The sequence below is a fragment of the Ziziphus jujuba genome, chromosome 5 (assembly GCF_031755915.1).
Source record: "Ziziphus jujuba cultivar Dongzao chromosome 5, ASM3175591v1".
Classification (NCBI taxonomy): Eukaryota; Viridiplantae; Streptophyta; class Magnoliopsida; order Rosales; family Rhamnaceae; genus Ziziphus; species Ziziphus jujuba.
The window spans coordinates 21467154-21539242 of record NC_083383.1 but is presented as its reverse complement, the minus strand read 5'-3'; the positions used below and the strand labels follow the sequence as shown (position 1 = coordinate 21539242).

Below are 72089 nucleotides of genomic sequence, written 5' to 3'. Positions count from 1 at the left end.
TTTTCACCCCCGAACTTAAAATGAACAATGTCCTCATTGTGAAAAACGTAAAATAAAGCAAAAGTAAATAAAAGGTAAAGAATACTCCCCTTTGAAGACATGGAATGTTCCTCGTAATGTGAAAAAAATTTTATGTACTCCAATGCATATTAAAGGTGGTTATACTCCAAAAACCTAACTTTAGACTTGAAATTCTCAACATTCGTCTTTTGCTCTTTTACACCTAAACATCTTAAAACCTTGCAAAAACTCAAACAAAACACATCAAAACAACCTAAAAACAAGAAAACAACTAAAAACAACTAAAATAAATAGATAAATATAAGGTAAAGAAAGAAACTTGGGTTGCCTCCCAAGAGCGCTTGTTTAAAGTCATTAGCTTGACTTCATCCTTTGATGTTCAACCTGGATTAAATATATAAATGATGTCATCCTCATAATATTGTCCAAGCTTATGATATGGAAATTGTGCATGATGATAATCTTGTGGCCTTAGCAAACTTTTAACTCCTTGTCCTATATAAGTCTCAATTTGAATTAAAAGCATGAATTGAACTTTCTTTTCGGTAGATTGGATTCTTTTAGGTCCAAAAATGCTTTGCTTGTCTCCTTTTGGGATGCATTCAACCTCAATTGCATTTTTGGAGCGTGGATATACATCTTGGGCTCTTGAAAATTCAATATTTGGCTTGAAAAGTTGAGATTTAGCCTCTGTTGGTAAGCAATCTTCTTGAAGTGCGGCCATAGCTTTATCCTCATCGGATTTGGCCAAATTTTGGCTTGATTGATTCCTTGACTCATCCTCTTCATGATCCTTAAGCCCGTTTTGCAATGAATTTGAGGGAAAATTAGAAAATTCCCATGAACTAGTGATAGTGAGTTGGGAAACTTCTTGTGGTGGGCAATCTTGGTCACATGTGTGTATCTCATTAAAATTATCCAAAATTGAAGATTCTTGTTGCATTTCACTCCTTATAGACACCTCTTCATGTTCCTCAAATTTTTCATCATTATGTGGCTCTTGAAAGGATTCAAATTCATCAACTTGCTTGTTACAAGTAATCTCCATATTAGTTTTCAAGTCTTTTTGAGATCCTTGTGAAAAAGTTGCCGTTGATTGCTCCAATTGAACTTGAAAGTTTGGACTTGGAGAATATTGATTTTGCAACTTGCCAATCGCATCATAACATTTAGAAAATGTTTCCCTATGCCTTTCCATACACTCAATCAAAGATGTGCTCACTTGATAACTTGAAATATCTGAATTGTCATACCTTGAATAACTTTGTCGATCACTCCATCCAGAATTATATGTGTTGGGAAAGTCTTCGAATGGCTCCTCCGGAGCAAAAGGATTTCCCACTTGACAATGTTCACTTAAATGATTGCCTCCACACCATTGACATGTTATAGCTTGAATCCCAAAATTTGCAACTTGATTATATTGTCTTGATAAGTCTTCAATTGAGTCTTCTAGAGCAAAAGGATTCCCCACTTGACAATTTTCACTTGAGTGATTTACTCCACACCATTCACAAGGTACAGCTTGAACTTTAAAATTTGCAACGAGTTTAGACATCATAGCAAGATTCTTTTGTAACTCGATAAAATTTTCACTTGGAGAACTAGTTGGCACCCCATAATCCCAATAAGGTTGATGATCATAAGCTAGATATTCCATGATTTTCCTAAAAAGAAAACACTAACAAAACAAAGGTTCAAATTAATTGCAAGTTTGTCAAGCAAACAATTGAAATTAAACCCCAGTATACAAACTAAAATTGAAAATAATAAAGATAAACAAAAGTTGAAAATAATAAAAAATCCTAAGTATGCATAACTTTTAACCTAGACACCAATAAATTTAAAAAAGTATTAAAAATTCAAAGCAAGTTGGCCAAACAAGCAAAGAATTAAAACCCTAGCATGCAACACTAAAACCAAAATTAAGAAATAAATATAAAAATTTAAAATAAGAAAACAATGTTCAAAGTACTACTAAACCCAATCCTAATTAATATTAATGCCTTAATCCCCGGCAACGGCGCCAAAAACTTGATATGTAAAATCAACTCGCAAGTGCACGAATCGTTTTCAAGTAATAAAGTGGAAAAATAGGGTTGTCGTACCCAAGGGATTAAGAATTAAATACCAAAGATAATTAGGTTTTGATAATATTTGAACTAAAATTTAAGATGGCAATTGAAAACTAAATAAACTAAATTAAACAAAAGCAATCAATTAAAATTAGATCAATTTCAAGTAAGAGAGAGAATTGAATAATTATGAATACTAGGGCATTTGATTTCACCACTAACTATTCCAATTTAATTACTTAAATATGTGAATTTAATTAACTAGTAATTTTGTTAACCATACTTAATCACAAAATTAATCAAAAGTAGTTTCCACTCACAATTGATAATATTCACATAACCTAATTTATTCCTTCCGGCCTATAAATTAAATCATGCAAATTCATCAAGCATAGATTAAGCAAATAATATGGCATGAGACATAACTATTTTCCAATCAATTATGCATTCATGTAATCATTGGAGATCCATAATATTATCCTTTTCCAAGCTCAAATATTATTAAAATCATTCATTCCTTCCGGCCTATGAAAGCATTAATCATACCAATGATCTATTAACAAAACATATTACTAATTAGATAAAACTCAACATATATTAAAATAATTAAACCTTCATAGTTAGGGCTACATCATAGCCCTAGCTATGAAAATTAGTTCATGGTAAAAATAATTTCAACATCCATAATTATTAAAAATAATAAGATTCACAATTAAAGAGAAAGGAAAAGAGAATAAAAACTATTGAAGAAATTCTCCTCCAAGAGCTCTCCAAGTCGTAGCCTTCTTCTCCAAGCAAGCCCACATCTCTCTCCCTCTTCCAAGCTCTCCAATTGATCTTCTAAAACCCTAAAACTTTAAAACCCTAGAACCCTTAAGAGAACCTTAGAAACTCCCAAAATTTGGTTTGTTTCTATTTAAGCCTCCTAAAAGCTCTTAAATAACTCTCTAAACTTGTATATCTTCCTTCAATGTGGTGGGGGCTATATATATAGGACCTTGGGAATCTTTTTCTCTCTTTATTTTCAATGTGGGAGTCTTGGAAGATACCTTTTTTAGGCCATGAAAAGGGTTGGACGAATTTCATGTGTAAAAAGGAAACTGTATATTACTTGGTCTCTACTACTTTCCTTTTATCTAATTCCTCCTAAAAAATAGTTAATTAGTCTAATTTACCCTTAATGAAGCATGTGACATGACATGTGCCTCATTAATGATAAATTAACCAATTATTGCCACTTGTTTTTATCTTGGCCCTCAAATTGCCTTGATTCCCTCTTTTGATCAATGGTGGAGATTTAACTAGAATATTATTTTTTATAAATTCTAAACTTTAAATGATGATAACTCTTTGCTCGCACCTCGAAATCCAAAAATAACGAGACATTTGAAATCCTCAGATCGTGATGATTCATATGACATCCACTTCCATCATGAAATTCCCGATAGAATCTTTATGGAATCTTCAAGGTATCTTTTTGGAATCTTTTTAATGCTTAGTCTGTTCGAGCTCAAATCTTGCTTCCCACCATAATTCGACCCAAGGAATCCATCTTTATGATTGTTTTCTTAAAATTCTTCCTATTTTTCCTAGATTAAGAAAAATACACAATTAAGTATCTTTCCATAACAAATTAACACAAACTAACAAATATTAAGCTATAAATATGGCATAAAATCATCAATATTTTAGATCTAACAGATTACAATTTTGATTCAAAGCGAGAGTGATTCTCTTGGTTCTCTAAGAACTATATCGAACTTTTCAAGCTTTGCTTATGGAGTTTAAATTTGACTTATCAATAGGTTATTCCGTACCATATTGTGACGTCCTAACTATACCAAGGTTCTTACCTCAAATACAGGTAAAGGGTCGAGATCTTCCATTGATAATTTGTAATTAGATGGTCCAAATCAATCTTTGTTACAAGTTAAGAGGCAAGTCGCTCTAAGTTCATATCATCACTACTGAAGGTGGTCAAATCATGGGCAACTCACTTCAAGCATGTGGTATACACGTGGGAGATACCATGGAGAGCATGATGAGGACCTGCCTAGGAGCACAACAAGCTGAAGCCAAGATGCTATACAATTGAAGACAAAACCAATAACATAAGCTTAAGGCTAAAGATTCAAAGATGCACTAAATGGTTTAATCTAGGAGGTGTTTAGATCTTAAAGGAAATTTACTACTGAAGGTGAACCTAGGATGGTGCAATTTATAGGATTACATGGCCAAATTCATGAAGAAAAACCTTTGCTAACTTGGCGTGATGATGTGGCATATTGATGAAGTGGAAAAATGACATGGCAAACATATGATGATGTGGTAGTGTCACATGGCATCTTATGTCACATTTGTGCGGATTTCATAAGCTTTTATGCTGAATTAACTTTTCTTGGTGTCCAAGTTATTCATTAGTTTCCAAATTGTAATGAGGAATCTTAATTATTTTTGTGTTTGTTTTATATTAACGAAAATGTCAAATTAGTTTCCTAATTTACCTTAATCATGTAATCAAATCACCTTTCTTAATTTCAATTAAAGGAAAGTTGATTAGTCAAATTAAAATTAGGAAACTAAGTTTAATGTCAACTTTTGTCTTAGGAAACTAGAATTTGTACTTTGCCTATAAATAGGCATCCCTTTTAGTAGAATAAAACAGTTTTAAGAATTTTTAGCATATGAGTGTCATCCTCTTTGTTCTTTAATAATTGTTGAACTTATCAAGTTTTGCTTGTGGCGTTCAAGCCTTATAATAGAAAATCCCTATTGTAGCATCATCATTATGCCAAAGTTCTTAGTCATAGGTTGATTAAATATTGAGGTTTTCATTAAAACTTAACTTAGAATGATCCATAATTTATTTGCTATAAATAAGTTTAGGAGCGAGTCACCCTAACTTCATATCTACTTGGTATCAAAGCACGATTTTCTAAGTATAGGTTTGATCTATCTTATGTTTATTTTATTTTTTTGTTTCTTTGATCTTTAGTCCTGCTGATGCAAATCCGCCCCTGCCCGCACAATGGACAACCCGCTAGGTTGCTGACTCGATACGGATGAAGACTGGACCGATTACTAGGGTTCAAACTAAGAGATTTAAGGATAACCTTGCTGCTTTTATCTAGGGAGGAACTCATTCTCAAGAGGGCTTGTCCATACCCGAAGATACAAGGCCTGTTTTGAGCATAAAAGTGGTGGAAGTCAATACGGACCCGGATAGCGGTTTTGGTGCATTTATGGATTCTAGGCAGCGGGAAATGAGTTCAAATTTTCTTGAATTCACTTGATATCACTAAGAAGTCATGGTAACTGGTCAAGCCCAAAGCTACACTGGTCATTTGAGTGGTGTGCGCATGAGAGAGACAATTGGCCATGTTTTGCTGTATTTTTCGCTGGCTCTATTGTATTTTGCTGAGTTGGCTTTTTCTCTTTCCTCCAAGCAAGGGCAACATCTGAGATGATACGAACCTAGAGCGACCTATCTCTAAACCCGTAACAAAGATTGAATTAGACCATCTAATTACAAGTTATCAATGGAAGACCTCGACCCGTTACCTATATTTAAGGTAAGAACCTTGGTATGGTGAAGACGCCACAATAGGGTGCGGAATAACCTATTGATAAGTCAAATTTGAACTCCACAAACAAAACTTGAAAAAGTTCGATATAGTTCTTAGAGAACCAAGAGAATCACTCTCACTAAAATTGTAATCTCCCCTTTATTCATGACTTATGTGCCTTTAAATAGGCAACATAAATTACAAAACTTTCCTAAATTTGCTAAAAAGTGAAGGTGGAATAATAATGGACGAAAATTAGGTTTCCTAAACCTAATTTTGATAGGTTTAGGAAATCTAATTTTGATAGGTTTAGGAAACCTAATGTGATTAGATTTAGGAAACCGAATGTGGTTAGGTTTAGGAAACCTAATGTGGTTAGGTATAGGAAAGTAATTTGAAAACCTAATAAAAACTAAATTAGGAAAGTAAATAGGCAACATGCCAAAATCCAATCAAAACATAAATAAAAATTAATATTTTCCTTATTATAAAATTTGGCCAAGCTTAGTTGGATGCCATGTCACCATATGATGCCACATCACCATGTTGTAGGAGTCCATGCGTTAAACTCTCTTTCACGTTGGCATCCACCATCCCAATCATATGGACCAATTTTAGTTCATCTTCACTAATGAACTTGCTTCCTTAGGTTGAAAACACCTCTTGGATTAAACCATTTAGTGCCTCTTTCAATCTCATTGCTCGTGCTCGGGTTATGGGTCCTATAGACATTTGAAGTGGATTTGGGCTCCATCTTGAAGGGCTCTTGGTCATATCCTCATCATTCCCCTCCTTTTGAAAAAGATTTGTCCTCAAATCATCATCTGGACAAAAAGGAGATAAATCAGCGACATTAAAAGTAACACTTACATTATAGTCACCTGGAAGATCTAATTTGTAAGCATTGTCATTAAGTCTCTCCAATACTTGGAAGGGATCATCCCCACGTGGTATGAGTTTAGACTTTCGTTGTGCTGGAAATCTTTCATTTCTCAAATGCAACCAAACCCAATCTCCAGGCTCAAAAACAACTTGTTGGCGCCCTTTGTTTGCTTGCTTCATGTATTGTTCGGTTCTCATCTCAATGTTAGCTTTGGCCTTTCCATGTAACTGCCTAACAAAATCAGCTTTCTTTTTCCCATCTAAATTAGCAGGCTTACTCAAAGGTAAAGGTGTTAAATCCAATGGAGTTAAAGGATTAAAACCATATACAATTTCAAAAGGTGAAAATTTAGTGGCTGAATGTACAGATCTATTGCAAGCAAATTCAATATGAGGTAAACATTCTTCCTAAGTTTTGATATTCTTACTTATCAATGCACGCAACAAAGTAGACAAAGTTCTATTTACTACCTCTGTTTGTCCGTCAGTTTGTGGATGACAAGTAGTAGAAAACAACAATTTAGTACCCAACTTAGCCTATAATGTTTTCCAAAAGTAACTTAAGAATTTTGCATCTCTAGCAGACACTATTGTTCTAGGCATTCCATGCAATCTAACAATTTCTTTAAAAAACAAATCACCAATATGAGATGCATAATCGGTTTTATGACATGCAATAAAATGTGCCATTTTAGAAAACCTATCCACAACCAAAAAAATCGAATCCTTACCTTTTCTTGTTCTAGGCAACCCTAAAACAAAGTCCACAGAAATATCTACCCAAGGGTGGTTAGATATAGGAAGTGGCATGTACAATCCATGTGGTTGCAGCCGTGATTTAGATTGCTTACATTTAATGCATCTATCACAAATTCTTTCTACATCTCTTTTCATGTGGCCAATAAAAATGCTCTTGTAGAACAGCTAAGGTTTTAGTTATTCCAAAGTGTCCCATTAATCCCCCACCACAAGATTCTCTTACAAGTAAATCACGCAAAGAACAACTTGGCATACAAAGTTTATTTTCCCTAAACAAGAATCCTTCAACTTTATAAAACTTTCCCTCAGCACGCCTTTCACAAAGTTTGTAAATTTCACTAAAGTCATGATCTAAAGCATATATTTTCCAAAGCATATACATACCTGCGAGATAATGCATCAGCTACAATATTTTCCTTACCTTGCTTGTAGTGAATAACATAGGGAAATGTTTCAATAAATTCCATCCACTTGCCATGGCACCTATTAAGCTTTCCTTGTCCCTTTATGTGCTTCAACGACTCATGATCTGTGTGAATCACAAACTCTTTAGGCCATAAGTAGTGCTGCCATGTCTCTAATGCTCTAACCAATGCATATAACTCTTTGTCATAAGTTGGATAGTTTAAGGCAGCCCCACTTACCTTTTCACTGAAGTGAGCAATTGGTTTTCCCTCCTGCATCAAAACAGCACCTATACCTATTCCTGATGCATTACATCTGTTAGTTTTTCTTTTAACAAATTAAAAGACCTTTCTTAAGCTTCTCCCCATTGAAAACCTGCACTCTTCTTAATACCCTTTGTCAAAGGTGCTAAAATCTATAAGAAACCTTAGATAGAAACTAGCCAAACCATGGAAGCTTCTAACTTGGGTGATACTAGTTGGCGTGGGCTACTCTTGAATGGCTTTCACCTTCTCTTGATCAACTTTGATACCTGCAGCACTAATCACAAAGCCTAGAAACACAAGCTCAGATTTAGAAAAGTCACACTTGTTAAGATTGGCATAAAGTCTTTCTTTCCTAAGAATATCTAAAACTAACCTAAGATGCCCTACATGCTCTTCTAAACTCCTACTATATATAAGGATATCATCAAAGTACACAACCATAAATTTTCCAATGTAAGCACGCAAAACATGATTCATAAGTCTCATGAAAATACTAGGGGCATTAATTAACCTAAATGGCATAACCAACCACTCATACAAACCATGCTTTGTTTTAAATGCTGTTTTCCATTCATTACCTTCCTTCATGCGAATTTGATGATAACCACTCTTAAGATCAATTTTTGAAAACATGCATGCACCATACAATTCATCAAGCATATCATCTAACCTAGGAATAGGGTGATGATATTTGACAGTTATATTGTTAATAGCCCTACAATCTATGCACATTCTCCATGTTCCATCTTTCTTAGAGACTAATAACAAGTGTACAGCACATGGATTCATGCTCTCTCTAACATACCCCTTTTCAAGCAATTCACTTACCTGCTTTTGAAGTTCCTTTGTCTCCTCTGGATTACTCCTATAAGCCGGTCGGTTTGGAATTGTTGATCTCGGAACAAAATCAATTTGATGTTCGATTCCTCTAATCGCTGGTAACCCACTTGGAATCTCCTCGGGAAAGACATCATCGAACTGCTGCAAAAGAGAAACAATAGAACTAGGGAAAATATAGTTAAATGATTCATATATGTATCGTTGTACATCATTACAATCATAGGCTTTCTACAACAAAAAAGCTTCTTCATCTCACTCTGTTTTGCATAAAAACTCTTTTTTTTTCTTTCCACTGTTTTTCTTTTCCTTTTCACTCACACTCTCATCCTCACCACTCTTTTTATTCTCATGGTGTTGAATATAGTTTGATTGTGTTGTTGTTCAGCTTCTCTCCGCCTTTGTAAAGCCAATTGATTATCAAAAACTTGTTTAGGAGTCATCGGCATAAGCATCACTCGTTTACCCTTGAAATTGAAGACAACCTTATTAGTTCGTCCATGATGATTAGTATCTCTATCAAATTGCCATGGACGTCCTAAAAGCAAATGACCAGCTTGCATTGGTACCACATCACAAATAACCTCATCTTCATATAGAAAATGCAATCTTCACTTGCCTATTCACCTTCAACTCTCCACAATCATTAAGCCATTGCAGCTTATATGGTTCTGGATGCTTCATAGTGGGTAAACCTAGCTTTTCAATGACAGTAAGATTAGCAACATTAGTATAACTTCCTCCATCAATAATCATACTACATACTAAGTCCTTGACTTTGCACCTGGTATGAAAGATGTTCTCCTGTTGCACTTCCTTCTCATCTTTATACGCAGTTAAAGCTCTTCTAGTAACCAATGACAAGTCCCTTCCAACAGGATACTTATGATTCATCTTCATCACCAACATCCTCCAATGGTGGTATGGATTCATTGTCCGACTCTTCTTCTTCAGTTTCAATGTCTCCACTCCCAAATCATCATGACCCTCTTATTAGGACATTGACTTGCAATATGACCCCTGCCTTGACATTTAAAGCACATGATATCCCGATTTCTAGTTGAAGATGAATCGGATTTACTCACTTGCTTAGATGAGGATGGTTTGGCCTTAACTTCGAATTTAAGCCGTGTGGTGGCTTTATCTTCAAACTTGGGCTGATTGGGTTTCCATGTGGTTGGGCTTACTTTCCTTGGTTCAAAAATCACTTGCTTCCTTCCCTTATTAGCCTTCTTTTCATAGATTTTAGTTTTCTTCTCAATGTGCTCGTTCATCTTGGTGTGTAAATCCTGCACAAACCTTGCTTTTGCTTTGCCATCCATGAATACAATTTCATTAGTAGGTAAAGGCAGTAAATCCAATGGTGTAAGAGGATTAAAATCATAAACAATTTTCAAATGGTGAACAATTGGTGGATGAATGCAATGTCCTGTTGTAGGCAAATTCTATGTGTGGCAAACAATCCACCCAATTTTTCAAATTCCTTTGAATCAAAGCTCTCAACAAAGTTCCTAAAGTTTTATTAACCACTTCAGTTTGTCCATCTGTTTGTGGATGACAAATGGATGAAAACAACAGCTTTGCTCCTAACTTTCCTCAAAGTGTTTTCCAAAAATGACTTAAAAACTTAACATCCCTATCGGAAATAATGGTTTTACGAATGCCATGTAGTCTAACTATCTCCCTAAAAAACAAATCAGCAACATGTGTAGCATCATTTGTTTTGCTACATGGAATGAAATGAGCCATTTTTAAAAATCTATCTACTACCACAAAGATAGAATCCTTTCCTTTGCTAGACCGTGGAAAACCTAAAACAAAATCCATTGAAATGTCTATCCAAGGGGCATTTGGAATAGGTAATGGAGTGTACAAACCATGTGGTTGTACTTTGGATTTGGCCTTTCTTATGTGTGGCCAAAAGAAGTGCTCACCTTAGATGTCTAATGTTTTAACAACACCAAAATGCCCGATAAGGCCACCCTCATGTGACTCTCTAACTAGTAATTCTCTAAGTGAACATTGTGGCACACAAAGTTTGTTTTCCCTAAACAAATATCCATCATTTCTATAAAACTTATCAAAAGCAATCTTTTCACATGCAGCAAACACATTTCCAAAATCAGGGTCTTTTGCATACAATTCTTTAATTTGTTCAAATCCTAACATCTTAGCATTCAAGGTTGAGATTAGAGTATACTTCCTTGACAATGCATCTACCACTTTGTTCTCATTTCCTTGCTTGTACTTGATGATGTACGGGAACGATTCTATGAACTCCACCCACTTCGCATGTCTTCTTTGCAACTTGCTTTGCCCTTTGATATGCCTTAAGGAATCATCATCTGTATGGATGATGAACTCCTTGGGCCAAAGATAATGCTGCCAATTTGTTCTTCTTCCCATTTGAAAGTTACATTTCTCTTAACAAGCTCATTCAAAGGTGTAGCAATGGTGCTAAAGTCCTTAACAAACCTCCTATAAAAGCTAGCTAACCCATGAAAGCTCCTAACCTCACTTGCACTTTTAGGTGTTGGCCACTTTTTAATGGATTGGACCTTTGACTCATCAACTTTCACATCATTAAAACTAACAACAAAACCTAGGAAAACAACTTCATTCATGCAAAAACAACATTTCTTTAAATTGGCATACAATCTTTCACTCCTAAGAACATCTAGCACAATCCCAATATGCTCTATATGCTCTTCCAAACTCTTACTATATATGAGAATGTCATCAAAATACACAACAACAAACTTTCCTATAAATGCACACAGGACATGATTCATTAACCTCATGAATGTACTAGGTGCATTTGTCAAGCCAAATGGCATGACCAACCACTCATATAAACCTTGCTTGGTTTTGAAAGCTGTTTTCCACTCATCCCCCTCCCTCATCCTAATTTGGTGGTAACCACTCCTAAGATCCACGCACATTCTCCAAGTTCTATCTTTCTTGGACACTAAAAGCATCGGTACAGCACATGGACTCCTACTATCTCAAATATACCCTTTTACCAAAAGTTCTTCAACTTGTTTTTGCAGCTCCTTTGCTTCTTACGGATTGGTTCTATAAGCTGGACGATTTGGTATTGTAACTCTTGGAATGAAATCTATTTGGTGCTCAATCCCTCTTAGTTGTAGTAATCCACTTGGAACCTCCTCGGGAAATATATCTTCATATTCCTGCAAAAGAGATACCATTGCACTAGGCAAGGTATTATTAGTATCAAGTTTCTCATCCTTGTACAACATAAGAAAAATGGGTTTTTGAGTTATAAATGCACTCTTCAAGTCACTCATTTTTGCATAAAAACACTTTTGTTTTCTCTCTTTTTCACACTCTCTTTTTCTTGGTAGTCATTCCCTTTTCTCTCTATTTCTTTCCCTCTTTCTTCTCTCACTTTCTTTTCTTTTGCATCTTCACTCGTTTCACTCTTTTTCTCTCCCTTTTCTCTTTCTTCATTTTTCTCACTTTTCTCTCTTTTATCTTTCATTTGTACTGCCAAGATTTGATGTGGAGTCATGAGAGTAAGAGTTGTTTTTCTTCCATCCTTAATGAAGGTGTATTTTTGGTGAATCCATCATGGATAACCTTCCTATCGTACTGCCAAGGCCTTCCTAAAAGAATGTGACAAGCTTGCATTGGAACCACATCGCACTCCACTTCATCTTGATATCTTCCAATGGTGAACTCTAACTTGCTTAGTAACTTTGATTTCCCCACAATCATTCAACCATTACAGCTTGTATGGGCGAGGATGCTTGGTTGTCCTTAGCTTTAACTTCTTCACCAATTCTTCACTTGCCACATTTCTACAGCTCCCTCCATCGATTTTCAGATTGCAAACTCTTCCTTGCGCTTGACATCTTGTATAGAAAATGTTCTCCCTTTGGTCCTTTTCTTCTTTCTCGGCTTGTGCATTTAGAGCTCTCCTCACCACCAAAGATTTTCCTTCTTCAACATATTCACATTCACTTTCTTCCAACTCTAATTCTTCATCTTCACCTTCTTCATTTTCGCTTTTGGACTTGATTCCTCCATTCCTCATCACCATGTCATCCGATGAGCTTAGGACATTGGTTCTTCTTCTTTAGCTTTCCCTTTGTCCCTTTCCTTAGAAACTTCTGCTTTTTAGTTGTTGAATTTACTGCTGTATAGTTTGTCATTCTTCTTCCAATTTGAATTCCCACCTTTCCATGTATTTCCTCCCTTTCCAAAGGTGCTAATGAATCTTTTCCTCATAACAGCTTTGAGTTCTCCCCATGTTCTTATGGGCCTCTCACCATTCCTTCTTTGGTTCATGACAAGTTGATCCCACCATATGATTGCATAGTCACTAAACTCAATCACAGTAAGCTTTACCTTCTTCTCCTCGGAGTAGTTGTGGCAATCAAAGAGTAGATCTACCTTCTTTTCCCAATTGAGGTACTCATTCGGATCATTCCTTCCTTGGAATGATGGTATGCTCATTCTGAGACCGTTCAAATTACCATCTTCTTCATCTCGACCTCTATGATTCCTCCTTGGTAAATTCCCTCTCCTTACTCCTCTCCTTGTACCCATTCTAGGATCCTCAAACTCGAACTCTTCCTCATATTCATCCTCACTAATTTCTTCAATATCTCCTTCTCTAGGCGTTGGAGCTCTTCTATTGTTTCTCCTTCCTTCATTAGTAACCTATGGTGTTCCCTCTCGTGGTCTAGGGGAATTCGTTTGAGTATTCATTTGTTCTTCCATCAAAGTCATTCGCCTCATTAATTCTTCAAACTTCCTTTCCATATTGCTGACATTGATTTCTTCATATGTTGCTCTAAGCTCATCGGATGACATGGTGAAAGAAATGTCCTTACTACACTCCCTCACGTGTTTTCTCTCACTCTCGTGTTTCACACACAATAAAGAAAGAAAATATGCACTTGGTGATTCACCAAATTCTATTGGACTCAACAAGTACCACTATCAAGCACAATATACTTATTTGAACAAGGGTGAAATAAGAAATGTAGCACTTTTATGAGATGATGAATAAAATAACAAAGAATGAAAGGAACAAAATTCCAAGAAAGACTGGAAGAGAAAATGACAATGGAAATAGTGAGCAACAAAAGGTAAAATAACAATCAATGACTTAAGATCAAATGAATAGAGGATAGTGGGAAGATTTATAGCAACTAATATAGATAATCCTTTTGTACCAATGGCCTTTTAAACAAATCAAACAACCAGATCAATCAAAAGGAAAGATTTTGAAAGGTTGGATCTACTTTCAAGTGCCAAAAAGGATATGCTTTTTTTTTTTTTAATCCGAATTTTTTTTTTTTAACATATGTATCAAATTTTTCACAACTTTTTTTTTCCGTTTTTTTTTTTTTTCATTTTTTCTTAAACAACCTTTGCTAAGACAATATGGCTGTATATATATATATATATCAAACCCTCCAAACAACAGCAAGTGGTAGAAATAATTTAAAGATTCTAACAAAACTCAATGAAAAAGATTGTGGATTTTCTAGGGTATGCTAAGCAAAAGAAACACAACAAAAATGGACATCAAAAAGGAAAATGGATGGAAACACAAAATGGGAATAGAAAAAAAAAATGAACAGCAAATGACAAGGAAAGAAGAAACAAGGAACAAAAGAAAAACACCAGAAAACAAAGCAACGCAAGCTAGGGTTTCAATATGTTATAATCAGGAAATAAATAAAACAAAGAGAATTCTCACATACCTTGTAACTGATGCTCTGATACCAAAATGATATGCTCACGGATGCGTGTATGGTAGTGAGATGACGATTTTGAGTCAATGAAATGAAAGTGAATAACTAGATGGTGATTGGATATGGAGATGGGATGAAAAAGAATTGCAAGGAACTTAAAAATAGAAGGAAAAAAAGGAAAAAAAAAGTAAAATAAAATAAAACATATCCAACCAAGACCCACTACCTATTTAGAGGTAGGAACCTATGATATTGACTTATGACCCATTATCTATGTAAGGTAAGAACCATAATTATAAAGACACTCTCAAGTGAATAACCTGGAGGTCCAAGAATAATGGTGAAAACCCAATTCTCAATGAGAGAAAATTTCATTCGAACAAACCAATCCCAATACAAATGGAAAAATAAAATCCTTAAATAGAGTCTAAGACTCTTTTGAAACCCTAGACAAAGCATAAAGATTATTTTGACTTATTTTGAACCAGCTAGAATTACCTTTATACACATCCAAAATTACCAATATAAAACTAAATGCTTAATTTAACCTAGTTAGGCCTAGCTAGTATCAAACTACATGGCACGGATGTTCTAAAATACTTGGTCTCTTAAAATAGCACTAAAACAGCCCATTTTACAATTACCTCAGGCCCATTTTATAATTCTCTAGGCCCAAAATGTCCCCCTTTAATTTTGGCTTACTTTCCAAACGAAAAACACTTGATCTTAGGCTGTCAAATAGTTGTTCTTAAACATGGAATTCTCAAAAGTGGGTTTGATAATGTCCTCCCCTTTAAACACATCAAGATCCTTCATGAATGCAAATAAGGCTTCCTTGAATCTTTTGCCTCTACTTCGAGTAATTGGATTGGGCCTTGAGGCAGCTGAAAGGGATCGTTGGAGATGTAATGTGGATCAACTAACAAAACAGAGGTTCAAATTAATTGCAAGTTATCGCAAACAATTAAAATTAAACCATAATATACAAACTAAAATTGAAAATAATAAAGATAAACAAAAGTTGAAAATAAGAAAAACCCCTAAGTATGCATAACTTTTAACCTTGACACCAATAAATTAAAAATACAATTTTGGTTTCAAGTACCACAAAATAAGTATTAAAAATTCAAAGGAAGTTGGCCAAACAAGCAAAGAATTAAAACCCTAGCATGCAACACTAAAACCAAAATTAAGAAATAAATATAAAAATTTTAAATAAGAAAATAATAATCAAAGTACTACTAAACCCAATCCGAATTAATATTAACGCCTTAATCCCCGAAAATGGCGCCAAAAACTTGATGTGTAAAATCAACTCGCAAGTGCACAAATCGTTTTCAAATAATAAGGTGTAAAAATAAGGTTGTTGTACCCAAGGGATTAAGAATTAAGTACTAAAGATAATTAGGTTTTGATAATATTTGAACTAAAATTTAAGATGGCAATTGAAAATAAATAAACTAAATTAAAAAAAAGAAATCAATTAAAATTAGATCAATTTAAAGTAAAGAGAGAGTTAAATTGGTAATTATGAATACTAGGGCATTTGATTTCACCACTAACTATTCCAGTTTAATTACTTAAATATGTGAATTTAGTTAACTAGTAATTTTTTTAACCACACTTAATCATAAAATTAATCAAAAGTAGTTTCTACTCATAATTGATAATATTCACATATACTAATTTATTCCTTCCGGCCTATAAATTAGATCATACAAATTCATTTAACATAAATTAAGCAAATAATATGGCATGAGACATAACTATTTTCCAAGCAATTATCCATTTATGTAAATCATTGGAGATCCTTAATATTATCCTTTTCCAAGCTAAAATATTATTAAAATCATTCATTTCTTCCGGCCTATAAAAGCATTAAGCATACCAATAATTTATTAACAAAATATATCACTAATTAAATAAAACTCAACATATAGTAAAGTAATTAAACCTTCATAATTAGGGCTACATCACAGCCCTAGCTATGAAAATTAGATCATGGAAAAAATAAATTCAACATACATAATTATTAAAAATAATAAGGTTCACAATTAAAGAGAAAAAAAGAAGAGAATAAAAACTATTGAAGAAATTCTTCTCCAAGAGCTCTTAAGGTCATAGCCTTCTTCTGAAAGCAAGCCCACATCTCTATGCCTCCTGTTAGGTCTAAAATATTGATGATTTTATGCCATATTTATAGCTTAATATTTGTTAGTTTGTGTTAATTTGTTATGGAAAGATACTTAATTATGTATTTTTCTTAATCTAGGTAAAAGAGGAAGAATTTTAAGAAAACAACCATAAAAATGGATTCCTTGGGTCGAATTATGGTGGGAAGCAAGATTTGAGCTCGAACGGACTAAGCATTAAAAAGATTCCAAAAAGATACCTTGAAGATTCCATAAAGATTCTATCGAGAATTTCATGGTGGAAGTGGATGTCATATGAATCATCACGATCTGAGGATTTCAAATGTCTCGTTATTTTTGAATTTCGAGGTGCGAGCAAAGAGTTATCATCATTTAAAGTTTGGAATTTATAAAAAGGAATATTCTAGTTAAATCTCCACCATTGATCAAAAGAGGGAATCAAGGCAATTTGAGGGCCAAGATAAAAACAAGTGGCAATAATTGGTTAATTTATCATTAATGAGGCACATGTCATGTCACATGCTTCATTAAGGGTAAATTAAACTAATTAACTATTTTTTTAGGAGGAATTAGATAAATAGAAAGTAGTAGAGAGCAAGTAATATCAAGTTTCCTTTATACACATGAAATTCGTCCAACCCTTTTTATAGCCTAAAAAAGGTATCTTCCAAGACTCCCGCATTGAAAATAAGGAGAGAAAAAGATTCCCAAGGTCGTATATATATAGCCCCCACCAAATTGAAGGAAGATATATAAGTTTAGAGAGTTATTTAAGAGCTTTTAGGAGGCTTAAACAGAAACAAACCAAATTTTGGGAGTTTCTAAGATTCTCTTAAGGGTTCTAGGGTTTTAAAGTTTTAGAGTTTTAGAAGATCAATTGGAGAGCTTGGAGGAGGCAGAGAGACGTGGGCTTGCTTGGAGAAGAAGGCTACGACTTTGAGAGCTCTTGGAGGAGAATTTCTTCAATAGTTTTTATTCTCTTTTCCTTTCTCTTTAATTGTGAATCTTATTATTTTTAATAATTACGGATGTTGAAATTATTTTTACCATGAACTAATTTTCATAGTTAGGGCTATGATGTAGCCCTAACTATGAAGGTTTAATTATTTTAATATATGTTGAGTTTTATTTAATTAGTAATATGTTTTGTTAATAAATCATTAGTATACTTAATGCTTTCATAGGCGGGAAGGAATGAATGATTTTAATAGTATTTGAGCTTGGAAAAGGATAATATTATGGATCTCCAATGATTTACATGAATGCATAATTGATCGGAAAATAGTTATGTCTCATGCCATATTATTTGCTTAATCTATGCTTGATGAATTTGCATGATTTAATTTATAGGCCGGAAGGAATAAATTAGGTCATGTGAATATTATCAATTGTGAGTGGAAACTACCCTTGATTAATTTTGTGATTAAGTGTGGTTAACAAAATTACTAGTTAATTAAATTCACATATTTAAGTAATTAAATTGGAATAGTTAGTGGTGAAATCAAATGCCCTATTATTCATAATTATTCAATTCTCTCTCTTACTTGAAATTGATCTAATTTTAATTGATTGCTTTTGTTTAATTTAGTTTATTTAGTTTTCAATTGCCATCTTAAATTTTAGTTCAAATATTATCAAAACCTAATTATCTTTGGTACTTAATACTTAATCCCTTGGGTACGACAACCCTATTTTTCCACTTTATTACTTGAAAACGATTCGTGCACTTGCGAGTTGATTTTACACATCACCTCCTCCAAGCTCTCCAATTGATCTCCCAAAATTTTAAAACTCTAAAACTCTAAAACCCTTAAGAGAACTTGAGAAACTCCTAAAATTTGGGTTGCTTCTATTTAAGCCTCCTAAAAGCTCTTAAATAACTCTCTAAACTTGTATATCTTCCTTCAATGTGGTGGGGGCTATATATATAGAACCTTGGTGATACGCTCATGGATGCGTGTATGGTAGTGAGATGATAATTTTGAGTCAATGAAATGAAAGTGAATAACCAGATGGTGATTGGATATGGAGATGGGATGAAAAACAATTGCCGCAAGGAACTTAAAAACGGAAGGAAAAAAAAGAAAAAAAAATTAAAATAAAATAAAATATATCCAACCAAGACCCACTACCTAGTTAGAGATAGAAACCTATGGTATTGACTTATGACCCTTTATCTATGGAAGATAAGAACCATAAGTATAAAGACACTCTCAAGTGAATAATCTGGAGGTCCAAGAATAATGGTGGAAAACCCCAATTCTCAATGACAGAAAATTTCATTCAAAAAACCAATCTCTTTACAAATGGAAAAAGAAAATCCTTAAATAGAGTCTAAGACTTTTTAGAAACCCTAGACAAAGCATTAAAGATTATTTTGACTTATTTTAAACCAGCTAGAATTACCTTATATAGTTATTACACATCCAAAATTACCAAGATAAAATTAAATGCTTAATTTAACCTAGTTGGGCCTAGCTAGCATCAAATTACATGGCCCGGATGCTCTAAAATACTCGGTCTCCTAAATTAGCACCAAAAGAGCCCATTTTACAATTTCCTCAAGCCCATTTTATAATTCTCCAAGCCCAAAATGTCCCCCTTTAATTTTGGCTTACTCTCCAAATCAAAAACACTTGATCTTGGGCTGTCAAATAGTTGTTCTTCAAGTTGGAATTCTCAAAAGTGGGTTTGGTAATGTCCTCCTCTTTAAACACATCAAGCTCCTTCATGAATGCAAATAAGGCCTTCTTGAATCTTTTGGCTCTACCTCAAGTAATTGGGCCTTGAGGTAGCTTAAAGGGATCATTGGAAGTGTGATGTGCATTAAAGAGAGATAAATCACTATTATTGAATGTGGAACTCACATTGTACTCACCGAGCAAGTCAATTTTATAAGCATTGTCATTAATTTTCTCTAAGACTTGAAATGGACCAACCCCTCTTAGATGCAACTTAGTCTTCCTCCTTTCGGGAAATCTCTCACTTCTCAGGTGCACCCAAACCCAATCTTCTGGTTCAAAAATTACTTGCTTCCTTCCCTTATTAGCCTTCTTTTCATAGATTTTAGTTTTCTTCTTAATGTACTCTTTCACCTTGGTGTGTAAGTCCTGCACAAACTTTGCTTTTGCTTTGCCATCCACGGAAACATTTTCATTAGTAGGTAAGGGCAGCAAATCCAATGGTGTAAGGGGATTAAAACCATAAACAATTTCAAATGGTCAACAGTTGGTGGATGAATGAAATGTCCTATTGCAGGTAAATTCTATGTGTGGCAAACAATCCTCCCAAATTTTCAAATTCCTTTGAATCAAAGCTCTCAAAAAAGTTCCTAAAGTTCTATTAACCACTTCAGTTTGTCCATCCGTTTGTGGATGAAAAGTGGTTAAAAACAAGAGCTTTGCTCCTAACTTTCCCCAAAGTGTTTTCCAAAAATGACTTAAAAACTTAACATCCCTATCCGAAACAATGGTTTTGGGAATGCCATGTAGTCTAACTATCTCCCTAACGAACAAATCAGCAACACGTCTAGCATTATTTTTTTGCTACATGGAATGAAATGAGCCATTTTTGAAAATCTATCTACTACCACAAAGATAGAATCCTTTCCTTTGCTAGACCGTGGCAAACCTAAAACAAAATCCATTGAAATGTCTATCCAAGGGGCATTTGGAATAGGTAATGGAGTGTACAAACCATGTGGTTGTACTTTGGATTTGGCCTTTTTGCAAGTAATGCATCGTTGGCAAACCCTCTCCACATCCTTTCTTATGTGTGCCAAAAGAAGTGCTCACCTAAGATGTCTAATGTTTTAACAACACCAAAATGCCCCATAAGGCCACCCCTCTTGTGACTGTCTAACTAGTAATTCTCTAAGTGAACATTGTGGCACACAAAATTTGTTTTTCCTAAACAAATATCCATCATTTCTATAAAACTTATCAAAAGCAATCTTTTCACATGCAGCAAACACATTTCCAAAATCAGGGTCTTTTGCATACAATTCTTTAATTTGTTCAAATCCTAACATCTTAGCATTCAAGGTTGAGATTAGAGTGTACCTCCTTGACAATGCATCTGCCACTATGTTCTCGTTTCCTTGCTTATACTTGATGATGTACGGGAACGATTCTATGAACTCCACCCACTTGGCATGTCTTCTTTGCAACTTGCTTTGCCCTTTGATATGCCTTAAGGAATCACGATCCGTATGGATGACCAACTCCTTGGGCCAAAGATAATGCTGCCAAGTCTCCAAAGTTCGGTACAAAGCATATAATTCCTCGTCATACACGGGGTAATTCAAAGCAGCTCCTCTAATTTTGTCACTAAAGTAAGCTATGGGTCTCCTGTCTTGCATCAAAACACCTCCTCTTTCAAGACTAGAAGCATCACATTCGATTTCAAAAGTTTTAGCAAAGTTAGGTAAAGCAAGAACAGGTGCATTTATTAGCTTGTTTTTAAGAGTATTAAAAGCTCTCTCTTGTTCTTCTCCCCATTTGAAAATTACATTTTTCTTAACAAGCTCATTCAAAGGTGTAGCAATGGTGCTAAAGTCCTTAGCAAACCTCATATAAAAGCTAGCTCACCTACGAAAGCTCCTAACCTCACGTGCACTTTTAGGTGTTGGCTACTCGTTAATGGATTGGACCTTTGACTCATCAACTTTCACACCATTAGAACTAACAACAAAACCTAGGAAAACAACTTCATTCATGCAACAACAACATTCCTTTAAATTGGCATACAATCTTCCACTTCTGAGAACATCTAGCACATTCCCAATGTGCTCTATATGCTTTTCCAAACTCTTACTATATATGAGAATGTCATCAAAATACACACCTGCAAACTTTCCTATAAATGCACGCAGGACATGATTCATTAACCTCATGAATGTACTAGGTGCATTTGTCAAGCCAAATGGCATGACCAACCACTCATATAAACCTTGCTTGGTTTTGAAAGCTGTTTTCCACTAATCATCCCCCTCCCTCATCCTAATTTGGTGGTAACCACTCCTAACGTCTATTTTGGAGGAAATTTGGGAACTATGCAGCTCATCAAGCAGGTCATCTAATCTAGGGATAGGATAATGATATTTTACCATAATTTTGTTGATGACCTTGCAATCCACGCACATTCTCCAAGTTCCATCTTTCGTGGGCACTAAAAGCACCGATACAGCACATGGGCTCATACTCTCTCGAATATACCCTTTTGCCAAAAGTTCTTCAACTTGTTTTTGCAGCTCCTATGCTTCTTCCAGATTGGTTCTATAAGCTGGATGATTTGGTATTGTAACTCCTGGAATGAAATCTATTTGGTGCTCAATCCCTCTTAGTGGTGGTAATCCACTTGGAACCTCCTCGGGAAATATATCTTCATATTCCTGCAAAAGAGATACCATTGCACTAGGCAAGTTATTATTAGTATCAAGGTTCTTATCCTTGTACAACATAAGAAAAATGGGTTTTTGAGTTATAAATGCACTCTTCAAGTCACTCATTTTTGCATAAAAACTCTTTTGTTTTCTTTTTTTTTCACCACTTTTTTTTTCTTGGTAGCATTCCCTTTTCTCTCTATTTCTTTCCCTTTTTCTTCTCTCACTTTCTTTTCTTTTGCATCTTCACTCTTTTCACTCTTTTTCTCACCCTTTTCTTTTTCTTCAATTTTCTCACTTTTCTCTCTTTTATCTTTCATTTGTACTTCCAAGATTTGATGTGGAGTTATAGGAGCAAGAGTTGTTTTTCTTCCATCCTTGTTGAAGGTGTATTTGTTAGTGAATCCATCATGGATAACCTTCCTATCATACTGCTAAGGCTTTCTTAAAAGAATGTGACCAGCTTGCATTGCAACCATATCGCACTCCACTTCATCTTGATATCTTCCAATGGCGATGTTAGGTTTAAAATATTGATGATTTTATTTCATATTTATAGCTTAATATTTGTTAGTTTGTGTTAATTTGTTATGGAAAGATACTTAATTATGTATTTTTCTTAATTTAGGTGAAAGAGGAAGAATTTTAAGAAAATGACCGTAAAGATGGATTCCTTGGGTCGAATTATGGTGGGAAGCAAGATTTGAGCTCGAACGGACTAAGCATTAAAAAGATTCCAAAAACATACCTTGAAGATTCCATAAAGATTCTATCGAGCATTTCATGGTGGAAGTGGATGTCATATGAATCATCACGATCTGAGGATTTCAAATGTTTCGTTATTTTTGGATTTCGAGGTGCGAGCAAAGAGTTATCATCATTTAAAGTTTGGAATTTATAAGAAGGAATATTCTAGTTAAATCTCCACCATTGATCAAAAGAGGGAATCAAGGCAATTTGAGGGCCAAGATAAAAACAAGTGGCAATAATTGGTTAATTTATCATTAATGAGGCACATGTCATGTCACATGCTTCATTAAGGGTAAATTAGACTAATTAACTATTTTTTTAGGAGGAATTAGATAAATAGAAAGTAGTAGAGAGCAAGTAATATCCAGTTTCCTTTTTACACATGAAATTCGTCCAACCCTTTTCATGGCCTAAAAAAGGTATCTTCCAAGACTCCCGCATTGAAAATAAGGAGAGAAAAAGATTCCCAAGGTCGTATATATATAGCCCCCACCAAATTGAAGGAAGATATATAAGTTTAGAGAGTTATTTAAGAGCTTTTAGGAGGCTTAAACAGAAACAAACCAAATTTTGGGAGTTTCTAAGATTCTCTTAAGGGTTCTAGGGTTTTAAAGTTTTAGAGTTTTAGAAGATCAATTGGAGAGCTTGGAGGAGGCAGAGAGACGTGGGCTTGCTTGGAGAAGAAGGCTACGACTTTGAGAGCTTTTGGAGGAGAATTTCTTCAATAGTTTTTATTCTCTTTTCCTTTCTCTTTAAATTGTGAATCTTATTATTTTTAATAATTATGGATGTTGAAATTATTTTTACCATGAACTAATTTTCATAGCTAGGGCTATGATGTAGTCCTAACTATGAAGGTTTAATTATTTTAATATATGTTGAGTTTTATTTAATTAGTAATATGTTTTGTTAATAAATCATTGGTATACTTAATGCTTTCATAGGCGGGAAGGAATGAATGATTTGAATAATATTTGAGCTTGGAAAAGGATAATATTATGGATCTCCAATGATTTACATGAATGCATAATTGATTGAAAAATAGTTATGTCTCATGCCATATTATTTGCTTAATCTATGCTTGATGAATTTGCATGATTTAATTTATAGGTCGGAAGGAATAAATTAGGTTATGTGAATATTATCAATTGTGAATGGAAACTACTTTTGATTAATTTTGTGATTAAGTGTAGTTAACAAAATTACTAGTTAATTAAATTCACATATTTAAGTAATTAAATTGGAATAATTAGTGGTGAAATCAAATAAGCTAGTATTCATAATTATTCAATTCTCTCTCTTACTTGAAATTGATCTAATTTTAATTGATTGCTTTTGTTTAATTTAGTTTATTTAGTTTTCAATTGCCATCTTAAATTTTAGTTCAAATATTATCAAAACCTAATTATCTTTGGTACTTAATTCTAAATCCCTTGGGTACGACAACCCTATTTTTCCACTTTATTACTTGAAAACGATTCGTGCACTTGTGAGTTGATTTTACACATCAAGTTTTTGCCGCCGTTGCCGGGGATTAAGGCATTAATATTAATTCGGATTGGTTTAGTAGTACTTTGATCATTGTTTTCTTATTTTAACTTTTTTATATTTGTTTCTTAATTTTGGTTTTAGTGTTGCATGCTAGGGTTTTAATTCTTTGCTTGTTTGTCCAACTTGCTTTGAATTTTTAATACTTATTTTGTGGTACTTGAAACCAAAATTGTGTTTTTAATTTATTGGTGCTTAGGTTACAAGTCTAGCATACTTAGGGATTTTATTATTATTTTTTATTTGTTTGGTTGAATAAGATTAGGTTTAGCTTACTTTTAGTTGAAATTTTAGTTTGGCATAATTGTTTACTTTAAAAGCATACCTGCACAAAAGGGTTTAATTTTTTGCATTCAATTTGTTTGGTTCATTATTTCCTAGAGTTATTTTCATTTATCTTTTAGTTAAGTGTTAGTTTGTTTTTCTTTATTGCTAATTGATTTTAATTGTTAGATTAGTTAGCAACATTAGAATTCTAATAATTTTTTTTTCTTGTTCAATTTTCTAATTTATTTTACTTGCTCTCTTTTTAGGAATTAGGTGTTGTGTATGAGTCATAGTGGTGATCAAGAGTTCAAGGAGGAAGTTGACTTAGAAAATAAACCAGCACCTAGAAAACAGCCATAAGGGGTACTTGGGTATGTATAGACCAAGGAACTCAAGAAGTTGCAATGGCCAACCAAAGAGAAGATGATTTGCCCATATGCGAGTATGCTGCTCACAAGAAAGTTGGTGATTTGTCTTGCATAAGGAGACCACCTATTGAAGCAAACAATTTTAAAATTGAAGCATCTACTATTTCTTTGCTTAATAATGTTCAATTTTGTGGTTTGCCTCATGAAGATCCAAACATGCATATTTCTAGTTTTCTTCAATTGTGTGATTTGTCTAAACAAAATGGTGTTTCTGATGATGCTTTTTGATTAAGACTTTTTCCTTGGTCTCTTAGAGACAAGGCAAAAGTGTGGTTAAATTCTTTACCTGCAGGTACTATCACTACATGGGATGCTATGGAGGCAAAATTCCTATACAAATTTTTTCCTCCATCAAAGACCGCAAAATTGAAAAGTGATATAAACAATTTTTGTCAATGGGACCAAGAGACTTTGTATGATGCATGGGAGCGCTTCAAGGAACTATTAAGAAGATGCCCACACCATGGTTTTCCAACATGGATATAGGTACAGATTTTCTATAATGGTCTAGATTATGGTAACAAACAATTGGTAGATGCAGCTGCAGGAGGTTCTTTAATGAAGAAGAGGCAATCAGAAGCATTTGAATTAATTGAAGAGATGGCCCATAATAACTACCAATATCCAAGTGAGAGGAGACTAAATGGAAGAAGTCAAGTAAAGGCCGTGGAAGATGTTGATATTAACAACTTAGGAGCTCAACTTGCAACCCAATTCATGAAGACCTTGAACACTCAATTTGGTCAAATAGGGGTGAATTCTATCCAATCTACTAATAATTTTTTATTTTGTGATTTATGTGGTGCTCATGATCATAAGAGTGTGGATTGCCAAGTTGGAAATCCCTTTGCTTCTGATGATGTTAATTTTGTAGGGAACTTCCAAAAGCAACAAAACAATCCATATTCTAACACATATAATCCAAGATGGAGGAACCACCCAAATTTTTCATGGTCTAACAACAACCAGCAAGGGTCTAATCAAGGACAAAGTGGAGGGTTTCAAAGACAACAATTCCAATCTCCATTCTACCAAAAGCTACAACTTGCACATCAAAATCAAATTCTTCTCAAGTTCAAACTCAATTTTCTTCACTTGAACAATCCTTGCAAGAGTTATCTAATAATACTAATTCTTTCATGCAGAGAACTGAGCAACAATTGACAAACCATAGTCAAATGTTCAACAACCAAATGGCTGCAATCAAAAGCTTGGAGAACCAAATAGGTCAATTACATTAAGAAGTCAAGGAACTTTGCCAAGCCAAACGGAGAAGAACCCAAAGGAGCAGGTTCAAGCCATTACATTAAGAAGTGGAAAGCAAGTAGCCGGGCCTAAAGAAAGTGACAAAGGGATGGTAATTCTTGATGATGAAGATGAGGAGAGCCCTATAGACTCAACATCACATTTGGTCACACATGACAACTCCAAATCAAATGTGGAGCATAATGAGGCTTATAGGAGAAAAGATGAAGGTTTAAGTGATGCCATGAAGTCTCCACCAACAAAGTACATACCACCACATGTTAGAGAGGCCGAGAGCTCACCAACTGGATCAAAGAAAGTTGAACCAGCACCTTACCTAACCAAACCTATTGACAAGCACAACGAAAATGAGGAGAAGAATCAAGCCTACAAGAGAACCCCACCTCCACCTTTCCCATCTAGGTTTAGGAATGCAAAGTTAGATAATCAATTTAAAAAGTTTCTTAATGTATTTAAGCAATTGCATGTAAATATCCCTTTCATAGATGCCTTAGAACAAATGCCTTCCTATGTTAAGTTTTTGATGGAGATATTATCAAACAAGAGGAGGTGGGAGAATTATGAGTTAGTAGCTCTGAGTGAGGAGAGTAGTGCTAGGTTACACCATAGGATTCCACCCAAGTTAAAAGATCCGGGAAGCTTTGATATCCCGTGTAACATTGGACATTATAATTTTATGGCTCTTTGTGATTTAGGTGCTAGCATTAATTTGATGCCATATAGCATTTACAGGAAGCTTGGAGTGGGAGATGTGAAGCCTACCATAGTGACTCTTCAAATGGCAGATCGAAGCATCAAAAGGCCAAGGGGAATATTGGAGGATGTACTTGTAAAAGTAAACAAGTTCATATTCCCTGCAGACTTTGTGATACTTGATATGGAGGAAGATGACAACATTCCAATCATTCTTGGAAGACCATTTCTTGCAACCGGACGTGCCTTAATTGATGTACAACAAAGGCAAGTAACCCTTAGACTACTCAATGAGGAGGTAAGTTTTCAAATCCCTAATGTTGTTAAATTTCCTAATCTTGATGAAATTTCTTGCTGCTTTCTTGTCGATGCATGTGATGAATTGGTAAATGATATGGCAAAGGAATGTAATTTAGATCCCTTAGGATTGAGTGAGTTATTTGGACCATGTACAGAAGAAGAAAAACAAGAGTGTAACATCATAGATATAGCCACCCACTGTGAGGTAGATTATGTTGGGAAGTTTAAGGATTTAGGTGAGAGTGGACCTAGAAAGATACCGAGTGTGGAGCACCCACCTATAATTGATTTGAAGTCACTACCTAGTCATTTAAAATATGCTTTTCTAGGATTCAATAATACCCTTCCGGTAATAATTTCATCCGCCCTTAGTGAGGACCAAGAAGCCAAACTTTTAGAAGTTTTAAGAGAACATAAAACTGCACTAGGTTGGACTATAGCTGATATTAAGGGTATTAGCCCCTCTATTTGTATGCACAAAATACTTATGGAGGAAGACCATAAACCGACTGTAGAACATCAAAGGAGGCTTAATCCTAATCTTAAGAAAGTGGTTCATGGTGAGATTTTAAAGCTTTTCGATGCCGGGATTATCTATCCTATTTCGGATAGTAATTGGGTAAATCCTATTCAAGTAGTTCCTAAGAAAGGTGGGATGACTGTGCAAGAGAATGATAAGAGTGAACTTATTCCAACTAGGTTAGTTACTGGGTGGAGAGTGTGTATTGATTATAGGAAGCTTAATAAGGCCACTAGAAAAGACCATTTTCCTTTGCGATTCATTGATCAAATGTTAGAAAGGTTAGCCGGTAAGGAATATTATTGTTTTCTAGATGGTTATAGCGGTTACAATCAAATAGCTATGGCCCCTGATGATCAAGAAAAGACTACTTTTACTTGTCCTTATGGAACTTTTGCCTATAGAAGGATGCCTTTTGGTTTATGCAATGCACTTGCTACCTTTCAAAGGTGTATGATGTCCATCTTTACGAATATGGTAGAAAATATCATTGAATTTTTTATGGATGATTTTAGTGTATTTGGTGATTCTTTTACCTATTGCTTGCAAAATTTATCTAGGGTTCTTCTAAGGTGTAAAGAAACGAATCTTGTGCTTAATTGGGAAAAATGTCACTTTATGGTTCAAGAGGGCATAGTTTTAGGTCATAAGGTTTCTAAAAGGGGAATTGAGGTAGATAAAGCTAAAATAGAAGTTATAGAGAAATTGCCTCCACCTACTTCAATAAAAGGTATTAGGAGTTTTCTTGGGCATGCGGGCTTTTATAGGAGATTTATTAAGGATTTTTCCAAGATAACTAAAGCTCTTTGTAACTTGTTGAATAAAGATGTTCCCTTTGTTTTTGATGATGAATGCATGCATGCTTTTAATCTTTTGAAAGAAAAATTAATATGTGCTCCCATTATGTGTACTCCTAATTGGAATCTACCTTTTGAAATTATGTGTGATGCTAGTGATTATGCTATAGGAGCTGTTTTGGGACAAAGGAAAGATAAAAAACTGTATGTTATTTATTATGCTTCTAGAACTTTGAATGATGCTCAAGTTAATTATGCTACTACTGAGAAAGAGATGCTTGCCATTGTCTTTGCTTTTGATAAGTTTAGAGCATATTTGTTAGGTTCTAAGACCATTGTCTATACCGATTATAGTGCAATTAAGTACCTCATGAGTAAGAAAGAGTCTAAACCTAGGTTAATTAGATGGGTTTTGTTACTTCAAGAGTTTGACTTAGAAATTTTGGATAAAAAAGGAGTAGAAAACCTAGTAGCTGATCACTTGTCTAGGTTGGAATTGAGTAAGGAAAAAGAAGAAAGAGATATAGAAGAGTGTTTTCTAGATGAGAAAGTGTTTAAGGTTGATGGTATGTTTGATGTACCTTGGTATGCTGACATTGTTAATTATTTGGTTACTAATGTTATGCCGCCTAGTTTGGAAAAACCATATGAAAAGCATAAGTTTCTTAAGGAAAGTAGGTATTACTTTTGGGATGACCCCTATCTTTTTAAGAAGTGTGCCGATGGTATAGATAGGAGGTGTGTTGCTAGAGAAGAGACAATGTCCATTATTAAAAGTTGTCATTCTAGTGAGTATGGGGGGCATTTTGGGACTAGAAAAACCATAGCAAAAATTTTAAATTCTGGATTTTATTGTCCATCTATGTTTAAAGATACTAATATTTATGTGCAAGGGTGTGATAGGTGCCAGAGAACCGGGAACGTATCAAGGAAGAATGAGATGCCTTTGAAGAATATCCTTGAGGTAGAATTGTTTGATGTATGGGGTATTGATTTCATGGGTCCTTTTCCTTCTTCTTGTGGTAATAAATATATTTTGGTTGCTGTGGATTATGTTTCTAAATGGGTTGAAGCTAGTGCACTACCTACTAATGATGCACGAGTTGTAGTGAAATTTTAAAAAAAATACATTTTTACTAGATTTGGTACACCCCGAGCAATCATTAGTGATGGTGGCACTCATTTTTGCAACAAACAATTTGAATCCCTTCTTGCTAAATATGGTGGTAGACATAAAATTGCTACCCCTTACCACCCACAAACTAGTGGGCAAGTAGAAATTTCAAACAGGGAAATAAAGAGGATTTTGGAGAAGACGGTCAATGCTTCAAGAAAGGATTGGAGCTTAAAGCTAGATGATGCACTTTGGGCATACCGGACCACCTACAAGACCCCCATTGGTAATTCTCCGTATAAACTGGTTTTTGGTAAGGAATGTCATCTTCCCGTGGAATTGGAGCATAAAGCATATTGGACAACCAAGTTTCTCAATTTTGATCAAGAGGCTATGGGCAAGAATAGGCTATTGCAATTGGATGAACTTGAAGAATTTAGGATGGATGCTTTCGAGAATGCAAAGATTTACAAAGAAAAGACAAAAAGATGGCACAACAAGATGATTAAAAAGAGGAACTTTCATGTTGGACAAAAGGTACTTCTTTATAACTCTAGACTTAAATTGTTTCCAGGTAAATTAAGATCAAGATGGAGTGGACCATATGATATTGTACAAATTTTTCCAAGTGGAGCAATTGAAATCACCAAACCGGGACATGAAAGTTTTAAGGTGAATGGGCAGCGGTTGAAGCCATATTATGAAGGTGGAGTGCTTGAGACTAGCCTCTACTTGGATGATCTTAATTAAGTTAAAGGGAGGAGTCAAGCTAATGACTTTAAACAAGCGCTCTTGGGAGGCAACCCAAGTTTCTTTCTTTATCTTATATTTATCTATTTATTTTAGTTGTTTCTAGTTGTTTTCTTGTTTTTAGGTTGTTTTGATGTGTTTTGTTTGAGTTTTTGCAAGGTTTTAAGATGTTTAGGTGTAAAAGAGCAAAAGACGAATGTTGAGAATTTCAAGTCTAAAGTTAGGTTTTTGGAGTATAACCACCTTGAATATGCATTGGAGTACATCAAATTGTATGGATACATGCCCTTCTTTTTGGCTGCGTGGTGTGTAGGGAAAATGCAACATGTAGGTTTTTCTCAAGTTTTCACATTACGAGGAACATTCCATGTCTTCAAAGGGGAGTATTCTTTACCTTTTATTTACTTTTGCTTTATTTTATGTTTTTCACAATGAGGACATTGTTCATTTTAAGTTTGGGGGTGAAAAGCATGCTTTGCATCTTTTAAATATTGTCCATTTAAGTGTTTTTATAAGTTTTCAAAAATGTTAGTTTTAGTTTTTATTTTCCTTCATTATTAAAAAAAAAAATTGTTTTTGTGGTGTTTTCTTAAGTACTTTAATGAGCCAATGATAAGACTATGATTGAAAATAAATTGGTTTTTAGATGGTGGATTTGTTTTTGTGTATGCCCAAATGCTTGAATTTATATTCACATATTGTTACTTTCAATAAATTTTGAGCACATAATCAATAATTCATAATTTAGATTGTGTTTTGAAGAAGGTTTGCATGAATTAGAGTACTTTATTATTAATTGAACTCTAGAACTTGCTTGATTATTGATTGAGGCGAAATCCTAGGTGAATACATTACAAAGAACATGATTTAGGCCATCTTTGTTTAAGTTTGAGCCTTTCAAGCCAACCTAATACATTATCTTCCACTAGTACCTTATTTGAGCCTTTAGGATGTATAAAGATGTATTAGAGCCTTTTGTTCATTAAATCACATTTACTTACCCTTTTTGAGCCTTAAATTTCTTTTTTCCTACCTTGAACATACTACAAAGAGAGCTTTAATTGAATTGATATGAATATATGCTTGTGAGCTTGTTTGAGTGTTGAAAAAGAAAAAAATGAAAAAAAGGAAAAAAATAAAATAAAATAAAGTTTGGAGGTTAAGTATTTGGTGAATTTGGCTCTAGTATGCATTTTTGTGTAAATTGGAGGTTTGAATGTGCAATAAGAAGAAAAATAAGTTTGGGGGTTTAGTGGAAAAGAAAGAAAAAAAGAAATAAAAAAAAGAAATAAAGAAAGAATATGTGTGATTTGAAGAATGTATGCACAATAAAAAGGAGAAAAAGGATATTGAAATTGAAGTTAAAATAAGAAAAGAAGTTCTAATAAAGAAACAAATTTTACAAGTAATTTATTCATTGATATTTAATTTTAGCTTTCTTTCTTTGATTTATTATATCCTATCCTTTTCTTTCTTTAGCCTTATCCATTAGCCTTAACAATAGAAACCATGAAGTCCTAATGATTTAAGGTGGTGCATTAACCTGCATTAGTGGAGAGTGATAATTAAGTCAAGCATATGGTAGTTCATACGTTATTATCAATCTTTACTTCTTGTAAATTTATTCAAGCATATGATAATTAACTGTATAAATTGATTTCGACACACACACATTGGAAATATCATATATGTTGGATAGAATATAAGGTATTGAGTTACATAATTACTTTGAAACCATTTGAAAAATCATATGTTATACAATCTTTGAGGCACCTCATTAAAGTATCTTATGTTCTTTAAATAAAATTTCATTTTCTTTTTCTTTTTCTTTGCTAGGGACTAGCAAATCTTAAGTTTGGGAGTATTTGTTAGGTTTAAAATATTGATGATTTTATGCGATATTTATAGCTTAATATTTGTTAGTTTGTGTTAATTTGTTATGGAAAGATAGTTAATTATGTATTTTTCTTAATCTAGGTGAAAGAGGAAGAATTTTAAGAAAACAACCATAAAGACGGATTCCTTGGGTCGAATTATGGTGGGAAGCAAGATTTGAGCTCGAACGGATTAAGCATTAAAAAGATTCCAAAAACATACCTTGAAGATTCCATAAAGATTCTATCGAGAATTTCATGGTGGAAGTGAATGTCATATGAATCATCACGATCTAAGGATTTTAAATGTCTCGTTATTTTTGGATTTCGAGGTGTGGGCAAAGAGTTATCATCATTTAAAGTTTGGAATTTATAAGAAGGAATATTCTAGTTAAATCTCCACCATTGATCAAAAGAGGGAATCAAGGCAATTTGAGGGTAAAGATAAAAACAAGTGGCAATAATTGGTTAATTTATCATTAATGAGGCACATGTCATGTCACATGCTTCATTAAGGGTAAATTAGACTAATTAACTATTTTTTTAGGAGGAATTAGATAAAAGGAAAGTAGTAGAGAGCAAGTAATATCAAGTTTCCTTTTTACACATGAAATTCGTCCAACCCTTTTCATGGCCTAAAAAAGGTATCTTCCAAGACTCCCACGTTGAAAATAAAGAGAAAAAAGATTCTCAAGGTCCTATATATATAGCCCCCACCACATTAAAGGAATATATACAAGTTTAGAGAGTTATTTAAGAGCTTTTAGGAGGCTTAAATAGAAACAAACCAAATTTTGGGAGTTTCTAATATTCTCTTAAGGGTTCTAGGATTTTAAAGTTTTAGAGTTTTAGAAGATCAATTGGAGAGCTTGGAGGAGGCAGAGAGACGTGGGCTTGCTTGGAGAAGAAGGCTACGACTTTGAGAGCTCTTGGAGGAGAATTTCTTCAATAGTTTTTATTCTTTTTTCCTTTCTCTTTAAATTGTGAATCTTATTATTTTTAATAATTATGGATGTTGAAATTATTTTTACCATGAACTAATTTTCATAGCTAGGGCTATGATGTAGCCCTAACTATGAAGGTTTAATTATTTTAATATATGTTGAGTTTTATTTAATTAGTAATATGTTTTGTTAATAAATCATTGGTATACTTAATGCTTTCATAGGCCGGAAGGAATGAATGATTTTAATAATATTTGAGCTTGGAAAAGGATAATATTATGGATCTCCAATGATTTACATGAATGCATAATTGATTGGAAAATAGTTATGTCTCATGCCATATTATTTGATTAATCTATGCTTGATGAATTTGCATGATTTAATTTATAGGTCGGAAGGAATAAATTAGGTTATGTGAATATTATCAATTGTGAGTGGAAACTACTTTTGATTAATTTTGTGATTAAGTGTGGTTAACAAAATTACTAGTTAACTAAATTCACATATTTAAGTAATTAAATTGGAATAGTTAGTGGTGAAATCAAATACCCTAGTATTCATAATTATTCAATTCTCTCTCTTACTTGAAATTGATCTAATTTTAATTGATTGCTTTTGTTTAATTTAGTTTATTTAGTTTTCAATTGCCATCCTAAATTTTAGTTCAAATATTATCAAAACCTAATTAACTTTGGTACTTAATTCTTAATCCCTTGGGTACGACAACCCTATTTTTCCACTTTATTACTTGAAAACGATTCGTGCACTTGCGAGTTGATTTTACACATCATGTGAACAAGACTTTAACTTGCTTAGTAACTTTGATTTCCCCACAATCAGTCAACCATTACAGCTTGTATGGGTGAGGATGCTTGGTTGTCCTTAGCTTTAACTTCTTCACCAATTCTTCACTTGCCACATTTGTACAGCTCCCTCCATCGATTATTAGATTGCAAACCCTTCCTTGGACTTCACATCTTGTATGGAAAATGTTTTCCCTTTGGTCCTTTTCTTCTTCCTTGGCTTGTGCATTTAGAGCTCTCCTTACCACCAAAGATTTTCCTTTTTTTGCATATTCACATTCACTTTCTTCCAACTCTGATTCTTCATCTTCACCTTCTTCATTTTAGCTTTCGAACTCGATTCCTCCATTCCTCATCACCATGGTTCTGCGATTAGGACATTGAGAGGCAATATGTCCTTTTCCTAAGCATTTGAAACAATGGATGTCCCTATGCCTTTTTGGTTCTTCTTCTTTAGCTTTCCCTTTGGCCCTTTCCTTAGAAACTTCAGCTTTTAAGTTGTTGAATTTACTGCTGTACGGTTTGTCATTCTTCTTCCAATTTGAATTTCCACCTTTCCAAGTATTTTCTCCCTTTCCAAAGGTGCTAATGGAGTTGTTTTTGAAGGAAGAATCCTTTTCTTGAGTTGTTTCTCCACCTTGGTTGCCAAGTGAATCACATACTCCAATTCCACATATGGTTGCAACTCCACCACATTTGCTATATCCTTATTAAGCCCTTCAATAAACCTAGAAATTGTAGCTTCGTGGTCCTCCACAACATTAGCTCTAATCATGGCAACCTCCATTTCCTTTGAGTATTCTTCCACACTCATATTATCTTGAGTTAAACCTTGAAGTTTTAGGTATAACTCTCGATAATAATAGTTTGGAATGAATCTTTTCCTCATAACAGTTTTGAGTTTTCCCCATGTTCTTATGGTCCTCTCACCACTCCTTCTTCGGTTCATGACAAGTTGATCCCACCATATGATTGCATAGTCACTAAACTCAATCACAGCAAGCTTTACCTTCTTCTCCTCGGAGTGGTAGTGGCAATCAAAGATTAGATCTACCTTCTTTTCCCAGTTGAGGTACTCATTTGAATCATTCCTTCCTTGGAATGATGGTATGCTCATTTTGATACTGTTCAAATTACCATCCTCTCCATCTCGGCCTCTATGATTCCTCCTTGGTAAATTCCCTCTCCTTACTACTCTCCTTGTACCCATTCTAGGATCCTCAAACTCAAAATCTTCCTCATATTCATGCTCACTAATTTCTTCAATATCTTCTTCTCTAGGCATTGGAGCTCTTCTATTGTTTCTCCTTCCTTTATTAGTAACCTGTGGTGTTTCCTGTCGTGGTCTAGGGAAATTCCTTTGAGTATTCATTTGTTCTTCCATCAAAGTCATATGCCTCATTAATTCTTCAAACTTCCCTTCCATATTGTTGTTGGCGTTGATTTCTTCATATTTTGCTCTAAGCTTATCGGATGACATGGTGAAAGAAATGTCCTCACTACACTCCCTCATGTGTTTTCTCTCACTCGTGTTTCACACACACACAATAAAGATAGAAAATATGCACTAGGTGATTCACCAAGTTCTATTGGACTCAACAAGTACCATTATCAAGCATGATATACTTATTTGAACAAGCGTGAAACAAGAAATGCAGCACTTTTTCGAGATGATGAACAAAATAACAAAGAATGAAAGGAGCAAGATTCTAAGAAAGACAAGAAGAGAAAATGACAATGGAAATAGTGAGCAACAAAAGGTAAAATAACAATCAATGAATTAAGATCAAAAGAATAGAGGATATTAGGAAGATTTGTAGCAACTAATATAGATAATCCTTTTGTACCAATGGCCTTTTAAATAAATCAAACAACCAAATCAATCAAAAGGAAAGATTTTGAAAGGTTGCATCTAATATAGATAATCCTTTTGTACCAATGGCCTTTTAAATAGATCAAACAACCAAATCAATCAAAAGGAAAGATTTTGAAAGGTTGCATCTACTTTCAATTGCCAAAAAGGATATGCTTTTTTTTTTTTAAATCTGAAATTTTTTTAATATATGTATCAGGCTTTTCACAACTTTTTTTTTCTTTTTTTTTTTTGGAGTATGCTTCTTTTTTTTTTAAAAAAAAAAAAAAAAAAACAACCTTTGCTAAGGCAATATGGCTGTATATATATATATATATATATATCAAACCTTCCAAACAGCAGCAAACTCAATGAAAAAGATTGTGGATTTTCTAGGATATGTTAAGAAAAAGAAACACAACAAAAATGGACAACAAAAAGGAAAATGGATGGAAACACAAAATGGGAATAGAAGAAAAAAATGAACAGCAAATGATGAGGAAAGAAGAAACAATGAACAAAAGAAAAACACCAGAAACCAAAACAACACAAGCTAGGGTTTCAACATGTTATAATCAGGAAATAAATAAAACAAAGAGAATTCTCAAAAACCTTGTAACCGATGCTCTAATACCAAAATGATACGCTCACGGATACGGGTATGGTAGTGAGATGATGATTTTGAGTCAATGAAATGAAAGTGAATATCCAGATGGTGATTGGATATGGAGATGGGACGAAAAACAATTGCAAGGAACTTAAAAACAGAAGGGAAAAAAAAGAAAAAAAATTAAAATAAAATAAAATATATCCAACGAAGGCCCACTACCTATTTAGAGGTAGGAACCTATGGTATTGACTCATGACCCTTTATCTATGGAAGACACTCTCAAGTGAATAACCTAGAGGTCCAAGAATAATGGTAAAAATCCAATTCTCAATAAGAGAAAATTTCATTCAAAAAACCAATCTCTTTACAAATGGAAAAATAAAATCCTTAAATAGAGTCTAAGACTCTTTAGAAACCCTAGACAAAGCATTAAAGATTATTTTGACTTATTTTGAACCAACTAGAATTACCTTATATAGTTATTACACGTCCAAAATTACCAAGATAAAATTAAATGCTTAATTTAACCTAGTTGGGCCTAGCTAGCTGATAATTACATGGCCCGGATGTTCTAAAATACTTGGTCTCCTAAAATAGCACCAAACCAGCCTATTTTGCAATTTCCTCAAGCCCATTTTATAATTCTCCAAGCCCAAAACATCCACCTTTAATTTTGGCTTACTCTCCGAACTAAAAACACTTGATATTGGGCTGTCAAATAGTTGTTCTTCAAGTTGGAATTCTCAAAGGTGGGTTTGGTAATGTCCTCCTCTTTAAACACATCAAGATCCTTCTTAATGCAAATAAGGCCTCCTTGAATTTTTTGGCTCTACTTCGAGTAATGGAGCCTTGAGGTAGCTGAAAGGGATTGTTGGAAGTGTGATGTGCATCACTTGGAACCTTTTTCTCTTTTTATTTTCAATGTGGGAGTCTTGGAAGGTACCTTTTTTAAGATATTAATGGACGAATTTCATGTGTAAAAAGAAAACTTGATATAACTTGCTCTCCACTACTTTCCTTTTCTCTAATTCCTTCCACAAAATAGTTAATTAGTCTAATTTACCCTTAATGAAGCATGTGACATGACATGTACCTCATTAATGATAAATTAACCAATTATTGCCACTTGTTTTTATCTTGGCCCTCAAATTGTCTTGATTCCCTCTTTTGATCAATAGCGGAGATTTAACTAGAATATTCCTTTTTATAAATTCCAAGCTTTAAATGATGATAACTCTTTGCTCGCACCTTGAAATCCAAAAATTATGGGACATTTGAGATCGTTAGATTGTGAGAATTCTTATGACATCCACTTCTAGCATGAAATTCCCGACAGAGTCTTTATGGAATTGTCAAGGTATCTTTTTGAAATCTTTTTAATGATTGGTCCATTTGAGCTCTATCCTTGCTTTCCTCCATAATTCGGCCCAAAGAATCCATTTTTATGGTTGTTTTCTTGAAATTCTTCCTCCTTCACCTAGATTAAGAAAAATATATAATTGAGTATTTTTCCATAACAAATTAACACAAACTAACAAATATTAAGCTCTAAATATGGCATAAAATCATCAATATTTTAAGCCAAACAAATACCCCCAAACTTAAGATTTACTAGTCCCTAATAAAGAAAAAGAATAAGAAAATGAAACTTTTTAAAAGAACATAAGATACTTTAATGGGTTGCCTCAAAGATTGTATAACATATGAATTTTCAAATGGTTTCAAAGTAATTATGTAACTCAATGCGTTATCTTCCATCTAACATATATGATACTTCCAATGTGTGTGTGTGGAAATCAATTTATACAATCAGTGTATCATCCATTTAAATAAATTTACAAGAATTAGAGATTGATAATAAAGTATGAACTACCATATGCTTGACTTAATTATCACTCTCCACTAATGTAGGCTAATGCATCACCTTGAATCATTAGGACTTCATGGCTTTTATTGTTAAGGCTAAAAGGGTATGGCTTAAAAGAAAGGAAAGGATAATATAAAATAAATTAATTAAAGAAAGCTAAAATTAAATATCAATGAATAAATTACTTATAAAATTTGTTTCTTTCTTAGATTTTTTTTTTTCTTCTTTCCTTCTTTTTTTCTTTTAACTTTCAATATAAACTTACAAATCTTCCATTTCTCCTTTTCTTCTTTTTCACTAAACCCCCAAACTCATTTTTTTTCTTATTACACATTCAAACCTCCAACTTACACAAAAATACATACTAAAGCCAAATTCACCAAATACTTAACCTCCAAACTTCATTTTTTTCCTTTTTCTTCAACACTCCCACTAACTCATAAGCATATATTCATATCAATTCAATTAAATCTCTCTTTATAGTATGCTCAGGGTAGGAAAAAGAAATTTAAGGCTCAAAAAGGGTACGTAAATGTGCTTTTAATGAACAAGAGGCTCTAGTACATCTTTATGCATCTTAAAGGCTCAAATAAGGTACAAGTGGAAGATAATGTTTTACGTAGGCTTGAAAGGCTCAAACTTAAACAAAGATAGCCTAAATCATGTTCTTAGTAATGCATTTACCTAGGATTTCGCCTCAAGCAATAATCAACCAAGTTCTAGAGTTCAATTAGTAATAAAGTACTCTAATTCATGCAAACCTTCTTCAAAACACAATCTAAATCATGCATTATTAATTATGTGCTCAAAATTTATTGAAAGTAACAATATGTGAATATAACTTCAAGCATTTAAGCATACACAAAAACAAATACACTATCTAAAAACCAATTTATTTTCAATCATAGTCTTATCATTGGCTCATTTAACTACTTAAGAAAACAACACAAAAAAAAAATTTCAATAATAAAAATCAACCAAATAACACAAACACACACTAAAAGTAAAATATTTTTTTTAAAAAACTTTTATGAAGGAAAGTAATAACCAAAGCTAACATGCATAAAAACTAATAAAAACACTTAAAAGGACAAAATTTAAAAGATGCAAAGCATGCTTTTCACCCCAAACTTAAAATGAACAATGTCCTCATTGTGAAAAACATAAAATAAAGCAAAAGTAAATAAAAGGTAAAGAATACTCCCCTTTGAAAATTTGGAATGCTCCTCACAATGTGAACACTTGGGAAAAACCTACATGGTGCATTTTTCCTACACACTATGCGGCCAAAGAGAAGGGCATGTGCCCATGCAAGTTGATGCAATCCAATGCATATTCAAGGTGGTTATACTCCAAAAACCTAGCTTTAGACTTGGAATTTTCAATATTCATCTTTTGCTCTTTTGCACCTAAACATCTTAAAACCTTGCAATAATTCAAATAAAACACATCAAAACATCCTAAAATAAGAAAACAACTAAAAACAACTAAAATAAATAGATAAATATAAGGTAAAGAAGGAAACTTGGGTTGCCTCCCAAGAGCGCTTATTTAAATATGTAAATGATGTCATCCTCGTAATATTGTCCAAGCTTACGGTATGGAAATTGTGCATCGTGATAATCTTGTGGCCTTAGCAAACTTTTAACTCCTTGTACTATATAAGTCTCAATTTGAACTAGAAGCATGAATTGAACTTTCTTTTTGGTAGATTGGATTCTTTTAGGTCCAAAAATGCTTTGTTTGTCTCCTTTTGGGATGCATTCAACCTCAATTGCATTTTTGGAGCATGGATATATACATCTTGGGCTCTTGGAAATTCAATATTTGGCTTGAAAAGTTGAGATTTAGCCTCTGTTAGTAAGCAATCTTCATGAAGTGCGGCCATAGCTTTATCCTCATCAGATTTGGCCAAATTTTGGCTTGATTGAATCCTTGACTTATCCTCTTCATGATCCTTAAGCCCTTTTTGCAATGAATTTGAAGGAAAATTAGAAAATTCCCATGAACTAGTGATAGTGTATTGGGAAACTTCTTCTGATGGGCAATCTTTGTCATGTGTATGTATGTTAGGTCTAAAATATTGATGATTTTAGGCCATATTTATAGCTTAATATTTGTTAGTTTGTGTTAATTTGTTATGGAAAGATACTTAATTATGTATTTTTCTTAATCTAGGTGAAAGAGGAAGAATTTTAAGAAAACAACCATAAAGATGGATTCCTTGGGTCGAATTATGGTGGGAAGCAAGATTTGAGCTCGAACGGACTAAGCATTAAGAAGATTCCAAAAAGATACCTTGAAGATTCCATAAAGATTCTATCGAGAATTTCATGGTGGAAATGGATGTCATATGAATCATCAAGATCTGAGGATTTCAAATGTCTCGTTATTTGTGGATTTCGAGGTGCGAGCAAAGAGTTATCATCATTTAAAGTTTGAAATTTATAAAAAGGAATATTCTAGTTAAATCTCCACCATTGATCAAAAGAGAGAATTAAGGCAATTTGAGGGCCAAGATAAAAACAAGTGGCAATAATTGGTTAATTTATCATTAATGAGGCACATGTCATGTCACATGCTTCATTAAGGGTAAATTAGACTAATTAACTATTTTTTAGGAGGAATTAGATAAAAGGAAAGTAGTAGAGACCAAGTAATATACAGTTTCCTTTTTACACATGAAATTCGTCCAACCCTCTTCATGGCTTAAAAAAGGTATCTTCCAAGACTCCCACATTGGAAATAAAGAGAGAAAAAGATTCCCAAGGCCCTATATATATAGCCCCCACCACATTGAAGGAAGATATACAAGTTTAGAGAGTTATTTAAGAGCTTTTAGGAGGCTTAAATAGAAACAAACCAAATTTTGGGAGTTTCTAAGGTTCTCTTAAGGGTTCTAGGGTTTTAAAGTTTTAGGGTTTTAGAAGATCAATTGGAGAGCTTGGAGGAGGCAGAGAGACGTGGGCTTGCTTGGAGAAGAAGGCTACGACTTTGAGAGCTCTTGGAGGAGAATTTCTTCAATAGTTTTTATTCTCTTTTCCTTTCTCTTTAATTGTGAATCTTATTATTTTTAATAATTATGGATGTTGAAATTATTTTTACCATGAACTAATTTTCATAGCTAGGGCTATGATGTAGCCCTAACTATGAAGGTTTAATTATTTTAATATATGTTGAGTTTTATTTAATTAGTAATATGTTTTGTTAATAAATCATTGGTATACTTAATGCTTTCATAGGCCGGAAGGAATGAATGATTTTAATAATATTTGAGCTTGGAAAAGGATAATATTATGGATCTCCAATGATTTACATGAATGCATAATTGATTGGAAAATAGTTATGTCTCATGCCATATTATTTGCTTAATCTATGCTTGACGAATTTGCATGATTTAATTTATAGGCCGGAAGGAATAAATTAGGTTATGTGAATATTATCAATTGTGAGTGGAAACTACTTTTGATTAATTTTGTGATTAAGTATGGTTAACAAAATTACTAGTTAATTAAATTCATATATTTAAGTAATTAAATTGGAATAGTTAGTGGTGAAATCAAATGCCCTAGTATTCATAATTATTCAATTCTCTCTCTTACTTGAAATTGATCTAATTTTAATTGATTGCTTTTGTTTAATTTAGTTTATTTAGTTTTCAATTGCCATCTTAAATTTTAGTTCAAATATTATCAAAACCTAATTATCTTTGGTACTTAATACTTAATCCCTTGGGTACGACAACCCTATTTTTCCACTTTATTACTTGAAAACGATTCGTGCACTTGCGAGTTGATTTTACACATCAAGTTTTTGGCGCCGTTGCCGGGGATTAAGGCATTAATATTAATTCGGATTGGGTTTAGTAGTGCTTTGAACATTGTTTTCTTATTTTAAATTTTTATATTTGTTTCTTAATTTTGGTTTTAGTGTTGCATGCTAGGGTTTTAATTTTTTTTTATTTTTTTTTATTTGTTTGGTTGAATAAGATTAGGTTTAGCTTACTTTTAGTTGAAATTTTAGTTTGGCATAATTGTTTACTTTAAAAGCATACCTCACAAAAGGGTTTAATTTTTTTGCATTCTTTTCGTTTGGTTCGTTATTTCCTAGAGTTATTTTCATTTATCTTTTAGTTAAGTGTTAGTTTGTTTTTCTTTATCGCTAATTGATTTTAATTGTTAGATAGTTAGCAACATTAGAATTCTAATAAATTTTTTTTTTCTTTCTTGTTTAATTTTCTAATTTTCTTTCTAATTTATTTTCCGTGCTCTCTTTTTTAGGAATTAGGTGTTGTGTATGAGTCATAGTGGTGATCAAGAGTTCAAGGAGGAAGTTGACTTAGAAAATAAACCAGCACCTAGAAAACAAGCCATAAGGGGTACTTGGGTACGTATAGACCAAGGAACTCAAGAAGGTGCAATGGCCAACCAAAGAGAAGATGATTTGCCCATATGCGACTATGCTGCTCACAAGAAAGTTGGTGATTTGTCTTGCATAAGGAGACCACCCATTTGAAGCAAACAATTTTAAAATTGAAGCATCTACTACTTCTTTGCTTAATAATGTTCAATTTTGTGGTTTGCCTCATGAAGATCCAAACATGCATATTTCTAGTTTTCTTCAATTGTGTGATATGTCTAAACAAAATGGTGTTTCTGATGATGCTTTTCGATTAAGACTTTTTCCTTGGTCTCTTAGAGACAAGGCAAAAGTGTGGTTAAATTCTTTACCTGCAGGTACTATCACTACATGGGATGCTATGGAGGCAAAATTCCTAGACAAATTTTTTCCTCCATCAAAGACCGCAAAATTGAAAAGTGATATAAACAATTTTTGTCAATGGGACCAAGAGACTTTGTATGATGCATGGGAGCGCTTCAAGGAACTATTAAGAAGATGCCCACACCATGGTTTTCCAACATGGATACAGGTACAGATTTTCTATAATGGTCTAGATTATGGTAACAAACAATTGGTAGATGCAGCTGCAGGAGGTTCTTTAATGAAGAAGAGGCAATCAGAAGCATTTGAATTAATTGAAGAGATGGCCCATAATAACTACCAATATCCAAGTGAGAGGAGACTAAATGGAAGAAGTCAAGTAAAGGCCGTGGAAGACGTTGATATTAACAACTTAGGAGCTCAACTTGCAACCCAATTCATGAAGACCTTGAACACTCAATTTGGTCAAATAGGGGTGAATTCTATCCAATCTACTAATAATTTTTTATTTTGTGATTTATGTGGTGCTCATGATCATAAGAGTGTGGATTGCCAAGTTGGAAATCCCTTTGCTTCTGATGATGTTAATTTTGTAGGGAACTTCCAAAAGCAACAAAACAATCCATATTCTAACACATATAATCCAGGATGGAGGAACCACCCAAATTTTTCATGGTCTAACAACAACCAGCAAGGGTCTAATCAAGGACAAAGTGGAGGGTTTCAAAAACAACAATTCCAATCTCCATTCTACCAAAAGCCGCAACTTGCACATCAAAATCAAAATTCTTCTCAAGCTCAAACTCAATTTTCTTCACTTCAACAATCTTTGCAAGAGTTATCTAATAGTACTAATTCTTTCATGCAGAGAACTGAGCAACAATTGACAAACCATAGTCAAATGTTCAACAACCAAATGGCTGCAATCAAAAGCTTGGAGAACCAAATAGGTCAATTAGCAACTCAATTCCAAAGAAGTCAAGGAACTTTGCCAAGCCAAACGGAGAAGAACCCAAAGGAGCAGGTTCAAGCCATTACATTAAGAAGTGGAAAGCAAGTAGCCGGGCCTAAAGAAAGTGACAAAGGGATGGTAATTCTTGATGATGAAGATGAAGAGAGCCCTATAGACTCAACATCACACTTGGTCACACATGACAACTCAAAATCAAATGTGGAGCATAATGAGGCTTATAGGAGAAAAGATGAAGGTTTAAGTGATGCCATGAAGTCTCCACCAACAAAGTACATACCGCCACATGTAAGAGAGGCCGAGAGCTCACCAACTGGATCAAAGAAAGTTGAACCAGCACCTTACCTAACCAAACCTATTGACAAGCACAACGAAAATGAGGAGAAGAATCAAGCCTACAAGAAAACCCCACCTCCACCTTTCCCATCTAGGTTTAGGAATGCAAAGTTAGATAATCAATTTAAAAAGTTTCTTGATGTATTTAAGCAATTGCATGTAAATATCCCTTTCATAGATGCCTTAGAACAAATGCCTTCCTATGTTAAGTTTTTGAAGGAGATATTGTCAAACAAGAGGAGGTGGGAGAATTATGAGTTAGTAGCTTTGAGTGAGGAGAGTAGTGCTAGGTTACACCATAGGATTCCACCCAAGTTAAAAGATCCAGGAAGCTTTGATATCCCGTGTAACATTGGACATTATAATTTTATGGCTCTTTGTGATTTAGGTGCTAGCATTAATTTGATGCCATATAGCATTTACAGGAAGCTTGGAGTGGGAGATGTGAAGCCTACCACAGTGACTCTTCAAATGGCAGATCGAAGCATAAAAAGGCCAAGGGGAATATTGGAGGATGTACTTGTAAAAGTAAACAAGTTCATATTCCCTGCAGACTTTGTGATACTTGATATGGAGGAAGATGACAACATTCCAATCATTCTTGGAAGACCATTTCTTGCAACCGGACGTGCCCTAATTGATGTACAACAAAGGCAAGTAACCCTTAGAGTACTCAATGAGGAGGTAAGTTTTCAAATCCCTAATGTTGTTAAATTTCCTAATCTTGATGAAATTTCTTGCTGCTTTCTTGTTGATGCATGTGATGAATTGGTAAATGATATGGCAAAGGAAAGTAATTTAGATCCCTTAGGATTGAGTGAGTTATTTGGACCATGTACAGAAGAAGAAAAACAAGAGTGTAACATCATAGATATAACCACCCACTGTGAGGTAGATTATGTTGGAAAGTTTGAGGATTTAGGTGAGAGTGGACCTAGAAAGATACCGAGTGTGGAGCACCCACCTATAATTGATTTGAAGCCACTACCTAGTCATTTAAAATATGCTTTTCTAGGATTTAATAATACCCTGCCGGTAATAATTTCATCCGCCCTTAGTGAGGACCAAGAAGCCAAACTTTTAGAAGTTTTAAGAGAACATAAAACTGCACTAGGTTGGACTATAGCTGATATTAAGGGTATTAGCCCCTCTATTTGTATGCACAAAATACTTATGGAGGAAGACCATAAACCGACTGTAGAACATCAAAGGAGGCTTAATCCTAATCTTAAGAAAGTGGTTCATGGTGAGATTTTAAAGCTTTTAGATGCCGGGATTATCTATCCTATTTCGGATAGTAATTGGGTAAGTCCTATTCAAGTAGTTCCTAAGAAAGGTGGGATGACTGTGCAAGAGAATGATAAGAGTGAGCTTATTCCTACTAGGTTAGTTACTGGGTGGAGAGTGTGTATTGATTATAGGAAGCTTAATAAGGCCACTAGAAAAGACCATTTTCCTTTGCCATTCATTGATCAAATGTTAGAAAGGTTAGCCGGTAAGGAATATTATTGTTTTCTAGATGGTTATAGCGGTTACAATCAAATAGCTATTGCCCCTGATGATCAAGAAAAGACTACTTTTACTTGTCCTTATGGAACTTTTGCCTATAGAAGGATGCCTTTTGGTTTATGCAATGCACCTGCAACCTTTCAAAGGTGTATGATGTCCATCTTTTCGGATATGGTAGAAGATATCATTGAAATCTTTATGGATGATTTTAGTGTATTTGGTGATTCTTTTACCTCTTGCTTGCAAAATTTATCTAGGGTTCTTCTAAGGTGTAAAGAAACGAATCTTGTGCTTAATTGGGAAAAATGTCACTTTATGGTTCAAGAGGGCATAGTTTTAGGTCATAAGATTTCTAAAAGGGGAATTGAGGTAGATAAAGCTAAAATAGAAGTTATAGAGAAATTGCCTCCACCGACTTCAATAAAAGGTATTAGGAGTTTTCTTGGGCATGCGGGCTTTTATAGGAGATTTATTAAGGATTTTTCCAAGATAACTAAACCTCTTTGTAACTTGTTGAATAAAGATGTTCCCTTTGTTTTTGATGATGAATGCATGCATGCTTTTAATCTTTTGAAAGAAAAATTAATATGTGCTCCCATTATGTGTACTCCTAATTGGAATCTACCTTTTGAAATTATGTGTGATGCTAGTGATTATGCTATAGGAGCTGTTTTGGGACAAAGGAAAGATAAAAAACTGCATGTTATTTATTATGCTTCTAGAACTTTGAATGATGCTCAACTTAATTATGCTACTACTGAGAAAGAGATGCTTGCCATTGTCTTTGCTTTTGATAAGTTTAGAGCATATTTGTTAGGTTCTAAGACCATTGTCTATACCGATCATAGTGCAATTAAGTACCTCATGAGTAAGAAAGAGTCTAAACCTAGGTTAATTAGATGGGTTTTGTTACTTCAAGAGTTTGACTTAGAAATTTTGGATAAAAAAGGAGTAGAAAACCTAGTAGCTGATCACTTGTCTAGGTTGAAATTGAGTGAGGAAAAAGAAGAAAGAGATATAGAAGAGTGTTTTCCAGATGAGAAAGTGTTTAAGGTTGATGGTATGTTTGATGTACCTTGGTATGCTGACATTGTTAATTATTTGGTTACTAATGTTATGCCGCCTAGTTTGGAAAAACCATATGAAAAGCATAAGTTTCTTAAGGAAAGTAGGTATTACTTTTGGGATGACCCCTATCTTTTTAAGAAGTGTGCCGATGGTATAATTAGGAGGTGTGTTGCTAGAGAAGAGACAATGTCCATTATTAAAAGTTGTCATTCTAGTGAGTATGGGGGGCATTTTGGGACTAGAAAAACCATAGCAAAAATTTTAAATTCTGGATTTTATTGGCCATCTATGTTTAAAGATACTAATATTTATGTGCAAGGGTGTGATAGGTGCCAGAGAACCGGGAACATATCAAGGAAGAATGAGATGCCTTTGAAGAATATCCTTGAGGTAGAATTGTTTGATGTTTGGGGTATTGATTTCATGGGTCCTTTTCCTTCTTCTTGTGGTAATAAATATATTTTAGTTGCTGTGGATTATGTTTCTAAATGGGTTGAAGCTAGTGCACTACCTACTAATGATGCACGAGTTGTATTGAAATTTTTAAAAAAATACATTTTTACTAGATTTGGTACACCCCGAGCAATCATTAGTGATGGTGGCACTCATTTTTGCAACAAACAATTTGAATCCCTTCTTGCTAAATATGGTGTTAGACATAAAATTGCTACTCCTTACCACCCACAAACTAGTGGGCAAGTAGAAATTTCAAACAGGGAAATAAAGAGGATTTTGGAGAAGACGGTCAATGCTTCAAGAAAGGATTGGAGCTTAAAGCTAGATGATGCACTTTGGGCATACCGGACCGCCTACAAGACCCCCATTGGTACTTCTCCGTATAAACTGGTTTTTGGTAAGGAATGTCATCTTCCCGTGGAATTGGAGCATAAAGCATATTGGGCAACCAAGTTTCTCAATTTTGATCAAGAGGCTGTGGGCAAGAATAGGCTATTGCAATTGGATGAACTTGAAGAATTTAGGATGGATGCTTTCGAGAATGCAAAGATTTACAAAGAAAAGACAAAGAGATGGCACGACAAGATGATTAAAAAGAGGAACTTTCATGTTGGACAAAAGGTACTTCTTTATAACTCTAGACTTAAATTGTTTCCAGGTAAATTAAGATCAAGATGGAGTGGACCATATGATATTGTACAAATTTTTCCAAGTGGAGCAATTGAAATCACCAAACCGGGACATGAAAGTTTTAAGGTGAATGGGCAGCGGTTGAAGCCATATTATGAAGGTGGAGTGCTTGAGACTAGCCTCTACTTGGATGATCTTAATTAAGTTAAAGGGAGGAGTCAAGCTAATGACTTTAAACAAGCGCTCTTGGGAGGCAACCCAAATTTCTTTCTTTACCTTATATTTATCTATTTGTTTTAGTTGTTTTTAGTGGTTTTCTTGTTTTTAGGTTGTTTTGATGTGTTTTGTTTGAGTTTTTGCAAGGTTTTAAGATGTTTAGGTGTAAAAGAGCAAAAGACGAATGTTGAGAATTTCAAGTCTAAAGTTAGGTTTTTGGAGTATAACCACCTTGAATATGCATTGGAGTACATCAAATTGTATGGATACATGCCCTTCTTTTTGGCCGCATGGTGTGTAGGGAAAATGCAACATGTAGGTTTTTCCCAAGTTTTCACATTACAAGGAACATTCCATGTCTTCAAAGGGGAGTATTCTTTACCTTTTATTTACTTTTGCTTTATTTTATGTTTTTCACAATGAGGACATTGTTCATTTTAAGTTTGGGGGTGAAAAGCATGCTTTGCATCTTTTAAATCTTGTCCATTTAAGTGTTTTTATAAGTTTTCAAAAATGTTAGTTTTAGTTTTTATTTTCCTTCATTATTAAAAAAAAAAAAATTTGTTTTTGTGGTGTTTTCTTTAGTACTTTAATGAGCCAATGATAAGACTATGATTGAAAAAAAATTGGTTTTTAGATGATGGATTTGTTTTTGTGTATGCCTAAATGCTTGAATTTATATTCACATATTGTTACTTTCAATAAATTTTGAGCACATAATCAATAATGCATAATTTAGATTGTGTTTTGAAGAAGGTTTGCATGAATTCGAGTACTTTATTATTAATTGAACTCTAGAACTTGCTTGATTATTGCTTGAGGCGAAATCCTAGGTGAATGCATTACTAAGAACATGATTTAGGCCATCTTTGTTTAAGTTTGAACCTTTCAAGCCAACCTAATACATTATCTTCCACTAGTACCTTATTTGAGCCTTTAGGATGCATAAAGATGTGTTAGAGCCTTTTCTTCATTAAAGCACATTTACTTACCCTTTTTGAGCCTTAAATTTCTTTTTCCTACCTTGAACATACTACAAAGAGAGCTTTAATTGAATTGATATGAATATATGCTTGTGAGCTTGTTTGAGTGTTGAAAAAAAAAAAAAAAAAAAAGAAGGAAAAAAAATATAAAGTTTGGAGGTTAAGTATTTGGTGAATTTGGCTCTAGTATGCATTTTTGTGTAAATTGGAGGTTTGAATGTGCAATAAGAAGAAAAATAAGTTTGGGGGTTTAGTGGAAAAGAAAGAAAGAAAAAAAAAGAAAAAAAAGAAATAAAGAAAGAATATGTGTGATTTGAAGAATGTATGCACAATAAAAAGGAGAAAAAGGATATTGAAATTGAAGTTAAAATAAGAAAAGAAGTTCTAATAAAGAAACAAATTTTACAAGTAATTTATTCATTGATATTTAATTTTAGCTTTCTTTCTTTGATTTATTATATCCTATCCTTTTCTTTCTTTAGCCTTATCCATTAGCCTTAACAATAGAAACCATGAAGTCCTAATGATTTAAGGTGGTGCATTAACCTACATTAGTGGAGAGTGATAATTAAGTCAAGCATATGGTAGTTCATACGTTATTATCAATCTCTAATTCTTGTAAATTTATTCAAGCATATGATAATTAAGTGTATAAATTGATTTTCACACACACACATTGGAAGTATCATATATGTTGGATAGAATATAAGGTATTGAGTTACATAATTACTTTGAAACCATTTGAAAAGTCATATGTTATACAATCTTTGAGGCACCTCATTAAAGTATCTTATGTTCTTTAAATAACATTTCATTTTCTTATTCTTTTTCTTTGCTAGGGACTAGCAAATCTTAAGTTTGGGGGTATTTGTTAGGTCTAAAATATTGATGATTTTAGGCCATATTTATAGCTTAATATTTGTTAGTTTGTGTTAATTTGTTATGGAAAGATACTTAATTATGTATTTTTCTTAATCTAGGTGAAAGAGGAAGAATTTTAAGAAAACAACCATAAAGATGGATTCCTTGGGTCGAATTATGGTGGGAAGCAAGATTTGAGCTCGAACGGACTAAGCATTAAGAAGATTCCAAAAAGATACCTTGAAGATTCCATAAAGATTCTATCGAGAATTTCATGGTGGAAATGGATGTCATATGAATCATCAAGATCTGAGGATTTCAAATGTCTCGTTATTTGTGGATTTCGAGGTGCGAGCAAAGAGTTATCATCATTTAAAGTTTGAAATTTATAAAAAGGAATATTCTAGTTAAATCTCCACCATTGATCAAAAGAGAGAATTAAGGCAATTTGAGGGCCAAGATAAAAACAAGTGGCAATAATTGGTTAATTTATCATTAATGAGGCACATGTCATGTCACATGCTTCATTAAGGGTAAATTAGACTAATTAACTATTTTTTAGGAGGAATTAGATAAAAGGAAAGTAGTAGAGACCAAGTAATATACAGTTTCCTTTTTACACATGAAATTCGTCCAACCCTCTTCATGGCTTAAAAAAGGTATCTTCCAAGACTCCCACATTGGAAATAAAGAGAGAAAAAGATTCCCAAGGCCCTATATATATAGCCCCCACCACATTGAAGGAAGATATACAAGTTTAGAGAGTTATTTAAGAGCTTTTAGGAGGCTTAAATAGAAACAAACCAAATTTTGGGAGTTTCTAAGGTTCTCTTAAGGGTTCTAGGGTTTTAAAGTTTTAGGGTTTTAGAAGATCAATTGGAGAGCTTGGAGGAGGCAGAGAGACGTGGGCTTGCTTGGAGAAGAAGGCTACGACTTTGAGAGCTCTTGGAGGAGAATTTCTTCAATAGTTTTTATTCTCTTTTCCTTTCTCTTTAATTGTGAATCTTATTATTTTTAATAATTATGGATGTTGAAATTATTTTTACCATGAACTAATTTTCATAGCTAGGGCTATGATGTAGCCCTAACTATGAAGGTTTAATTATTTTAATATATGTTGAGTTTTATTTAATTAGTAATATGTTTTGTTAATAAATCATTGGTATACTTAATGCTTTCATAGGCCGGAAGGAATGAATGATTTTAATAATATTTGAGCTTGGAAAAGGATAATATTATGGATCTCCAATGATTTACATGAATGCATAATTGATTGGAAAATAGTTATGTCTCATGCCATATTATTTGCTTAATCTATGCTTGACGAATTTGCATGATTTAATTTATAGGCCGGAAGGAATAAATTAGGTTATGTGAATATTATCAATTGTGAGTGGAAACTACTTTTGATTAATTTTGTGATTAAGTATGGTTAACAAAATTACTAGTTAATTAAATTCATATATTTAAGTAATTAAATTGGAATAGTTAGTGGTGAAATCAAATGCCCTAGTATTCATAATTATTCAATTCTCTCTCTTACTTGAAATTGATCTAATTTTAATTGATTGCTTTTGTTTAATTTAGTTTATTTAGTTTTCAATTGCCATCTTAAATTTTAGTTCAAATATTATCAAAACCTAATTATCTTTGGTACTTAATACTTAATCCCTTGGGTACGACAACCCTATTTTTCCACTTTATTACTTGAAAACGATTCGTGCACTTGCGAGTTGATTTTACACATCAATGTACCTCATTAAAATTATCCAAAATTGAAGATTCTTGTTGCATTTCACTCCTTATAGACACCTCTTCATGTTCCTCAAATCCTTTGTCATCATTATGTGGCTTTTAAACGGATTCAAATTCATCAACTTGGTTATTACAAGTAATCTCCATGATAGTTTCCAAGTCTTTTTGAGATCCTTGTGAAAAAGTTGTCATTGGTTGCTCCAATAAAGTTTGTACTTGGAGAATATTGATTTTGCAACTTGCCAATCTCTTCATAACATTTAGAGAATGTTTCCCTATGCCTTTCCATACACTCGATCAAAGATGTGCTCACTTGATAACTTGAAAGATCTGAATTGTCATACCTTGAATAACTTTATCGATCACTCCATCTAGAATTATATGTGTTGGAATAAAAATTATGCTTTGGAAAGTCTTCGAATGGCTCTTCCGGAGCAAAAGGATTTTCCACTTGACAATGTTCACTAGATTATATTGTCTTGATAAGTCTTCAATTGAGTCTTCTAGAGGAAAAGGATTCCCCACTTGATAATTTTCACTTAAGTGATTTACTCCACACCATTCATAAGATACAGCTTGATTCTAAAATTTGCAACAAATTTAGACACGAGAGCAAGATTCTTTTGTAACTCGATAAAATTTTGACTTGGAGAACTAGTTGGCACCCCATAATCCCAATAAAGTTGATGACCATAAGCTTCATATTCCATGATTTTCCTAAAAAGAAAACACTAACAAAACAAAGGTTCAAATTAATTGCAAGTTATAGCAAACAATTAAAATTAAATCCTAATATACAAACTAAAATTGAAAATAATAAAGATAAACAAAAGTTGAAAATAAGAAAAACCCCTAAGTATGCATAACTTTCAACCTAGACACTAATAAATTAAAAATACAATTTTGGTTTCAAGTACCACAAAATAAGTATTAAAAATTCAAAGCAAGTTGGCCAAACAAGTGAGGAATTAAAACCCTAGCGTGCAACACTAAAACCAAAATTAAGAAATAAATATAAAAATTTAAAATAAGAACACAATGTTCAAAGTACTACTAAACCCAATCCAAAGTAATATTAACGCCTTAATCCCCGGCAACAGCGCCAAAGACTTGATGTGTAAAATCAACTCGCAAGTCCATGAATCGTTTTCAAGTAGTAAAGTGGAAAATAAGGTTGTCGTATCCAAAGGATTAAGAATTAAGTACTAAAGATAATTAGGTTTTAATAATATTTGAACTAAAATTTAAGATGGCAATTGAAAATAAATAAACTAAATTAAACAAAAGCAATCAATTAAAACTAGATCAATTTCAAGTAAAGAAAGAGTTAACTTAATAATTATGAATACTAGGGCATTTGATTTCAACACTAACTATTCCAATTTAATTACTTAAATATGTGAATTTAATTAACTAGTAAATTTGTTAACCACACTTAATCACAAAATTAATCAAAAGAGGTTTCCACTCACAATTGATAATATTCACATATAGTAATTTATTCCTTCCGGCCTATAAATTAGCTCATCAAATTCATTAAGCATAGATTAAGCAAATAATATGGCATGAGACATACCTATTTTCCAATCAATTATGTATTCATGTAAATCATTAGAGATCCTTAATATTATCCTTTTCCAAGCTCAAATATTATTAAAATCATTCATTCTTTCCGGCCTATGAAAGCATTAAACATACCAATGATTTATTAACAAAACATATTACTAATTAAATAAAATTTAACATATATTAAAGTAATTAAACCTTCATAATTAGGGCCACATCATAGACTTGGCTATGAAAATTAGTTCATGGAAAAATAAATTCAACATCCATAATTATTAAAAATAATCAAAAGAGAAGAGAATAAAAACTATTGAAGAAATTCTTCTCCAAGAGCTCTCAAAGTCATAGCTTTCTTCTCCAAGCAAGCCCACGTCTCTATGCCTCCTCCAAGCTCTCCAATTGATCTCCCAAAATTCTAAAACTTTAAAACTCTAAAACCCTTAAGACAACTTGAGAAACTCCCAAAATTTGGGTTGCTTCTATTTAAGCATCCTAAAAGCTCTTAAACAACTCTCTAAACTTGTATATCTTCCTTCAATGTGGTGGGGGCTATATATATAGAACCTTGGGAACCTTTTTCTCTCTTTATTTTTAATGTGGGGGTCTTGAAAGGTACCTTTTTTAGGCCATAAAGAGGGTTGGACGAGTTTCATGTGCAAAAAGAAAACTTGATATAACTTGCTCTCCACTACTTTCCTTTTCTTTAATTCCTTCCAAAAAATCGTTAATTAGTCTAATTTACCCTTAATGAAGCATGTGACATGACATGTGTCTCATTAATGATAAATTAACCAATTATTGCCACTTATTTTTTATCTTGGCCCTCAAATTGCCTTGATTCCTTCTTTTGATTAATGGTGGAGATTTAACTAGAATATTCTTTTTTATAGATTTCAAGCTTTAAATGACAATAACTCTTTGCTCACACCTCGAAATCCAAAAATTATGAGACATTTGAGATCGTTAGATTGTGAGGATTCATATGACATCCACTTCCACCATGAAATTCCCGATAGAATCTTTATGGAATCTTCAAGGTATCTTTTTGAAATCTTTTTAATGATTGGTCCATTTGAGCTCTATCGTTGCTTCCCACCATAATTCGACCCAAGGAATCCATTTTTATGGTTGTTTTCTTGAAATTCTTCCTCTTTCACCTAGATTAAGAAAAATACATAATTGAGTATCTTTCCATAACAAATTAACACAAACTAATAAATATAAGCTATAAAGATGGCATAAAATCATCAATATTTTAAGCCTAGCATCTAGCGAAACCCTTATTCATGAAATCTTACAGCGAGCCTTTAGCTTCCTTAACTCTGATGGAGCCACACAGTATGGCGGTAAAGAAATAGGTCGATGTCCATAGCCAATTCGAGGGTGATTTGATCCCTTTTTCTGATCGTAACCTAGGTAACTTTTTGGGAAACATTGTCGAATGATTTCCCACTACGAGCACGTCTTCCAACACTCACCATCTTCTCGGGCATCAATCACATGGGCTAGATACCCTTGACAACCACTCTTTGATAGCTCCTCGACAGCAAAGGTAGAAGTTGACCACGGTAAAGGCCTCCTAACTCCTCCATAAATCATCACTTTAGGTAAGCCAAATCGCATAAACGTTACTTCTTTATGGTAGCAATCCACAAGGTGGATTTGCAGCTAACCAAGTCATGTCTGGGATTACTTAAAGCCCAAAATATCTAACTTAATCAAGTCTCCTTCTCTCACCTTGATCTTTGGTAAAGAAGACAATCCTCGACCATTTGACTTGTCTTTAGGGATTCCCCTAAGAGGATAGGTGAAGTTTAGCACATTGCAAAGATTAGAGTTATTTCAACTCAGGCAACAAAATTCTCTTCAAGACAAGGAATATAACGCTTCAAGACGATTAAATCAAGAGAATAGACGCGGATGGGATGCACAACAATGTACAGTCCTTTAGGAATACTGAACCTAGAGCTCTGATACCAACTATCAAGACCCATCCAAGATCTCTTACCTGAACTCTAGACAAGCCTTGATTCCAAGAAAATTCTACCGAATGTTCCAATGGAAAATCCGGTAGAATCTTCCCTAAGGGTTGGACTTACCTTAAAATTCCCAACATAGAAAATACACTTCTAACAATATCTCCTTTTTTCTCCCACCTTACTACAATTATTACCACAGTTTGCAGCACTTCAAATAAATAAATAGGGAACCAATGCAATATTATAAATAAATATCCAATGTACTATACAGGGCATTTAGAGTTACAACACTAATATAAAAGTTATTACAATAGGGAAAAGACGTTGAGCTCGCCCTCGGATGATCAACATCTACTATCCTGGGCCTAAGGGAACGAATTTGGAAAAACAAAATGAGATACTAATTATTTCAGTGAGTAACTCAATCTACTGTACAATAATACTAATAATAATATAACAATAAAACAAATTCAATCAATTAAAAATAAATAAGTAAATAAATAAATATCAAGTATTTGAAAATAATACTTTCTCTCAAAACCCTCACAGATCACTCAGTTTGAAAAGTTCTCCTTTTAAAACATTTCACAAAACCCAATATCTATATACCCCGAAAATAAAAAAATGATTACCTAAATAAACTACAAACAAAATACAATAATTTAAGGATCTAAATTTATAATGAAAAATAAAAGATAATTTTAATAACAATTATTAGAATTGTAACACAATGTCATAAATAGAATAAAACAAAATCATAATGAAATTTATGATAGATATAATCAAGGAAATACTAAACAAATAAAATGAAATAAATTAAAATGCACATAAAATACAAATAACAAATTTAGAACTCAAGTTTACATTGGAAACACTTTAAAAACCAATTATTAAATTTAGAATAAGATATCATAAGATGCAATAAAATAAACTCATAAATAAACTTGTACTAAAGAAATCTGACATAAAAACAAAAATAAACTCAATATATAAATTATAAAATTCAACATTCATAATTATTAAAAACAATAGGGTTCACAATTAAAGAGATAAGAGAAGATAATAAAACCTATTGAAGAAATCCTCTAAAAGCTCTCCAAGGCCTTCTTCTCCAAGCAAGCCTATGTCTCTGTCTTCTCCAAGCTCTCCAATTAATCTCCTAAAACTCTAAGACTTTAAAACCTTAGAACCCTTCAAAGAACTTAAGAAACTCTCAAAATTTGGTTTGTTTCTATTTAAGCCTATTAAAAGCTCTTAAATAACTCTATAAACTTGTATATCTTTCATTAATGAAGTGGGGGCTATATGTATAGGACCTTAGGAACATTTTCTCTCTTTATTTTCTATGTGGGAGTCTTGGCAGATACATTTTTTAAGCCATTAACAGGGTTGGACGAATTTCATGTTTAAAAAGAAACTTGATATTACTTGCAGATACTACTTTCCTTTTCTCTAATTGACGAGGACATGACTAGGAGCACCCCAAGATGAAGTCCAGATGCACTTCAAATCTCTACAAGACCCATAACCAAAGCACGAGCAAAGAGATTTAAAGATGCACTAAATGGTTCAATCCAAAAGGTGTTCACATCCCAAAGAAGCAAGTTCATTACTGAAGATGAACCAAAATTAGTCCATCCTATTGGAGCGGAGGATGCCAACAATATGGTGATGTGGCACGATTTGATGACATGGATGGTGATGTGGCATCATATGGTGACATGGCACTTTTGCCACGTGGAGGGTGATATGCGCCTACATGGCATCCAACTACGCTTGGTCAGATTTTATAATTAGGAAACATTACCTTTTATTTTATGTCTTGATTGAATTTTGGCATGTGGCCTATTTTATTTTCCCAATTTATTTTCCCAACAAAAGTCGAAGCTTATGCAGTGTGGGGATGAACCTTTTCAAGTTTTGGAGTGGATTAATAAAAATGCTTAAAAACTTGATTTACCAGGTGAGTATAATGTAAGTGCTACCTTTAATGTTGCGGATTTATCTGCTTTTGTGCAGGTGATGATTTGAGGACAAATCATTTTCAAGAGGGGGGGAATAATGAAGACATGACTAGGAGCACCTTAAGATAGAGTCAAAAGCCACTTCAAATCTCTATGGGACAAATAACCAGAGGTAGAGCAAAGCGGTTTAAAGAATCACTAAATGGTTTAATCCAAGAGGTGTTCACATATCATAAAAGCACATTCATTACTGAAGATGAACAAAAATTGATCCATATGATTGAACAGTAGATGCCAACATGAAAGAGAGCTTAATACAAGGAATTGTACAATATGGTGATGTGGCAAGTTTTTATGACATGGATGGTGACATGGCACTTTTGCCACATGGAGGGTGATATGTGCCCACATGGCATTGGCTGAATTTTATAATTAGGAAATATTAGTTTTTATTTTATGTCTTGATTGGATTTTGGCATGTTTCCTATTTTATTTTCCCAATTTAGTTTTATTAGCTTTTTAAATTACTTTCCTTTTTTTATTAGGAAACTAGGAGATAAATTAGGTTTCCTAAACCTATGAAAATTAATTTTCGTCCATAATTATTCCATAATTATTTTTAGCAAATTTAGGAAAGCTTTGTAATTTATTTTGCCTATTTAAAGGCACACAAATCATGAATAAAATTCAGATTACAATTTTTGATTCAAAGTGAGAGTGATTCTCTTGGTTCTCTAAGAACTATATTGAACTTTTTCAAGCTTTGCTTGTGGAGTTCAAATTCGACTTATCAATAGGTTATTCCGTACCGTATTGTGGCGTCTTCACCATACCAAGGTTCTTACTTCAAATATAGGTAACGGATCGAGATCTTCCATTGATAACTTGTAATTAGACGGTCTAATTCAATCTTTGTGATGGGTTTAGAGGCAGGTCGCTCTAGGTTCGTATCAACCATATAAGCTACAATGGCTTAATGATTGTGGAGAGTTGAAGGTGAATAGGCAAGTGAAGATTGCATTTTCTATATGAAGATGAGGTTATTTGTGATGTGGTACCAATGCAAGCTGGTCATTTTCTTTTGGGATGTCCGTGGCAATTTGATAGAAATACTAATCATCATGATCGTACAAACAAGATTATCTTCAAATTTAAAGGTAAACGAGTAGTACTTATGCCAATGACTCCTAAACAGGTTTTTGATGATCAATGGGCATTACAAAGGAGGAGAGAAGGTGAACAACAACAAAATCAAGTTGTGTCCAACAACCAAGAGAAGAAAAAGAGTCGTGAGGTTGAAAGTGTGATAGAAAAAGAGTGGAAAGAAAAAAAAGAGTTTTTATGCAAAATAGAGTGAGATGAAGAAGCTTTTTTGTTGTAGAAAGCTTATGATTGTAATGATGTACAAAGAGGCATATATGAATCATTTAACTAACCCTGACGAATCTGTTTTATCTAGTTCCATTGTTTCTCTTTTGCAGGAGTTCGATGATGTCTTTCTTGAGGAGATTCCAAGTGAGTTACCACCGATTACAGGGATCGAACATCAAATTGATTTTGTTCCAGGATCAACAATTCCAAACTGGCGGGCTTATAGGAGTAACCCAGAGGAGACAAAGGAACTTTAAAGGTAGGTAAGTGAACTGCTTGAAAAGGGATATGTTAGAGAAAGCATGAGTCCATATGCTGTACCTGTGTTATTAATCCGTAAGAAAGATGGAACATGGAGGATATGTGTAGATTGTAGGGCTATTAAAATATAACTGTCAAATATCGTCACCCTATTCCTAGGTTAGATGATATGCTTGATGAATTGTCTGGTACATGCATGTTTTCAAAAATTGACCTTAAAAGTGGTTATCATCAAATTCGCATGAAGGGGGTTGGTTATGCCATTTGGGTTAACTAATGCCCCTAGTACTTTTATGAGACTTATGAATCATGTTTTGCATGCTTACATTGGAAAGTTTGTGGTTGTGTACTTTGATGATGTCCTTGTATACAGTAGGAGTTTAGAAGAGCATATCGGGCATCTTAGGTCAGTTTTAGATGTTTTTAGGAAAGAAAAACTTTATGCCAATATCAAACAGTATGACTTTTGTAAATTTGAGCTTGTGTTTCTAGGCTTTGTAATTAGTGCAGCAGGTATCAAAGTTGATCACGAGAAGGTGAAAGCTATTCAAGAGTGGCCCACACCAACTAGCATCTCCCAAGTTGGAAGCTTCCATGGTTTGGGTAGTTTCTATCGAAGGTTTGTCAAGATTTTAGTACTATTGCTGCACCTTTGACAAAGGTTATTAAGAAGAGTGTAGGTTTTCAATGGGGAAAAGCTCAAGAAAGGTCTTTTAATTTATTAAAAGAAAAACTAACAAATGCTCCTTTATTGGTGTTGCCTAACTTTTCCAAAACTTTTGAGATTGAATGTGATGCATCAGGAATAGATATAGGTGCTGTTTTGATACAGGAGGGAAAGCCAGTTGCATATTTTAGTGAAAAGCTAAGTGGGGGAGGCTTAAACTATCCAACTTATGATAAAGAGTTATATGCATTGGAGACATGGCAGCACTACTTATGGCCTAAAGAGTTTGTGATTCACATAGATTATGAGTCCTTGAAACACATAAGGGGACACGGAAAGCTCAATAGGCGCCATGACAAATGGATGAAATTTCTTAAGACATTTCCCTATGTCATTTGCTAAAAGAAAGGTAAGGAAAATATTGTAGCTGATGCATTATCCCGCAAGTATGTATTACTTTCTACTTTGGATGCTAAACTACTTGCTTTTGAACAAATTTAAGAATTATATGTTTTAGATCATGACTTTGGTGAAATCTACAAAATTTGTGAAAAGCATGATGAGGGAAAGTTTTATAGATTTGAGGGTTTCTTGTTTAGGGAAAATAAACTTTGTCTGCCAAGTTGTTCTTTGTGTGATTTACTTGTTAGAGAATCTCATGGTGAGGGCTTAATGGGACACTTTGGAATAGCTAAAACCTTAGCTGTTCTACAAGAGCATTTTTATTGGCCACATATGAAAAGAGATGTAGAAAGAATTTGTGATAGATGCATTAAATGTAAGAAATCTAAGTCACGGCTACAACCACATGGGTTGTACATGCCACTTCTTATACCTAGTTAACCCTTGGGTAGACATTTCTATGGACTTTGTTTTAGGGTTGCCTAGAATAAGGAAAGGTAGGGATTCAATTTTTGTGGTTGTGGATAGGTTCTATAAAATGGCACATTTTATTGCATCTCATATTGCTGATTTGTTCTTTAAAGAAATTGTTAGGTGAATGGAATGCCTAGAGCAATAGTATCTGATAGAGATGCAAAATTCTTGAGTTATTTTTGGAAAACATTGTGGGCTAAATTGGGTACTAAATTGTTGTTTTCTACTATTTGCATCCACAAAATGATGGACAAATAGAGGTAGTAAATAGAACTTTGTCTACTTTGTTGCGTGCATTGATAAGGAAGAATATCAAAACTTGGAAAGAATGTTTACCTCATGTTGAATTTGTTTACAATAGATCTGTACATTCAGCCACTAAATTTTCACCTTTTGAAATTGTATATTGTTTTAATCCTTTAACTCCATTAGATTTAACACTTTTACCTTTGAGTGAGCATGCTAATTTAGGCGGGAAGAAGAAAGCCGATTTTGTTAGGAACCTACATGAGACGGCCAAAGCTAATATTGAGAGGAGAACCGAACAATACATGAAGCAAACAAACAAAGGGCACCAGCGAGTTGTTTTTGAGCCTGGAGATTGGATTTGGTTGCATTTGAGAATGGAGAGACTTCCCGTACAAAGGAAGTTTAAACACATGCCACGTGGAGATGGTCCATTCCAAGTATTGGAGAGACTTAATGACAATGCCTACAAGTTGGATCTTCCAGGTGAGTATAATGTAAGTACTACTTTTAATGTCGCTAATTTATCTCCTTTTTGTGCAGGTGATGATTTGAGGACATATCCTTTTCAAGAGGAGGGGAATGATAAGAATATATCCAAGAGCACCCCAAGATGGAGTCCAGATGCACTTCAAATCTCTACAGGATCCATAACCAGAGCACAAGCAAAGAGATTTAAAGATGCACTAAATGGTTTAATCCAGGAGGTGTTCACATCCCAAGGAAGCAAGTTCATTACTGCAGATGAACCAAAATTGATCCATATGATTGGAGCGGAGGATGCTAACATGAAAGATAGCCTAACTCATGGAATCCAACAATATGGTGATGTGGCACGATTTAATGCCATGGATGGTGACGTGGCATCATATGGTGACATGGCACTTTTGCCATATGGAGGGTGATATGCACCTGCATGGCATCCAACTATGCTTGGCCAAATTTTATAATTAGGAAACATTAGTGTTTATTTTATGTCTTGATTGGATTTTGGCATGTTGCCTATTTTATTTTTCCAATTTAGTTTTATTAGGTTTTTGAATTACTTTTCTATTTTTATTAGGAAACTAGGAGGTAAATTAGGTTTCCTAAACCTAATTTTCATCCACATTTATTTTAGGTAAATTTAGGAATGCTTTGTAATTTATTTTGCTTATTTAAAGGCATATAAGTTATGAATAAAATGCAGATTATAATTTTGATTCAAAGTAAGAGTGATTCTCTTGGTTCTGTAAGAACTATATCAAACTTTTCAAGCTTTACTTGTGGAGTTCAAATTTGACTTATTAATAGGTTATTCCGCACCCTATTCCAATAGGTCACTATACCAAGGTTCTTACCTTAAATATAGGTAATTAGACATTCCAAATCAATCTTTGTTACGGGTTTAGGAGCAGGTCGTTCTAGGTTCGTATCACCAATGCAAGTATTAAAATAAAAGGTAGAGCTTGTAATTGTTAAGTTTATGGATTATGCTATTATTTTAGGGATCAATTATGCATAAGCAGGAAGAGAAGTGGAGAATGTACTATTGGAACATGGGATGAGATGAAAGTTGTAATGAAGAAATGGTTTATGTCAAGCCATTACTATTGGAATCTATACTAGAAGTTGCAGACCTTTACACAAGGCAACCGAAATGTGGAGGACAATTATAAGGATATCTAGATCGCCATGATCCATGCCAATGTAGAGAAGGATTATGCGGCAATGATGGCTAGGTTTTCAAGTGAGTTAAATTGTGAGATAACAGATGTAGTAGAGTTGCAACTTTATGTGAAGATCAATGAGATCTACAACAAGCCATTACAATTTGGCTGCAATTCACAGGGGGCAACAGATGGTCATCATCCTTGCAACCTAACAACTAGAGACAGAGTTACACCATGAAACAAGAGAATAGTATGGCTCCCAAAACCAAAGCCGAGCCCAAATTCGAGCTTACCAAACCTATGGTGCTAACTAAAACAGAAACAACCCCTTCTCGAAATCGTGATATTAAATGTTTTAAGCATCAAGACAATGGTCAAATTGCAAGCCACCGCCCAAATAGGAGGATTATGGTAATTAAAGAGAGTGATGACATCTAGACAAATTATGATGATTTCGACTATGATGATATGCCACCACTTGAAGATGTAGATGGAGAAGAAGTTATGCCACCTTGAGAGTTCTATGTTGCTAGGATGATATTGAGAGTCTACAAAGATAAAAATGAAGCTCAAAGGGAGAATATCTTTCATACTAGATTTTGGGTTAATGATAAGATATGTAACCCAATCATTGATGGTGGTTCATGTACTAATGTTACAAGAACTTATATTGTTGAAAGGTTTGTTTTGTCAATCACCAAGCATTTCAAGCAATATAAGCTTCAATGCCTGAATAATAGCAGAGAGATGAAGGTGATTAAGAAAGTGAAGTTCCCTATTCAATTTGGGAGATATAAAGATGAAGTCCTATGTGATGTAGTGCCAATGCAAGCCGGGCATATGCTTCTAGGCCATCCGTCACAATTTGACAAGAACACCACACACCATGGCAACACCAATGAGATCACATTCACCCACAAGGACCGGAAACATCACAGTAAAGTTGCTCATACCAAAGGAGGTTTTTTGAAGACCAAGTGAAGTTAAAAGAATTGTTTGATAAAGAAAAAGAAAAGGAGAGTAAAAGAAAGTAAGTGAGGCCAATAGTAGAGAAAATAAAAGTAAAAAAGAGAAAAAAAGAGTGCATATAAACACAAAAAAAAAAAAAAAGAGATGTAAAAAAAGTTTTCATGTTTTAAAAGCCAATACTTGTACTTGCGTATAAAGAAGCTTATTTACATTATTTGGCTAACCTTAATGATCCCATTTTGCATAGTGCTGTTACGTCTTTGTTGCGGGAGTTCAAGGATGTTTTTTCCAGAGGAGATGCCACATTGATAGCTGCCTTTTAGGGGAGTAAAACATCGAATAGATTTCATACCTAAAGGTTCCATTCCAAACCGACCCACCTATAGAAATAATCCCGAGAAGACAAAAGATCTTCCAAGGCAGGTAAATGAACTTTTAGTGAAAGAATATGTTCAGGAGACTATGAGTCCATGTGTCCTTCCTATGTGTTCGGGACCTAAGAAGGATGGAACTTAGAGAATATGTGTAGACTGTCCCGTTGTCAACAATATAACGGTAAAGTATCATCATCCTATTCCTAGGTTAAATGATATATTGGATGAATTACATGGCTCTTTCATTTTCTTTAAAATTGATTTAATAAGTGGTTATTTGCAAAGTACGATGAAAGCAGGTGATGAATGATTGCTTTTGAAACAAAGCATGGTCTTATGTGTGGATGATTATGCCGTTTAGCTTAACTAATGCACCTAGTACCTTTATGCAATTGATGAAGCATGTTTTGCATGTTTTTATTGGTACATTTGTCGTCGATTATTTTGATGACATTTTAATTTATAGTAAGAATTTAGATGAGTGTTAGATCTAAAATATTGATGATTTTGTCATATTTATAACTGAATATTTATTAGTTTGTGTTAATTTGTTATGGAAAGATACTTAATTATATATTTTTCTTAATCTAGGTGAAAAAAAAAGAATTTTAAGAAAAAAAACCATAAAAATGGATTCTTTGGGTCAAATTATAGTGGGAAGCAAGATTTGAGCTCGAAAGGACCAAGCATTGAAAAGATTTCAAGAAGATTCCTTGAAGATTCTATAAAGATTCTGTCAGGCATTTCATTGTGGAGGTGGATGTCATATGAATCCTCATGATCTAACAATTTTGAATATTACATTATTTCGGATTCAGAGGTGCGAGTAAAAAGTTATAGTCATTTAAAGTTTGGAATTTATAAAAATAACATTTTAGTTAAATCTTCACCATTGATTAAAAGAGATCCTCAAGGCAATTCGAGGGCCAAGATTTTGACAAGTGGCAATAACTGATTAATTTATCATTAATGAGGTATATGTCATGTCACATGCATCATTAAAGGTAAATTAGACTAATTAACTATTTTTTTAGAAGGAATTAGAGAAAAGGAAACTAGTAGAGAGCAAGTAATATCAAGTTTCCTTTTTACACATAAAATTCATCCAACCCTCTTGATGGCTTAAAAAAGTATCTTCTAAAACTCCCACATTGAAAATAAAGACAGAAAAAGTTCCCAAGGTTCTCTATATATAAACTCAACTCCATTGAAGGAAGATACACAAGTTTATAGAGTTCATTGAGAGCTTTTAGGAGGCTCTAATAGAAACAAACCAAATTTGGGAAGTTTCTTAAGTTTTCTTAAAGGTTCTAAGGTTTTAAAGTTTTAGAATTTTAGGAGATCAATTGGAGAGCCTGGAGGAGGCATAGAAATATGGGCTTGCTTGTAGAACAAGGCTATGACTTGGAGAGCTCTTGGAGGAGGATTTCTTCAATAGTTTCTCTTCTCTTTTCTCTTTAATTGTGAACATTATTGGTTTTTTTCTTTATAATTATGGATGTTGAAATTATTTTTGCCATGAACTTATTTCATAGCTAGGGCTATGATGTAGCCCTAACTATGAAGGTTCAATTACTTTAAATACATTGAATTTTATTTAATTAGTAATATGTTTTGTTAATAAATCATAGGCCGAAAGGAATGAATGGTTATAATAATAACATTTGAGCTTGGAAAAGGATAATATTATGAATCTATGAGGATTTACATGAATACATAATTGATAGGAAAATAGTTATGTCTCAAGCCATATTATTTGGTTAATCTGTGTTTAATGAATTTGCATGATGTAATTTATAGGCCGGAAAGAATAAATTAGGTTATGTGAATATTATCAATTGTGAGTGGAAACTACTTTTAATTAATTTTGTGATTAAGTATGGTTAACAACATTACAAGTTAATTAAATTCACATATTTAAGTAATTAAATTGGAATAGTTAGTGGTGAAATCAAATGTCCTGGTATTCATAATTATTAAATTCATTCTCTTACTTGAAATTAATCTAATTTTAATTGATTGCTTTTGTTTAATTTAATTTAATTAGTTTTCAATTGCCATCTTAATTGTTACTTCAAATATTACCAAAACCTAATTATCTTTGGTACTTAATTCTTAATTTCTTGTGTACGACAATCCTATTTTTCCACTTTATTACTTGAAAACGATTCGTGCACTTTCAATTTGATTTTACGCATCAAGTTTTTGGCACTATTGCCGGGGATTAAGGCATTAATATTAATTAGGATTGGGTTTAGTAGTACTTTGAACATTGCTTTCTTATTTTAAATTTTTATATTATTTCTTAAATTTTGGTTTTAGTGTTGCATGCTAGGGTTTTAACTCTTTCCTTGTTTGGCCAACTTGCTTTGAATTTTAATACTTATTTTGTGGTACATGAAACAAAATTGTGTTCTTAATTTATTGGTGTCAAGGTTACAATTTTAGCATACTTAGGGATTTTATTATTATTTTATTTATTTATTTGTTTGGTTGAATAAGATACCTTAGCTTACTTTTAGTTGAAATTTCAGTTTTGCATAGTTGTTTACTTTTATAGCATTCCTGCTCAAAAGGGTTTAATTTTGCACTCTTTTCTTCTTGTTTGGTTCAATATTTCCTAAAGTTATCTTGATTTGTCGTTTAGTTAGTGTTAGTTTGTTTTTGTTGTTAATTGATTTTAATTGTTAAGTTAATAAGCAACATTAGAATTCCAATTTTTGTTTTCTTGTTTAATTTTCTAATTTCCTTTCTAATTTATTTTTCTTGCTCTCTTTTTAGGAATTAGGTGTTGTGTATGAGTCATAGTGGTGATCAAGAGTTCAAGGAGGAAGTTGACTTGATATATAAACCAAGACCTAAAAAACAAGCCATAAGGGTACTTGGATACCTCTAGACCAAGGAACTTAAGAAGGTGCAATGGCCAACAAAGAGAAGATAATTTGTCCATATGCGAGTATGCTGCTCACAAGAAAGTTGGTGATTTGTCTTGCATAAGGAGACCACCCATTGAAGCAAACAATTTTAAAATTGAAGCATGTACTACTTCTTTACTTAATAATTTCCAATTTATTGGTTTGCCTCATGAAGATCCTAATATGCATATTTCAAGTTTCCTTCAATTGTGTGATATGTCTAAACAAAATGGTGTTTCTGATAATGCTTTTTGATTAAGACTTTTTCCTTGGTCTCTTAGAGATAGGGTAAAAGTGTTTTAAATTCTTTACCTGCAGGTACTATCACTACATGGGATGCTATGGAAGCAAAATTTCTAGACAAATTTTTTCCTCCATCCAAGACCGCTAAATTGAAAAGTGATATCAATAATTTTTGTCAATGGGACCAAGAGACGTTGTATGATGCATGGGAGCGCTTCAAGGAACTATTAAGAAGATGCCCACACCATGGATTTCCAACATGGATGCATGTCCAAATTTTCTATAATGGTTTAGATTATAGTAATAAACAATTTGTATATGCAGCTATAGGAGGTTCTTTAATGAAGAAGAGGCAATCTGAAGCATTTGAATTAATTGAAGAGATGGCCCATAATAACTACCAATATCCAAGTGAAAGGAAACTAACTGGAAGACATCAAGTAAAGGCCGTGGAAGAGGTTGATATTAACAACTTAGGGGCTCAACTTGCAAACCAATTCATGAAGACCTCGAACACTCAATTTAGTCAAATAGGGGTGAATTCTATCCAATCTACTAATAATTTTTGTGATTTATGTGGTGCTCATGATCATAAGAGTGTGGATTGCCAAGTTGGAAATCCCTTTGCTTCTGATAATGTTAATTTTGTAGGGAACTTTCAAAAGTAACAAAACAATCCATATTCTAACACATATAATCCAGGATGGATGAACCACCCAAATTTTTCATGGTCTAACAACAACCAGTGTTAGGTCTAAAATATTGATGATTTTATGCCATATTTATAGCTTAATATTTGTTAGTTTGTGTTAATTTGTTATGGAAAGATACTTAATTATGTATTTTTCTTAATCTAGGTAAAAGAGGAAGAATTTTAAGAAAACAACCATAAAAATGGATTCCTTGGGTCGAATTATGGTGGGAAGCAAGATTTGAGCTCGAACGGACTAAGCATTAAAAAGATTCCAAAAAGATACCTTGAAGATTCCATAAAGATTCTATCGGGAATTTCATGATGGAAGTGGATGTCATATGAATCATCACGATCTGAGGATTTCAAATGTCTCATTATTTTTGGATTTCGAGGTGCGAGCAAAGAGTTATCATCATTTAAAGTTTGGAATTTATAAGAAGGAATATTCTAGTTAAATCTCCACCATTGATCAAAAGAGGGAATCAAGGCAATTTGAGGGCCAAGATAAAAACAAGTGGCAATGATTGGTTAATTTATCATTAATGAGGCACATGTCATGTCACATGCTTCATTAAGGGTAAATTAGACTAATTAACTATTTTTTTAGGAGGAATTAGATAAAAGGAAAGTAGTAGAGAGCAAGTAATATACAGTTTCCTTTTTACATATGAATTTCGTCCAACCCCTTTCATGGCCTAAAAAATGTATCTTCCAAGACTCCCACATTGAAAATAAAGAGAGAAAAAGATTCCCAAGGTCCTATATTGATGTGTAAAATCAACTCGCAAGTGCACGAATCGTTTTCAAGTAATAAAGTGGAAAAATAGGGTTGTCGTACCCAAGGGATTAGGTATTAAGTACCAAAGATAATTAGGTTTTGATAATATTTGAACTAAAATTTAAGATGGCAATTGAAAACTAAATAAACTAAATTAAACAAAAGCAATCAATTAAAATTAGATCAATTTCAAGTAAGAGAGAGAATTGAATAATTATGAATACTAGGACATTTGATTTCACCACTAACTATTCCAATTTAATTACTTAAATATGTGAATTTAATTAACTAGTAATTTTGTTAACCATACTTAATCAAAAAATTAATCAAAAGTAGTTTCCACTCACAATTGATAATATTCACATAACCTAATTTATTCCTTCTGGCCTATAAATTAAATCATGCAATTTCATCAAGCATAGATTAAGCAAATAATATGGCATGAGACATAATTATTTTCCAATCAATTATGCATTCATGTAAATCATTAGTGATCCATAATATTATCCTTTTCCAAGCTCAAATATTATTAAAAACATTCATTCCTTCCGGCCTATGAAAGCATTAAGTATACCAATGATTTATTAACAAAACATATTACTAATTAAATAAAACTCAACATATATTAAAATAATTAAACCTTCATAGTTAGGGCTACATCATAGCCCTAGCTATGAAAATTAGTTCATGGTAAAAATAATTTCAACATCCATAATTATTAAAAAATAATAAGATTCACAATTAAAGAGAAAGGAAAAGAGAATAAAAACTATTGAAGAAATTCTCCTCCAAGAGCTCTCAAAGTCATAGCCTTCTTCTCCAAGCAAGCCCACGTCTTTCTGCCTCCTCCAAGATCTCCAATTGATCTTCTAAAACTCTAAAACTTTAAAACCCTAGAACCCTTAAGAGAATTTTAGAAACTCCCAAAATTTGATTTGTTTCTATGTAAGCCTCCTAAAAACTCTTAAATAACTCTCTAAACTTGTATATCTTCCTTCAATGTGGTGGGGGCTATATATATAGGACCTTGGGAATCTTTTTCTCTCTTTATTTTCAATGTGGGAGTCTTGGAAGATGCCTTTTTTAGGCCATGAAGAGGGTTGGACGAATTTCATATGTAAAAAGGAAACTGTATATTACTTGCTCTCTACTACTTTCCTTTTATCTAATTCCTCCTAAAAAAAATAGTTAATTAGTCTAATTTACCCTTAATGAAGCATGTGATATGACATGTGCCTCATTAATGATAAATCAACCAATTATTGCCACTTGTTTTTATCTTGGCCCTCAAATTGCCTTGATTCCCTCTTTTGATCAATGGTGGAGATTTAACTAGAATATTATTTTTTATAAATTCTAAACTTTAAATGATGATAACTCTTTGCTCGCACCTCGAAATCCAAAACTAACGAGACATTTGAAATCCTTAAATTGTGATGATTCATATGACATCCACTTCCACCATGAAATTCTCGATAGAATCTTTATAGAATCTTCAAGGTATCTTTTTGGAATCTTTTTAATGCTTAGTCCGTTCGAGCTCAAATCTTGCTTCCCACCATAATTCGACCCAAGGAATCCATTTTTATAGTTGTTTTCTTAAAATTCTTCCTCTTTTACCTAGATTAAGAAAAATACATAATTAAGTATCTTTCCATAACAAATTAACACAAACTAACAAATATTAAGCAATAAATATGGCATAAAATCATCAATATTTTAGACCTAACATATATATATAGCCCCCACCACATTGAAGGAAGATATACAAGTTTAGAGAGTTATTTAAGAGCTTTTAGGAGGCTTAAATAGAAACAAACCAAATTTTGGGAGTTTCTAAGATTCTCTTAAAGGTTCTAGGGTTTTAAAGTTTTAGAGTGTTAGAAGATCAATTATTGGAGAGCTTGGAGGAGGCAGAGAGACGTGGGCTTGCTTGGAGAAGAAGGCTACGACTTTGAGAGCTTTTGGAGGAGAATTTCTTCAATAGTTTTTATTCTCTTTTCCTTTCTCTTTAATTGTGAATCTTATTATTTTTAATAATTATGGATGTTGAAATTATTTTTACCATGAACTAATTTTCATAGCTAGGGCTATGATGTAGCCCTAACTATGAAGGTTTAATTATTTTAATATATGTTGAGTTTTATTTAATTAGTAATATGTTTTGTTAATAAATCATTGGTATACTTAATGCTTTCATAGGCCGGAAGGAATGAATGTGCACTTTATTACTTGAAAACGATTCGTGCACTTGCGAGTTGATTTTACACATCAACCAGCAAGGATCTAATTAAGGACAAAGCGGAGGGTTTCAAAGACAACAATTCCAATCTCCCCTACCAAAAGCTGCCACTTGCACATCAAAATCAAAATTCTTCTCAAGCTCAAACTCAATTTTCTTCACTTGAAAAATCCTTGAAAGAGTTATCTAATAATATTGATTCTTTCATGCAGAGAACTGAGCAACAATTGACAAAGCATAGTCAAATGTTCAACAACCAAATGGCTGCAATCAAAAGCTTGGAGAACCAAATAGGTCAATTAGCAACTCAATTCCAAAGAAGTTAAGGAACTTTGCCAAGCCAAACGGAGAAGAACCCAACGGATCAAGTTAAAGCCATTACATTAAGAAGTGGAAAGCAAATAGTCGGGCCTAAAGAAAGTGACGAAGAGATGGTGATTCTTGATGATGAAGATGAGGAAAGCCCCCTAGACTCAACATCACACTTGGCCATACATGGCAACCCAAAATCAAATGTGGAGCATAATGAGGCTGATAGGAGAAAAGATGAAGGTTCAAGTGATGCCATGAATCCTCCACCAACAAAGTACATACCACCACATGCAAGAGAGGTTGAGAGCTCACCAATTGGATCCAAGAAAGCTGAACCAGCACCTTACCTTATCAAAACTATTGACAAACATAACAAAGATGAGGAGAAGAATCAAGCCTACAAGAAGACTCCACCTCCACCTTTTTCCATCTAGGTTTAGGAATGCAAAGTTAGATAATCAATTTAAAAAGTTTCTTGATGTACTTAAGCAATTGAATGTAAATATCCCTTTCATAGGTGCCTTAGAACAAATACCTTCCTATGTTAAGTTTTTAAAGGAGATATTGTCAAACAAGAGGAGGTGGGAGAATTATGAGTTAGTAGCTTTGAGTGAGGAGAGTAGTGCTAGGTTAACCATAGGATTCCACCTACGTTAAAGGATCGGGGAAGCTTTGATATCCCATGTAACATTGGACATTATAATTTTATAGCTTTTTGTGATTTAGGTGCTGGTATTAATTTGATGCCATATAGCACTTATTCCTACCTTGGAGTGGGGGATGTGAAGCCTACCACAATGGCTCTTTAAATGGTGGAGCGAAGCATCAAAAGGCAAAGGGGAACATTGGAGGATGTACTTGTAAAAGTGAACAAGTTCATATTCCCTGTAGACTTTGTGATACTTGATATGAAGGAAGATGACAACATTCCAATCATTCCTAGAAGACCATTTCTAGCAACCAGGCGTGCCCTCATTGATGTACAACAAAGGCAAGTAACACTTAGAGTACTCAA

The 72089-nt window shown here is 33.5% G+C and overlaps 1 protein-coding gene and 3 non-coding genes across 4 annotated transcripts; 1 reads left to right on the top strand and 3 right to left on the bottom strand.

Annotated features, from left to right (window-relative positions):
* Window positions 1-25432: 25432 nt before the first annotated feature.
* On the bottom strand, window positions 25433-25539 carry LOC125423131 (small nucleolar RNA R71). The gene has a single exon (XR_009639222.1). It is a non-coding gene; the product is annotated as a small nucleolar RNA R71 (small nucleolar RNA).
* A 17499-nt stretch (window positions 25540-43038) lies between these two features.
* Window positions 43039-48510, top strand: LOC132803722 (uncharacterized). The gene has a single exon (XM_060817112.1). The coding sequence runs from the start codon at window positions 43060-43062 to the stop codon at window positions 48352-48354; it is 5295 nt and encodes a 1764-aa protein (XP_060673095.1). The 5' UTR covers window positions 43039-43059; the 3' UTR covers window positions 48355-48510.
* Window positions 43267-43373, bottom strand: LOC112492154 (small nucleolar RNA R71). The gene has a single exon (XR_003056495.1). It is a non-coding gene; the product is annotated as a small nucleolar RNA R71 (small nucleolar RNA).
* Window positions 48511-67194: 18684 nt separating the features above from the next.
* LOC125423132 (small nucleolar RNA R71) lies at window positions 67195-67301 on the bottom strand. The gene has a single exon (XR_007241794.1). It is a non-coding gene; the product is annotated as a small nucleolar RNA R71 (small nucleolar RNA).
* Window positions 67302-72089: the final 4788 nt, after the last annotated feature.

Bases quoted from the DNA above. Each gene is read 5' to 3' on its own strand.
- LOC132803722 (XM_060817112.1), top strand. From the start codon at position 43,060: ATGCATATTTCTAGTTTTCTTCAATTGTGTGATATGTCTAAACAAAAT.